At 33.9% G+C, this 72,089-nt stretch overlaps 5 protein-coding genes and 1 long non-coding RNA gene across 6 annotated transcripts; 1 reads left to right on the forward strand and 5 right to left on the reverse strand.

Annotated features, from left to right (window-relative positions):
- Window positions 1-2,414: 2,414 nt before the first annotated feature.
- LOC139523242 (ileal sodium/bile acid cotransporter-like) lies at window positions 2,415-7,854 on the reverse strand. The gene is made up of 3 exons (XM_071317091.1): window positions 6,671-7,854; window positions 5,053-5,227; window positions 2,415-3,916 (listed from the first exon to the last, which is right to left on the reverse strand). The coding sequence occupies exons 1-3, from the start codon at window positions 7,406-7,408 to the stop codon at window positions 3,216-3,218; spliced, it is 1,614 nt and encodes a 537-aa protein (XP_071173192.1). The 5' UTR covers window positions 7,409-7,854; the 3' UTR covers window positions 2,415-3,215.
- Window positions 7,855-16,026: 8,172 nt separating this feature from the next.
- LOC139524999 (uncharacterized) lies at window positions 16,027-18,036 on the reverse strand. The gene is made up of 3 exons (XM_071320174.1): window positions 18,027-18,036; window positions 17,167-17,217; window positions 16,027-16,772 (listed from the first exon to the last, which is right to left on the reverse strand). The coding sequence occupies exons 1-3, from the start codon at window positions 18,034-18,036 to the stop codon at window positions 16,027-16,029; spliced, it is 807 nt and encodes a 268-aa protein (XP_071176275.1).
- A 12,437-nt stretch (window positions 18,037-30,473) lies between these two features.
- LOC139525000 (ileal sodium/bile acid cotransporter-like) lies at window positions 30,474-38,679 on the forward strand. Its single transcript, XM_071320175.1, has 3 exons — window positions 30,474-31,225; window positions 31,678-31,865; window positions 37,194-38,679. The coding sequence occupies exons 1-3, from the start codon at window positions 30,569-30,571 to the stop codon at window positions 37,804-37,806; spliced, it is 1,458 nt and encodes a 485-aa protein (XP_071176276.1). The 5' UTR covers window positions 30,474-30,568; the 3' UTR covers window positions 37,807-38,679.
- Window positions 38,680-48,101: 9,422 nt separating this feature from the next.
- On the reverse strand, window positions 48,102-53,164 carry LOC139523275 (uncharacterized). Its single transcript, XR_011664587.1, has 2 exons — window positions 52,604-53,164; window positions 48,102-49,964 (listed from the first exon to the last, which is right to left on the reverse strand). It is a non-coding gene; the product is annotated as an uncharacterized lncRNA (long non-coding RNA).
- Window positions 53,165-58,781: 5,617 nt separating this feature from the next.
- LOC139525001 (uncharacterized) lies at window positions 58,782-61,254 on the reverse strand. The gene is made up of 3 exons (XM_071320176.1): window positions 60,634-61,254; window positions 59,856-59,973; window positions 58,782-59,041 (listed from the first exon to the last, which is right to left on the reverse strand). Exons 1-3 carry the CDS (start codon window positions 60,787-60,789, stop codon window positions 58,782-58,784), a joined length of 534 nt encoding a protein of 177 aa, XP_071176277.1. The 5' UTR covers window positions 60,790-61,254.
- A 3,745-nt stretch (window positions 61,255-64,999) lies between these two features.
- On the reverse strand, window positions 65,000-66,423 carry LOC139525002 (uncharacterized). Its single transcript, XM_071320177.1, has 2 exons — window positions 66,381-66,423; window positions 65,000-65,748 (listed from the first exon to the last, which is right to left on the reverse strand). The coding sequence occupies exons 1-2, from the start codon at window positions 66,421-66,423 to the stop codon at window positions 65,000-65,002; spliced, it is 792 nt and encodes a 263-aa protein (XP_071176278.1).
- Between the last annotated feature and the right edge of the window lie 5,666 nt (window positions 66,424-72,089).

The following is a 72,089-nucleotide window of genomic DNA, read 5'->3' on the forward strand; positions in this document are numbered from 1 at the left end:
TTCACATCCAATTTTTTATGGAAATATTCTTTATAAAGCACAAAGGTGTCAGTATTCACTTCAAAAACTAACAAAACCTTTGAATAGACTTATTAAGAAGGGAGATAGTTACGATACTGTTGTCAGGTCATTAAAGATTGCATATTTTGGCGATAATATTGATTCACTTATAGGGTCTTTGCATCGGAACTAAACACATTTATTCAAAAACCAGTTGTTGGCATGACACGGGTTATGTTCTTCTCATAAATGTTATGATGGTATGATACTAGACTCCTAACGGGAAGGATTGTGCCTGATGTTCATATGATGAAATCATAATCTTTCAGTCAGTTTAATTGAAGTCTGGAGCTGGCATGTCAGTTAACTGCTAGTAGTCTGTTGTTATGTATTATTGTCATTTTGTTTATTTTCTTTGGTTACATCTTCTGACATCAGACTCGGACTTCTCTTGAACTGAATTTTAATGTGCGTATTGTTATGCGTTTACTTTTCTACATTGGCTAGAGGTATAGGGGGAGGGTTGAGATCTCACAAACATGTTTAACCCCGCCGCATTTTTGCGCCTGTCCCAAGTCAGGAGCCTCTGGCCTTTGTTAGTCTTGTATTATTTTAATTTTAGTTTCTTGTGTACAATTTGGAAATTAGTATGGCGTTCATTATCACTGAACTAGTATATATTTGTTTAGGGGCCAGTTGAAGGACGCCTCCGGGTGCGGGAATTTCTCGCTACATTGAAGACCTGTTGGTGACCTTCTGCTGTTGTTATACGCCCGGGACGGGACGTATTATGGTATACCGTTGTCCGTCCGTCTGTCCGTCCGTCCGTCCGTCTGTCCGTCCGTCCGTCCGTCCGTCCGTCTGTCCGTCCGTCCGTCCGTCCGTCCGTCTGTCCGTCCGTCCGTCCGTCCGTCCGTCTGTCCGTCCGTCCGTCGTCCACACTTCGGACAATAACTCAAAAACACTTTCACCAATTTCCAAGAAACTTTGGTGAATTGTTTATATCTATTGACGTAAGCTCCCTTTCGTTTTTTTTTAATTTCAGATTTTAAGTTTTGGATTTATGGGGCTTTATTCATAAAAAAGGGGGGATTTTCAACACTTCGGACAATAACTCAAAAAGGCTTTCACCAATGTCCATGAAACTTTAATGAATTGTTTATATCTATTGACGTAAGCTCCCTTTCGTTTTTTTTTAATTTCAGATTTTAAGTTTTGGATTTATGGGGCTTTATTCATAAAAAAGGGGGGATTTTCAACACTTCGGACAATAACTCAAAAAGGCTTTCACCAATAACCATGAAACTTTGGTGAATTGTTTATATCTATTGATGTAAGCTCCCTTTCGTTTTTTTTTTAATTTCAGATTTTAAGTTTTGGATTTATGGGGCTTTATTCATAAAAAAAGGGGGATTTTTAACACTTCGGACAATAACTCAAAATGGCTTTCACCAATGTCCATGAAACTTTGGTGAATTGTTTATATCTATTGATGTAAGCTCCCTTTCAATTTTTATTAATTTCAGATTTTAAGTTTTGGATTTATGGGGCTTTCTTCATAAAAAAAGGGGGATTTTTAACACTTCGGACAATAACTCAAAAAGGCTTTCACCAATGTCCATGAAACTTTGGTGAATTGTTTATATCTATTGATGTAAGCTCCCTTTCAATTTTTATTAATTTGAGATTTTAAGTTTTGGATTTATGGGGCTTTATTCATAAAAAAAGGGGGATTTTTAACACTTCGGACAATAACTCAAAAAGGCTTTCACCAATGTCCATGAAACTTTGGTGAATTGTTTATATCTATTGATGTAAGCTCCCTTTCAATTTTTATTAATTTGAGATTTTAAGTTTTGGATTTATGGGGCTTTATTCATAAAAAAAGGGGGATTTTTAACACTTCGGACAATAACTCAAAAAGGCTTTCACCAATGTCCATGAAACTTTGGTGAATTGTTTATATCTATTGATGTAAGCTCCCTTTCAACTTTTATAAATTTCAGATTTTACATTTCCGTGTTATGAATTTTTATGCTTAAAAAAGGGGGGATTTTCCAATTTTGGGACAATACATTTAAAGCATAAAAGACAAGTTAAAAGAGCAACGGGCGTATCATGCGCTAAAGCGCAGCCCTTTATTTTTTTCTATGGTCGGGTTGTTGTCTCTTTTGCACATTCCCCATTTCCATTCCCAATTTTATTAGTATATATTGATTATACATGTACCTATATGTTGTAAAACATTTGGTTGATAAAGAATTGAAAAGTTTTGGTTGAAAATCACGAATTAAGAGAAAACGTTTTTTCACACCTTTTCCTAAAAATATTTTCGTGCTACATATCGGGTAGCATTATATTTGACAATTACATCCTACATTACTGTCGTTATTAAAAAGTCAACACAAAAGACCTTTTAAATATATTTTTTTTTATTTCATAATTGAGTTACAAAGAGTATTCGTTGATAAAATTATAACAAGATAAAAAAAAACATTTGGCATTAAAATGAGGATATAAAGATTCATCAATCTAACAACAGTTTGTTTAACATATAAAAAATATGTGCTGCATATTAAAAACTCTCAGTACAGACAAATGCATTGAAGTGTTCAATTGAATATCGCAGGTGAAAGTCAAAATTTTTGAAATATATAAATATTCAGTAGATATACATATATATAAAAAAAAACTTTGTTGGTCATCCGTGTTACAACTTTATTCAGCTCTGATTGTGAATATACACTAACCATGCAAAACATGTTTGTTATTGAGCCCATTTAATAGCATACATGTTCAGACATCATTGTGTTTTTTTACTGTATTCTGTCTTTCAAAATCACGAAAAAAAATATAACATATACATAACTATAGACATGGACACTATATTTTACTATTAAAGCTATCGTATTTTAAAGGTAAAGAAGAAAACGTAAAATCCCCATTTTAATGAGAACGACATCCAAATGTGTTTTGTTCTTTGTCCGTATACTACACTATATATACTATATGGCCTTTGATTTTCGTGTCGTTTGATTGCTGTCTCAACAACGGTGTCCGCATCTGCCGTTGATTATATTAAAAAATACAGTCAAACTAAATATACAACAGTAAATCGTGTTAATATACAGAACATCATAGTACTGTCCGCATACGTAAAATATACAATATAAATAGATAATAGAAATAACAATTATAATTAATATGGAACACTTTTATATCACAGTGGTTCTCCCATTTTCTACATCCAAAGTTATTTCCTTTGAGCTCTTTTTACTTTTAGGTTTTTTCACCTTTGTACTTCCGTTTTCGTTCTTCTTTGTACTTCCGTTTGCATTTTTCTTTGTACTTCCGTTTTCATTCGGAACACTGTCGTACTTATTCTTGTTACATCGTTTGTATATCAGGTATGGGACAGTAATTAGAAATAACGGAAGTGGAGTCATAACAGCAGAAGCGATTGGTGCCACAGCTGCAATAAATCCATCCGGTGGTGGAAAAGCATACATCATTAGAATCATGGCAATTCCTGTATTCTGCATCCCTGTCTCAATTGCGACAGTCTTTACGCGCTGCCATGGTAATCTAAAGATGAAAGCTATCAAGCCTCCCAAAAGATATCCGAAATACGGCAGTAAGCAACCAGCCAATACGATTTTTGGTTTAAAGAGTTTAAAAATATAAAGATTTGAGTAGATACCAACAGTCAACAGCAAAACAATACAAACAACGGTTACTGGTCTGATTACCTTTATTAAGACCTTCGTTACTTTCGGAAGTTTATGCTGTAAGAATACTCCTACAAACAGCGGAACTATCAGTATCAACAACGTTGTAAATATATTGAGAAATGGAACTTGGACTGTGCCGTCTATGAACTGTTGCCCCAGTGTGTAGAGCCACAGCGGCATCATTCCTGTAAAATATATGTATTACATATAAGTCAAAATTGTGGAATTCTCAATGCAATGGTATAAACAATATAAAACAATTTGACCACCATAAGAAGTCACGTTCATTTCTGTTACTAGTATTATCTTGATTGATGCCGTTACAAGACAAGTAAGTTAGTCACACTTACATTTCTATTGTGCTTGCGGAACTGAGTACCAACTTAGAAAACAAGTTGTATCTCTATATTTCACAGGAAATACAAATAAATGGTAGCAAAAATATATAATAAAAAACGGTGAAAATTATTTATTAAAACTTTTTTTCATAACTGCATCCCTTTAGTATTTAGGTTTGAGAGATGTTTAAGTGTGTGGTTTGCTTTGTTTATTTTTGTTAGTAGAATATCTATCGGACATATCTTATGTCCGAAAAAAACACCCAACAGGTGTCTGCTTATCGATGTGGACCACAAAATGAGTTCCGTGATAAATATAATAACTGTAGACACTTATTTTTCTGTTATTCGCTCTTGATAAGAAAAAAAGGCATGGGATAAAGGGCTGTTCTTCATCTCAAAGTCACAGTGAGACCTTCAACACGAAGCAAACAAATCTGACCGCAAACTGGACACAGTTATTGTCCTTTGGGTTTTCGTTGTCTACGAATATAGTCCCTAGTGTAAACAGTGTATAACTTGCATGTTTTATTTGATACATTTCCCAATTTATTTCTTGATATCAAATGCATGAAATATATAGGAGGATGTAATTACATGTCAAAAAAATTTGGGTGCTGAATCTTTATGTTAAGTAGTGATTTGGTTCAGTTCAAAAAGGTCAAATTTTATCACGTCTGAAGCTGTCAAACTGAATTTTACACCCCCTTAACACAGAATTTTCAATATTTTGAGTTCGAGCTGGTAGAAGTTTCTATAATTTTGATATTATTTGTCTCACTGGTAGTACACTACACTGTAAAAATCTTTTTGAGAAAGAGCCGGTGCGATTTATTTAATTTGAATTTATTGTCTAAAAGAAATGCACTACGAAATAACTGTGTTCTCGGGCCAGTTAAGTCGGCACATACTCTACATAGCGAACACATACTCCATATATTAAAACATCTTTTTAACGGATGTTTTAATTTCCTTTTACTCACCCAAAGCCATGATAGTACTGAGTGCTGTCATGGTGATAGATAGAGAAAGGTCTCCGCCGAGGAGAAACGAGTAAATATTACTGGCTCCGCCACCTGGACAACAAGCGGCAACAAATATACCAAGCGCTACATCCGGTCGGTCAGCAGTCACCAGCTTAGCAATACCATAACCCAACTGGAATAAAATAATGAATTTTGAACACATTAAAAAAATAATGATAAAAGAAAATGTGTAGTCCTATCTTAAAGGATACACCAACGTGGACCTTAAATTGAAAATTTCAATACCAATCCAACCGGACTACGAGGCATTAAAATTGAGAATGGAAATGGAAATTCATTGAATGGATATGTCTTTACAACCATCGGACTGTTTATTGATACCACGGGCCGTAAATATTATGTTACAGAAGGATACACTCATTAGACATTTCCATCCTATACATTTGACTTGGATGGAGAGTTGTCTCATTGTCACTGATACCACATCTTCTTATGTCTATTCATTTTATAAATGTTTAAATGACTATATCTCAAGAAGTATAAATGCAACTCAGATGTTATAATTTAGAGATATTAAGATGCAGTTTATCGAGTTCTCAAATGCACATAAAATTTCATAAAAATCCGAAATACCGTCCGATGCATAAACAAATTAATTGATAAAAGTAATTTCAACAGACTCATTTAAGTCGTTCAATGAAGTCAATGGTCCCTGTGCTACATATTTAAAATGGTATTTAAATCGAATGGTACAGGTCTTTGTGAAATAAAGTAGTAAAACCCGTTTAAATATATTAAATATGACAATGACATACACACATGATATCTACTTTCAAAGCGTAATAGGTTATTTAAACATATACATGTATGTACAATATACATGTACAGGAATCAAAATTGTGCATGCATGTGAGTAACACGTGACACAGTATGACATAAGCAGGAAAAATTGTAAACGTGACATTCCAAATACATCTACGATTCATAGATTCAATCGTTGTAATCAATAGCCAGCGGCCAATATTACAGACAGTGAGACTAAAACGTGAACTCTAAGAGTCCGTGTGAGACCTGTTGCATTGAAAATTATATGTCCCTATCAAACGTGTCCTTGGTTTCTAGTAGCTGTTAAATTTCCCGCCCTTCATCCCAGTCACTACCTTCCAGAACCTACCTATTGTGCATGTACGTATTGTTGATTTTCTCGTCCCAAATATGCCTGAAATGATTGCCCCTGGACGTAAATAAAGCATAAATCGTTTATATGTCTTCTTATAATTGATGTTCTGGTAGAATTAAACTGTGATTTCTAATAAGGGATATTAAATGTGAATGGACGTTATATATGTAAATTTTAGCTTGCTGTAGAATACACGTAGTTCTTCAAATATTATGCTGTGTGGTTTGTAATTGAATCCTAATTTCGGTTCAGTCACATGGGTTCAGTTTTGTTTGTGCTACTGAACTTGTGGGTAATTCTGACCTTTAGTTTAAATGGCCTTAAACCGAGCTGTATTTACATCCACGATTACAAAGGTAAATATTTATTTAGTTTCAATGTATTTGCAGAACAACGAACTTTCATTTTGTTATAATAGTTTATTTTGGCACTCACCATCGGCATAATAATGAACTGACATCCTAAGCCTATACATGGTGCAAGCGGACGCCTTATGTTTTCTTTAACAACCTCAAGGTCTAACTTTGCCCCAAAAGCAAGTGTTATGAAAATCATGAAAACATAAATAATGACCCTAAAAGCAGTATCAATAGGTCGCATGAGTCGTAGGATGATAACTGGCACTTTTGTTACATCTACCATATCTCCAGTTTTGTTTTGTAGTTCAAGGTCATCAAAGCTATACAAATTAAACGTTATAAACGTTCTGCCAAGCATATCTGAATTCGTATATAAAGTATGTGTCCCTTGTACAGCATAATATTCTTTTTGTTTCTGTACTTCACCAACTGAATACGACGGACCATGGACAGCAGAAACGTTGATCAATGGCACGAGAGGCATTAGTACCAAATGTCTGTTTCTGCAATCAATAATGACGTCATTAGTTTTAACTTTGACAAGATTTGTGTCGTCAGCTTTAGCTCTCATGACATATTTTAAAGTTTCATCGTCACACTGTACTGTATAGTTGAAATATTGAGGTGCAGAATCTTCTTCCATGAATACAATAACAACGCCCGGTGGTGGTCCTTTCACACTAAGTATTCCTGTTGCATTTATCACGTCTAGTGGCATCATCGGGGATCCCATAGACATATCTGCCACTGCCCGTGACAAACTAAGGGTTAACAACATATGATGAAGTAAAATGATTTTGTATGACATATCCATTTTTCTGGTTCGCAATGTTCTGATTAAATGACAAACCCCATTCAAGCACTGGTTATATATATACACCAGAATTATTTAGATATCTAACGGTTCAGCGCTTTCTTATCATTGACATAAATATGAGGTCTTTGTTCTTAATCCGTATTGTATCACTCAAATAATATTCCTTCCTTCTTTCATGACTGTCTCTCATGTCATATGTCCCACCCAGTCCGTGTATATTATGAAGTCTATTGCTTTAAATTTTTATGATGTTTAAATAATTGAATTAAAATTTGTCGGCAAATGTCAACAGAGAATAAAAACAGCCCAAGGTCACAGAGATTATAAAAATGAAGTGAACAATATAGTAGGTAATTTGAATCAGTTGTTGGTCGTTTAAAGTACTTTCAAACCACACTTGATGAATGACTGTTTACTCCAAATCTGTTATAGTACCCGGGTATGAAGCTTAAATATCAAGTATATCCAACAGCGACAAGATACCTATGTTTATAATTTCATAACAACACCGTATTGATTTTATTGTAGATAAAGATTTCACCGGAAAACTGATTTGTAATCATTTATATACCTTTTTATGCCCCACCTACGATAGTAGAGGGGCATTATGTTTTCTGGTCTGTGCGTCCGTTCGTCCGTCCGTCTGTCCGTTGTACCGTTCTTTCGTCCGTTCGTTCGTCCGTCTGGCCCGCTTCAGGTTAAAGTTTTTGGTCAAGGTAGTTTTTGATGAAGTTGAAGTCCAATCAACTTGAAACTTAGTACACATGTTCCCTATGATATTATCTTTCTAATTTTAATGCCTAATTATATTTTTTATCCAATTTCACGGTCCATTGAACATGGAAAATGATAGTGGGAGTGGGGCATCCGTGTACTTTGGACACATTCTTGTTCAAGTCAACAATAGGTCAAAATATTACAGTAACATTTGTGAAATATCTATAAAAAAACATAACTAATGAAACTATATTTTAGCGTAGTTAGCCCGGTCGATTACTTGATTTGAGCTCGATTTCTGTACGTCTAGTGGCAAAGTTTGCATGCAGGTTAATGACGAAAACAAACTAATCATATATACAACGGAAAGGCAATTTCAAAAAAATATTTGATCAGGAGTAAGGAAAGAAAATTTGCAAGAACAAATTAATTATAAATATAATAGGGGGTCATGTAAAAGGTAACATATTTGACTGGGATCAGGGACAGGAAATTAAGAAGAATACACGCCTCCGGGTACGGGAATTTCTCGCTGCATTGAAGACCTGTTGGTGACCTTCTGCTGTTGTCTGTTCTATGGTCGGGTTGTTGTATCTTTGGCATATTCCCCATTTCCATTCTCAATTTTATGACAACTCTGACCAATCTTACGACAACTTGACCACCCTTGAAGACAACTTGAACAAAATAATGTAATCGCAGAATACAATGTTACATGGAGGCGATCTGACAAATGAAAAAAACCCAAAAAAAAACGATTACTATATATCTACTTTATATTTGCATTGCATTGCAAGATATTTGTTTTATTTTTCTGATTGATCGCGCTAAGCCGTGATTAAACAATGCAGAAATATGGCAAAAACAAACAAGGCACAACATATGTTTCGTCACAGCAAGTTAAGATGGTCTGTAGGAAGAAACTGACATGAGCAAAATCTAGACCAAAAATAAACACATCAAACTTAAAAGCCACGACGAGCCACTGGCCTGACAAGGGTTTTAAACTGGTCCGAGTTGTCTTTAAAGTTGACCCGAGTTGTCTTTAAATTAGTCCAATTTGTCTTTGGCTAAGTTGTCCTGATTATATATTTCTATATCTCAATCATGATTGTCGATTTATTGAAGTCAGTACATACTGCCAACAAAATTGCAAATAATCGCATTTATAGATATAGAGAAAGATTATATAATATATGGTTAATCGTTGAGTTTTATATAAATTAAACAGTTTAAAAAAATTATGGTTATATATGTATAGACATAATGATACACAACAAAATACATAGAATGCCTATCATGGCGAAATAGAGTATAAGCCAGTATTCCCCTAAATTCATTTCACGCTAGGTCTATTTTATCAAAGTTTTATAATCGTTTCTATTACAGTATCACAGCTTGATGTACGTATTAGGTTGTTACAATATCATGTTGCATATCTCAAAATAATACCCAAGCCGTATCAATGCCTTAAAAGTTTATCTTTTATCTAGACTGTCATGAATCTTTTATTTTTGTATAAAAAAAAACCTTCAGAAAGTAGCAAATATATTGACATTAATTTTTTAAATAATTGCAATAAATGATTTGATTTGTGTTTTTGTTTTGTTTTGTGTTAACACCACTTTCAAGCACCGCTTTTGGGATATTTCGTGGCGGCCAGTTTTTATTGGTGGAGGAAGTCGGAGTGCCCAGAGGAGACCACCGACGTTAGGTAGGAAAACTTATTTAATGAAAATTAGAGTCGAGTGAAACCGCATGAGCTTGGTTGCAATAAATGAATAAGACATCTAGTATGCTTACAGATACCTAGATGATGTACTTATACCGTTAACAATACAGAATAAAGGCAACAGTAGTATACCGCTGTTCGAAACTCATAAATCGATTGAGTAAAAAACAAATCCGGGTTACAAACTAAAACTGAGGGAAACGCATTAAATATTAGAGGAGAAAAACGACACAACAGAAACACAACATTAAAATGTAACACACAAAGAAACGAACTATAATATAACAATGGTCATTTTCCTGACTTGGTACAGGACATTTTAAGAAAAAAATGGTGGGTTGAACCTGGTTTTATGGCGTGCCAAGTTAAACCTCCCGCTTTTATAGCAATGTTAAATATAACATTAAAATGACAACATAAAATGACAGGACTACAATACAAATAAATGGGAGAACATATTGGACAGAGAAACACCCGAATAATAGCTAACAAAAGCTAGGTACTAGTTTTGTTCAAACAAATGTAACGTTTCCCGTAAAAAAATATTATTATTCGGTATTTCTCAACCTTCCGTCAATTGTTATGTCGTAATTGCAAGTAAAACAATTTGTGGTCATCATGTTTGCAGCTGGATTGAACAGGTTTTGTTATTGTGCATTTAATTTTACGCCATTTCGTTAAGATAGACAAAGGAGGCGGTTTTGTTCACACGTAAAACTTGTTTAACTCTACCACATTCTATAAAACCAAATATACATGGAAATGAAAGAACCGATGAATAAATTATGTGCATGTTTATATTCATTGTTGTCCATACTGAGAAGTGGGGGTATCTGCACGAAAGAACGCGAAATAAAATTGCAATTTCACGACGAACGAAAAATTAAAAATCTCTTGCGTGTTGATCTTATTAACGATTTCACGAAACACAGTGAATAACGAACCCTTTTCACGGCTGCACGTGAAATAAAAATGGCAAAACACGTTGCACGAAAAATAACCCTTTACCACCCTCATCAACTATACTGGTTTCTACAACCCGTTCACAATGCAGATCGAATAATCCTTGCAACTTGCATGGACCCGCATACTCTTTTCAGACTTATTTAATTTACTGGTCGTGTCAGCGTCTGATTTACGTGTTTGCTTCGTCTCGGGCTTTAGACTTATTTAATTTACTGGTCGTGTTATCGTCTGATTTACGTGTTTGCTTAGTCTCGGGCTTTAGACTTATTTAATTTACTGGTCGTGTTAGCTTCTGATTTACGTGTTTGCTTCGTCTCGGGCTTTAGACTTATTTAATTTACTGGTCGTGTTAGCGTCTTATCTACGTGTTTGCTTCGTCTCGGGTTTAAATATTTATATAAGATGAACAAATATTATACAATCTCTATATATAGTTTCTGGATTAAAATTAAAGTGTCAAAATACTTTTGACAACAATAGTTCATCAAGTTGTTTTACTTATCAGGGGCATTAACTGCAAACTGAATTATACTTAATCGTTTGTTTATGTAATATATACGTGTTTCTCGTTTCTCGTTTTGTTTATATAGATTAGACCGTTGGTTTTCCCGTTTGAATGGTTTTATACTAGTAATTTTGGGGCCCTTTATAGCTTGTTGTTCGGTGTGAGCCAAGGCTCCGTGTTGAAGGCCGTACTTTAACCTATAATGGTTTACTTTTTTAAATTGTTATTTGGATGGAGAGTTGTCTCATTGGCACTCACACCACATCTGCCTTTATCTGTTAAGTGATACTTGATTAATCTGCCTACAAAAAAGTCAAAGGTTCGGCATATAAAATGTTTATTTGTCCTATTTTGTTTTGTTTTACCCCAAACTTCTTCTTGTATTAAAAGGTTCAAAATTGCAAGAAAATGGAGTGGTATAAAAGAAAAAAAATTAGTTCGTTCAATGCTGTCAAAGTATGTTCCTCTTAACAGAATTTCAACCAGAACCGTGCTGTTTGAACAAATATCGTGCATACCCTTTATTCGGGAGCATCTGAGCTTAGCCTCGGCTTTACGTGTGTATTGTTGTTTGCAATGACATCGTCAGTTTGTTCGACTGATGTGTTTTGTGTATTGTTGTTTGCAATGACATCGTCAGTTTGTTTGACTAGTTTTGTGTATTGTTGTTTGCAATGACATCGTCAGTTTGTTCGACTGATGAGTTTTGTGTATTGTTGTTTGCAATGACATCGTCAGTTTGTTCGACTGATGAGTTTTGTGTACTGTTGTTTGCAATGACATCGTCAGTTTGTTCGACTGATGAGTTTTGTGTACTGTTGTTTGCAATGACATCGTCAGTTTGTTCGACTGATGAGTTTTGTGTATTGTTGTTTGCAATGACATCGTCAGTTTGTTCGACTGATGAGTTTTGTGTATTGTTGTTTGCAATGACATCGTCAGTTTGTTCGACTGATGAGTTTTGTGTATTGTTGTTTGCAATGACATCGTCAGTTTGTTCGACTGATGAGTTTTGTGTACTGTTGTTTGCAATGACATCGTCAATTTGTTCGACTGATGAGTTTTGTGTACTGTTGTTTGCAATGACATCGTCAGTTTGTTCGACTGATGAGTTTTGTGTACTGTTGTTTGCAATGACATCGTCAGTTTGTTCGACTGATGAGTTTTGTGTACTGTTGTTTACAATGACATCGTCAGTTTGTTCGACTGATGAGTTTTGTGTACTGTTGTTTGCAATGACATCGTCAGTTTGTTCGACTGATGAGTTTTGTGTACTGTTGTTTGCAATGACATCGTCAGTTTGTTCGACTGATGAGTTTTGTGTACTGTTGTTTGCAATGACATCGTCAGTTTGTTCGACTGATGAGTTTTGTGTATTGTTGTTTGCAATGACATCGTCAGTTTGTTCGACTGATGTGTTTTGTGTATTGTTGTTTGCAATGACATCGTCAGTTTGTTTGACTGATGTGTTTTGTGTATTGTTGTTTGCAATGACATCGTCAGTTTGTTCGACTGATGAGTTTTGTGTATCCAGAAGAGAAATAATATTCCAGAATATTTGTCCATTTGGACGTCAAACTATATGAGAACTTCTTTTTCATGACAGCTGTACCGGTATACAGGTATATATCTATAATACTAAAATTACGAGGTCCAATTTGTCAGCCGTCATCGGGTAAAAACGACAAATCAAAGAATTCAACTCTATATATAACTAATATAGGACAATGGTGTAGATTAAAAATTACACCACTCCAGACCCTTTTGTTTTCAGCATAATTAGGTAGCACTCCACAGTTAGGTGTGTAGTTTCGCATTTTGGCCCCTGTGGATTTTTCAAATATGAGAGCTAGTATTATATATATACGAGTCTGATTGGAAACTACGTTCAAACCTATGATTGCGTTAACGTTGGATAAAAACCGCAATTTTTATACGTGTGCATGTAAAACAAATTTCGTTGTAGAAGGGTCTAAATACAGCACACACAACATTTTCAAAAAGACCAAAAGAGTGAAAAAGTATATTTAAACAAAGCGCATTTGACTAACAGGTCGAACAACTGACGTTCTTAAACCCTGCTGACTGCCATTGGCGATTGCCAAATAAAATTGATCACGAGATTTAACAAATGGATCTTAATATAAATTTAATACTAAACAGAAAACGATAAACTTGTGACCAAGATGTCATGCCACAAACACAAGGTGTCAATATTTTTTTTGTACACCAGATCTAGATTTCGACAATATATGTCTCTTCAGTGATGTTAGGGATCGAAACGGTATTTGGAAGGCCATATAATTTACCCTCAATTTCAGATAGACTCTTGAATTTTAAGAGTCAATATAGGATGAACGGATCATATAAACCGGAGGGAAAATATGATACATGCCCAAACGAAAAAATATAAACGAGTCTAAATTGAAAACTACGTTCAAACCTATGATTGCGTTGGATAAAAACCTCAATTTTTATACGTGTGCATGTAAAACAAATTTCGTTGTAGATGGGTCTAAATACAGCACAAACAGCATTTTCCAAAAGACCAAAAAAGTGAAAAAGTATATTTAAACAAAGCGCATTTGACTAACAGTTCGAACAACTGATCGATGTTCTTAAACCCTGCTGACTGCCATTGGCGATATATTAAATGACTGAATAAATAGTCAACGATAAATCTTACGGGGCGATGGATCATATAAACATGATTCAGTACACTACAAAATATAATATATAACAAGTCTAAAAGGGTTCAACATCACCAAAAACACAATAAAACGAACAATTATATGTTAGATATTTCGGATAACAGATATCCTTCCTCGGTAATTGCACGATGACAAATGAATCATGTCAATTCAAATTAAGACTCTATCAAAATCTTGAAATTATACAATTTGAGCGAACGCTGGAACAATTTTAAAATTTCCAAACACGGCGCAAAGACTACAAAGATATGCCAAAATAAAAATAGTTATTTACGATGTGAACTGGCACAACTCTAAATTCCCAAAGGTGGTGACAGTGGAGATGTTAAACAACTGCGTGGAAATACAGTACCAATAAACAGTCCTGACCGATCTAAGCTGGTATAATATTTAAAACATGACAACGGTAGAGCAATTGCAACAGAGACTGCGTATTTAAACAATCCCAAAAATATAGTACTAAGATGATAAGAAAAATGAGTAATAAATTTTTACTAATGTTAAGTAATAGAACGTGGCTGCGTATTTACACATCCCTGCCAACTGTAATTAAAACTAGTATAATTCAAAAATTCCTGAAAAGTGTAAGAGTCCAGTACGGAAGCCGGTGTTACTGGACACAAGTGATGGCAGGAAATTAGTGATGGTAGGGGAAATGCGTGACTCTTCTATGTTTTTTCATTAATGCCCTCTGGGGAAACTGTCCTGAGCTTTATTATCCAAAACTTTCCCGAGCAAGTCTGTCGGCCTTTGACCAGTCCTCGTTGTGATCTATGATGGTGATGGTAAGTTTTTTAAGATCAGCTTGGGCGTGCCCATGTGATCTCAAATGACAACTTACGGGGAGGTCGGGCTTGCAGGTGTAGTCACTACGATGACCATTCATGCGTTTGTTGAATGGCTGTTCTGTTACGCCAACATACTGCATGCCACATCGACACTGAAGAATGTATACAACATTCTGGGTTTTGCAAGTTACATTACAAAATATTGTGTACACAGACCCAGTAGAGTGATAAGTAAATGTTTGAGTATTCAGTATTTGTTGGCAAGTCAGACATCGTTTGTTACCACATGACTTGCACCATCCTGTAGTTGAACAGCTTTTATTAGAGGAGACGGCAGCTTTCACAAATAAGTCTTTTAGACTTGCTGGTCTCCGAAAAGCTAAGACAGGAGGATCGGGAAAGATTTTGGATAATTATGAGTGATTGGCAATACTTTGCCAATTGGCACGGATCAAACGTGAAAGGTTAGTAAAGGCGGGATTGTATGTTAAAAAACTTAAAACAAATGGAACTATTTTGCTGCGCCTCTTCTTTTTGTACTGTAACAGGTCATTGCGGCTGTTATTGTTAGCACGCGCAAACCCCTTATCTATGTCCCATTTCTTATAACCTCGTTTGATTAAAAATCCGCGAAGTTCCTGTAACCGCTGAGTGACAGCCCCCTCAGAGGAGCAAATCCGATTTACTCTGAGAGCTTGACTGTACGGGATACTTTTTGTACAGTGTTTGGGGTGACAGCTTTGGGGAGTAAGGTACTGATGTTTATCTGTAGGTTTACAGTAGAGGTCTGTTGATATGACACCGTCCTTTATAGATGTAGTTGTGTCTAAGAAAGATATCTTAGAGTCGGATATTTCATATGTCAATTTAAATGACTGGTGGCCGTTGTTTGCATGTCTGATAAAAGCATCCAATTTTTGTTGGGATTAAATCCATTTCATGTCAACATCATCGATGAAACGGAACCAAGACAGAGGTTTGGATAAAGATGTTGAAATAATTTGTTTCTCTAATTTTCCCATGAAAATATTGGCGTAAGACGGTGCCATTTCCGTCCCCATCGCTGTCCCGTTTATTTGAAGGTAATTGTCACCATTAAAGGTAACATTGTTGCATTTCAGGACCAGAGTAAGCAGCTGGACTAAACATTCGGTAGGTGGTTCTAAAGTATTGCGCGAGTCCCATATTTCCCTACATTATGATTGTATTTCGTCATCATGAGGTATGTTGGTATACAATGAGGTGACATCTAAAGTGACAAGGAGGGTTTCCGGAGGAAGACGGTTCATTGATTCCATTTTGCGAAGATAATCTGTAGTGTCTTGAATGTGAGAAGGAAGATTTTCTACATGATATCTTAAATGAAAGTCTACAAATTCCGAGATTTGCTCAGTCGGGTGGCCGTTGGCGGATACAATGTGTCTACCAGGGTTGTTAACCTTGTGTATTTTAGGAAGAAGATACAATCGACCAGACTTGGCGTTTTCTGGTTTTAAATATCCAATTGTATCCTCATCTATGTGACCGTCATTGTGCATGGTTTGTAACGCAGTAATAATTTTGGAACTAAACTCGGAAGTAGGGTCATAGTCAAGTTTCTTATAAAACCTCTCATCAGAGAGCTGACGCTCTGCTTCCGCGATGTAGTTGGCTTTGTCGATTATCACAATGGCACTTCCCTTGTCTGCTGGTTTTATAACAATATCATCTCGGTTTCTCAGCGATTGTATGGCTTTTTTCTCGTCAGAAGAGGTGTTATAAAACGACGAGGAGTACTTGTTGCTGGCTAGATGAACAACATCCGATTTGATTTTGTCAATAACATCTTCCAGTGTAGCAGATTTGCTAGGCTTTGGAATCCATGAACTCTTCTTTTTAAAATGCGGAATTATGATTTCGTCCTCCGAGTTGGACGTGTCTGTGTCTTCCTCATTATCCTCCTCTTTAATATATATATTATATATATATTGTGCTTTTTCATATTCTTATTCAGATTATTTTCACAAATTTTCTATCTTGATATTAGCCTGATGTATAAATATCATGTAGCCTTTTGGTAAGATCAACTAATGATTGTAAGGGTCTGGTGAATGAATACTATTGACTCGGGAAGTTGACTGAATATAAAAAAAGAAGATGTTGTCTGATTGCAAATGAGACAACTCTCCACAAGAGAACAAAATGACACACAAATTAACAACTATAGGTCACCGTACGACCTTCAACAACGAGCAAAGCGCACACCGCATAGTCGGCTATAAATGGCCCCGAAATTACAATGTAAACCAATTCAAACGAGAAAACTATAACGGTCTTATTTATGTAAATGATCTTACTTGGTAAAGATATGTAATGTATTAACCGATCTTCTGGTGGCGGTGATTTTTCTGAAATGATTAAAACATTTAACACCGAAGGATGGCAGGGGATGTAGCCTTATGTACGAGCTGTTTGCGCGTGTCCATTCTTGCTAAACAAGTCCATTTATAGAATACGTACACCTCTCATTGTCAATCAAAAGCATTGGGTTCTGCCGGACAAAATAAATCTTGGTAATCGTATTTCCTAACTCCAGGCTTTTATTGGTTTTATTTGTTTAGTCCCTCTGGCCATGTTATTCCTCCCCGGGGATCTAAACATAATTGATCATAATTGAACATGAAAAGCTCCGAACGGAGATTTCTAATGGTCATAAGTTTAGAGAACCCCAACACATTAATTTGAACCATAACTTCAAAATAATTATGGATTCCATTGAGGACTACACCAGATGATGGGCTAAACGAGAAGAAGTTGAACTGCACACTTTGTCAGAATGGGTCAAAACAAGGCTACCTAAGCTTCACAAAATTCCGTACAAACAACGGTACATTGCCGGCTCATCTGCATGTTCGACAAAAGAATTACCATTAGATTGACCAAAATTCTGTTCGCAGTGAAAGAGGGTCTTCAGAAATACTGTGAAACTGCTTACTCGCGTAGTGGTATTAACCATATGAGGATTCTAAAAAAACTATAAAGAACTTATAGATAATTTTAAATCTCGATCTTTTTCTGAAATTGGTTCTATCAAACCTTTGATTTTTCAACCCTGTATTCCCCATATGAAATTGAAAAATCGTTTAAAAGAAATAATTCAAAATACTTTCAACATAAAAACGGTAGCATAGGCTATACATTCATTACTTTGGGATACCATACGACATATTTTATGGAACAAAACAGTAAAACATGTTACACAGAGGAACAAGTGATCAGTTTGTTGGAGTTTCTTATTGACAAGATATTTTTTGAATTTGCAGGTACACTTTTTCAACGAATTTTATACATTCCGTTATTGTGATATTGTAAAACATTTTCGTATTCTTGCCTTTCATTTCAGCTAATGCGCTTTGTCTATATGCCTTTTTTTATGTTTCTATGATACATATATGACGTGGCTCTGTACTTATGCATCCCGTCATTGTGTTCTTGTACTATGGTCAATTGTGTATTTTTGTTTTAATTTTTGTTAATATTCTTGCTCTATATACCATTTTGTGGTTCCTTGGTACAATGTTTGTATCGTCGTTTGTTTTTTGTCACACTTCAGTGTTTCTGTTGTTTCGCTGTTTTCCTCGTATAGTTGATTTGATTACCTCTGTTTTATTTAGTTGGTAACCCGGATTTGTTTTCTCTGGATCGATTTATGACTTTCGAATAGCGGTATACTCTTGAATTGAATTTTACTGTGAGTATTGTTATACGTTTACTTTTCTACATTGCCGGCTAGAGGTATTAGGGGGGGGGGGGGGGGGGGTTGAGATATAAAAAAATAAACATGTTTAACCCCGTCGCATTTGCGCCTGTCCCAAGTCAGGAGTCTCTGCCCTTTGTTAGTCTTGTTTGATTTTTAACTTTAGTTTCTTGTGTATAATTTGGAGTTAAGTATGACGTCAATTATCACTGAACTAGTATATATATTTGTTTAGGGGCCAACTGAAGGACGCCTCCAGGTGCGGGAGTTTCTCGCTGCATTGAAGACCTATTGGTGACCTTCTGCTGTTGTCTGTGCCATGGTGGGGTTGTTGTCTCTTTGACACATTCCCCATTTCGATTCTCAATTTTATACCACTGTTGCCTTTATTTTACACATTTGTTAGTTATAAAAGTGATTAAGATAATAGCACAATGTTGACCCCTATTTTTGACATGTTTACCTTATATGTCTTTGTTTTGTTTACACATCGTTGTCATAGGCGTAGATTAAAGATTCCAAGAATTTTAAATGACGTGTTGTTTGTTATGTTACACTTTCATTATTTGTTCTTCTTTGGGACACACTGTGGTTGTAACAAGGGTTATGATTGGCCATACTCTATTTGTGTCATTCTTAAGTCTTAATTTATGGTGATTGTAGTTTGTTACCGTCTGCGTTATCAGTTATTATTTTATTGTTTGAATTTTAACAAGAACGAAGCCGTTGTATTTCCCGTTTGCAATTGTGTTACATTTTTCGATTCATGTCCTTTAATAGCTAACTATAGATATACGATATGGGTGCACCCATTTTTTTAGCTAACTATAGATACATGTATATACGATATGGGTGTACTCATTGCAGTGATATTTGCTTATATATATTTATCCACATAATTTGGTCTCTGGTTGATAGTTGTCTTATTGACAATCGTATACGAAATCTCATATTTTTTATGCACATTGAACCTACTGTTCCGTCATTTGATTGAAAGAACATAAATTATCTAACTGAAGTATGTCTTTATTTTTGAAAGAAAATATAGAATACAATTGAAAATATGAAACTTTTGCACATAAAATTCAGCTATACCACTTCTTCTAAATAAAATAAAAAAAGATTTAAGCAGTTTGACAGTTCTAAGCTATTGTTTGAAACAGTGTCTACGTTTCTACTTTGGTCATTTTTAAGAAACAAAATTGGGCCCATTCTTTTACTTGTAACTAAATAACATGGAATACGCGTGTAAAGGATCGATTTTTTTTAACATTTTTCATTCAATACCATCACTCTTGAATTAGCGTTATTATCTCCTTTTATCCATTTCTATTTTTCGTTCGTGTGAAAAGAAATTGGAAATGCACACCGCCTCAATGGAAGCTACGTCACTGGTTCAGCAATATTGTATCTCCAACACTGCATGATAAATGAGCGTGATGATAACTTACAACTTTGAATTGTATGCGACTGTCATACAAGTGAGAGGTTTAGCCAGCTGTAAAACCAGGTTTGATCCAGAGGCGGATTTAGGGGGGGGGGGGCGGGCCTCCCCTTTTTGGGAAAAAATTTGGTTGCTTATATAGGGAATCATTGAAGCGTTACTGGAGCGGGCCCCCTCTTAGGTCAGTCAGTGGGCCCCACTTATGTAAATTTCTGGATCCGCCACTGTAAGTAAGTAAGTAAGTAAGTAATTTTTATTGGTTTAAAATCCAAAATTACAGGATTGATACCAAGACAATACAAATTTGTTATATACAAACATATATATAAGTTTGTACGATCACGGAAAATAATTGAATTAAATTGGATTAAAAAATTACAGACAGTTTACCCTCTCGGTCTAAATGATAATATCATGAGAATTGGTAATATATCTAGAACCAATTCCGTTAACATTCTGGATATAGTTTCTAAAAACTGTTCGTAAAAAACGTTCTCACGGTCGTAGAACAAATCGCAATCAAAGAAAATTTCGGGCCAATCATACCAATATTTCGGACCTAATTTCTATTTCAAAAAACAACGGCAGACATTATCTGTTAACAAAACTCTGTTCGTTACCGGTTTATAAGTTAAATAAAATTTTGGAGGATTGCAACACAATTTCATATAGCAGTCCCAAGTATGAAATTGTTCAAATTATTATGGCATATTGTTATTCTAAATTATTTCCCAAAATTGATCGCCCTGAAGATCATAAAAAACATTTTATTAAAATTAAGTATGTCAATAAAGGCTTTGATTTTGTAAATATTGCCGGTATATTTAACGACCATTCGGTTAAAGAACAAATTCCTGGATATTTTGACAATACTGAGCTACCTCTTATTTGTTATATATATACAAGAAATCTACCCGGAAATTTGTGTTTAATTATAGTCAATTGTGTAAAGATGTTAATATCAGTGAAAATACACCTACTTCATGTAATTGCAGTAAATCCGATTATATTTATGGACCCATTTCCCATGTTATAACAGGAGATCTTAACATCGTTCAAGACCGAGAGTTAAAATCATTCCTCAGTAAAAGACCTAAATATCGTCCCCCGTCAATTATTAATTGGAATGAGTGTCGTAATATCATCCACGACTCACTCCATACTTACTGTATGAAATGGATAAAACGGGGAAAAGCTGACAAAAAAATCTTTGGACTCTTTTTTTAATTCAGTAATGAAGATAGTTGATATACGTATTCAACATTTTAAAGAACATTTTACTATAAACAATAACCACAAAAAACCTATTTCTCGTATCAAACATAAACTAAAAGAACTAGCCAAGGAATTTGTTTTTGTTCCGGCCGATAAAGCTGCTAATAATATTATTATTGTTTGACGTAAATTTTACATTGAGGTTCTGAAAAAGGAAATCACCAATTCACCAACATTCCACGCAGGTAGGTTAAGGTACTTCGTATCGTAAATCGTGTAAAAAACCTATTTTTGTGAAAAATTCGTTAAATGTGCACGCCTGTTGTCTCAAGTGTTACCATACAGTTGGTCATGTAAAAAGGATTCGTTACAATAAAAAAAATGGGTCATGACCTCTTTCGTCACGTGACTTCGACAAGGGTAAACTACCTTAACCAAATTGGCAAAAAGCGGGTTACTAAGCTTATCAAAACACTTTAATTTTTTTTTTAAACGAAGCCTTATTATCACCCGTAATTGAAAAGTGCTGCGCGCTTGTCAAGAAAAGTATATCTTATAAAAAAAATACAATATCTATTTACCGGACATGATATAACGTTAAATTACAGCTCGTTTTCGTTTCAATTTTTATTACAGTAACATATTTATAAAGCGCGCAGCAGTTTTCTTAATAATGGATTATTGAGCTTTCCAAAACAGTTTTCCTTTATAATAACTTTCCTCTCTAGTAACCCGATTTTTGTGAAAATAGAAGGGTTACTACGGTCGCGAGATATTTATCCCCATCTATCAAGCGCACGAAAGACGTTGTTACATAATACGGAAATTTCCGTTGAACGGCAGTTGTTGAGCATTTATATTTTCAAGTTTTCAATGCGGGATTATTTGGAAGTTGGCAAACGTTTATATATATCTATCGGTTTAAAGACATTTATATACATGTCTGTTTGATCATAAATTATCAACTGTGCCAATAAAATTATAATTTGACGTGATTTGTGCTGCTAGTACTGCATTTTCACTTACTTCTTTGGACTAAATGCAATGTCCCTCAACTAGCTGCATCAACCTCAGATTGGCATCAGGATCCAACAGACCTGTACGAATATATTCTTTGCATGATGTATTTTAACTAGTCCTTTCTAGTTCAGATTCTATGTAATATTAACCTCTTTCATTAGTGACAGCTTCCTAGAATTAGTATTTCATGAGTGGTCACTTGATTCATATATATATGTCCCCAAAACCAAATAGTAAAAATTAGGACTAATGATGTAGTGCTATGCTGTTATTTTATGCAAGATCATTATTAACAGATTTTTTACCATTTATCTCTCAGTAATATTTCATTATTGAAACTTGTGTACAATATTATAATGGTCAGCATGCACACCTACGTGAGATGTGGCTACAGTTGATCATTTCTCGGAGTTCCACACCTATGAGAGTTGGACAAATCCTCGATTGTTTTTAAGAGCATCACTGAAGAGGCATATTCAGAAGAAATGTACATCTGGTTCTGTAATCTAGGCATTCTTAAATGCTTTCAACACTACATGTAGATTATAATATTATCTTATATATAGACGAAATGACGAAGACTTATTTTCAGTCACATAATGAGTGGGTAATGCAGCCAAGATTTCATGTATTCTTGCCAGTCACAAGCCTGGAAAATGCAGAGTGAACCACCAATAATATTCTCAAATATGAAGCTGGAATCTGGACTTAGATTTTTGTGTAGCTGGATACCATCATCTTAGTCCCATTCATTTCGGCATTAATAATTTAAATTTTATTTGTGCATCAACAAAGTATAGGAAAGTAAAGGTCCCCTTGGCTCAATACTAAGGACACAAAGGATCCACAAGGGTAGACCCATTTGGCTTCTTAATACCCCCCCCCCTTTTTCCTTCAATTTTAAAAACAAATCCAATTTCAAAGAAATTATCTTCAGATATTCTAATAAATACAACCCAGTACTTTAGATACTAATATTTGTAAATTACCATCTATTTTTAACAAATAATAAGAAAAACAAATTCAACCAATCAGAAGGGAATACTTGCTTTTGTCTTTTATTAAATGTTTTTATTTTTTTATTTCCAATGTTCCATATGTAATGGGATGATTATTCCACACCACTGAATAACTTCAGCAAGAAAACAAAAAATATTTAACCAAAAAATGTGCACTTCCTGTCCTTGACACAGCCATGAAGAGGATTCAATGACAAAGCCCAATTGAAATTAATTTCATCTTCCTCTCACTTATTATTGCTGTTTTTTATTAGGAAAATAATGAAAAAACATGAACTGACAAGACAATTTCTTCATTAATATGAATTATTGCAATTTTGCAAAGGTTTTTATAGGGAGAAGCTCAAAGGATCTCTCTGAAATCAAAAACTTCAACAAGCATCTGGAAGAACAAGAAACAAATGCCAGTATTTCAAATAAATCCTTTATTCCGAAATATTATAATGGCATTTCATTAACACAAAGATATGATAATTATTGTGCATTTGTAGATAGATGCAAAAGCTTACATATTACAACTTATGATGTATTTAAACAACAATGTAAAAGAATACAAGACTATTTAAGTGAAAATAAATACTATAAGAACAGAAATACAAATGGAGAAAAAAAAACTTTTATTGAATTTTTCTCGTTGAATAAATGGTTGAAATTGTCAGATGGTGCCAGGAGAGAACATTCATTGCACAACTGTTTTGCGTGCCAAACTGTCCTCATGGAGCAGTCGTCTCTCCATACTTCCTTCCTCCAGTCTAGATTAAATTCAGCATGCACTCAAATGGTCGAGTCATTCAGCTCCCTTACTGCAAAATGCAATACACCAACTCAAGGAAATAAGATAGTCAAAACCTTTGTTGGTTTGATCCAACCATTGATGGAAAAAAACCTAAACGTCAATTTTAAGGAAGCTGTCGCCGCATCATTCAATTTAACACCAAGAGTATCTGCTTCAGAGAGAGAACAAAACATCACAAGAGTATTAATCAATACTAACAAACAAATAGAGGATAGTTACAAAGAAAATGACCTCGATATTGAACATTTGCTAGCATCAGGCAAATCATATCAACAGTATGATAGGTACAAAAAAATAAAATAAAAAATAAAAATATAAACATTATTTGTTGTCTCCCTAATGAAATGTTTATTCTTATATTTTTGAAATTCAAAGTCCCAACTTTTTAACAAAAAAATCAAGAAATGCCAATATCAAAATCAAATATGTATTTATGTGAACTTCAATTTAACCTCTAAACTAGAAATGGATACAGCATGCATTGTGCGTATTTAATCATTTAAAGGAAAAGAATGTCAATATTGAAAGTGAAACAAAAGAAAATCATTTGATTGACTGTTTCTATCCACAAAAAATTATTCTTAAACAAGTTAAAACAATGATAAGCATATACTTTTAATCTAGTATATGAAATTAGACACATAAAAATGTAAATGCAGGAATCCAGTATCTATTTAAGTTTATTATTTAAATTTATATTTTAAATAAAAAAAAAAAGTTTATATTTAAGTTTATATAAATTTCTTATGGCAATCCGAGGCCTCTGTGGGTCCACTCCATAGTTGATTACATGGCGCCTATAGATTTAAATACATGAAACCAAGCTACATATAATTGGGTCTATGCCTTGATATTGTTAATTTTAGTCTTATTATAATTTTGATAAATATTTTACATCGTTATAAATCCAATAAGAGTTAGAGTCAAATCAGGGTACACGAGTTTGACAGCCAATGCCCCTTCAACGCTAGAAAAATTAAAAGTGATTGACAGACGTTAAAACTTTCCAACAAATAATGTATCAAAATGCAATTGAATTATTTACCTTTAAAATCCAATCAAATTAAAGCAGAAATTTTAGTTTTCATTTGGAATTGTAAACAGTAAATAATTTATTTATAGAGACAAGAATACACTTGTTTACATCGACATCCAAAAATATACACCAAAATTCAATTAAACATTTCATTTGGGAGACTCTATTGGCTGCTGGGTTTTTCTTTCAATTGTTTGACAACTTGAATAAAACCAATATTTACTTTCAAATGTCTTGATCTGAATAAAAAACAATTTGCATTTAGGGCTATTCCAGAAAAAAATGTATTTGGGGGGTTGGAAGGCACATTGTATTAATAATACATGGGTGAAGGGTATCAGAGCAACTTTTCACACTATAATGCAATATAATTCTCAATAACAATTGCCTGGGTGGCGGGTGCTGACAAAAACTGCCTTCCAACCCCCCCCCATACATTTTTTTTCTGGAATAGCCCTAAATGCAAATTGTTTTTTATTCAATTTATAGAAAAGATAAAACCGAGTTAAATATCAATACTTGCCTACATCAATGTTAAGATTTTTCAATTTATAATTCTAGTTCTAGATCTAATTCCGCAAAAACTTGCTATTTCCCTTTAATAATGTAGAAGGTTAAACAAACATCTGATCACCAAACACTTGTGTTTTGTACATGTATAATAATTGAAGTTTAGGAGAAAAATCCAGTAAATTTGTTTTTGAAAATGACATTCCTAAATCTGATATGGGTGAATGAATTAAAAATTCGTAAGGGTTCCACGGAACCCAGTGTCTCGCCTACTTTTGCTGTAAATTGCAGGCTAAACAAAAATGAGGAAAAAAATCAATAAAAATATTCCTCTTGATACTATCTTATGATTGTAAGAAGCTTCTGTTCAAGTTTGGTAAAAATCCAGCATAGTTTATGAATCTGATAAATGTTTTGAAAACTGCAGACTGTATGTAATGTTAACTGGAAGAAAATCTAAGTCCATTTAAAAGTAAAATACAGAAAAAATGGAGTTATCTTTTTACAAAATTTACTTCTGGATACTATCTTATGATCATAAATAAGCTTCTGTCCAAGTTTGGTACAAACCCAGGATAGTTTAAGAAAGTTATAAAAAATTTTAAAACTTTAACCACAGAGTGAATGTAATGTTTCCCCGCAGAAAACTAAGTCCATTTAAAAGCAAAATACGGAAAAAATGGATTTATCTTTTTACAAAATTTACTTCTGGATACTATCTTATGATCATACACAAGCTTCTGTCCAAGTTTGGTACAAACCCAGGATAGTTTTAGTAAGTTATTAAAATTCTAAAAACTTTAACCACAGAGTGAATGTTATGTTTCCCCGCAGAAAAAACAAAGTCCATTTATAAGTAAAATATGGAAAAAATGGAATTTCATTTTTACAAAATTTACTTCTGGATACTATCTTATGATCATAAACAAGCTTCCGTCCAAGTTTGGTACAAACCCAGGATAGTTTAAGAAAGTTATTAAAATTCTAAAAACTTTAACCACAGAGTGAATGTTATGTTTCCCACAGAAAAAACCAAGTCCATTAATAAGTAAAATACGGAAAAAATGGAATTTTATTTTTACAAAATTTACTTCTGGATACTATCTTATGATCATAAACAAGCTTCTGTCCAAGTTTGGTAGAAATCCAGTGTAGTTTTAAGAAAGTTATTAAAATTTCAAAAACTTGAATATTTGTGGACGCCGCCGCCGACGACGACGGAATGTAGGATCGCTTAGTCTCGCTTTTTCGACTAATGTCGAAGGCTCGAAATGTAGACCTGATGTGTTCTGTTATATTACATTTCAAGATAGATAAAAGACTCCCATTCTACCTGAAATTAATTAAAATGTCAAATTTAGTTGAGGCAACTAAATGACAAAAAATGGATCAGAGGGCACCACTGATTTCAGATAAGACCCTAAAACAGAATTTTCAAATTGTAAAATCAATAATTGACATACTTGTAGGCAAAGTATAATAAAAAAAAATTCAAATAAATTTTGGATTTGGTTACAGTATTATTTTTTTCAAATAACAGGGATAGACTGCAGACATGCTTTGTCTCGCCTGCTGATGCAGAAAAAAAAACAAAAGAAGAAAAACAAAAAGAATCTTCAGGAAAAAAAAAACCAAGGAGACATTACGGCCCATTCAACGCCTATGATTTCGACAAAACAGCATTTCTGGATGAGATCCAAAACAACTGACTCCATTTTCAGAAAACGAAATCTGTAACAAACATAAACTTTTAGCCACCGCTTTACAAGCAGAGCCTAATACAATGAAAGTCCCAACTATGTATTGGCTTCCGAAGCTACACAAAACCCCTTACACATATAGATTTATTTCGTCTTCAAGCCATTGTTCAACTACTAAATTGTCTATTCTTCTTACCAGCACACTTGGTACAATTAAAAACCTGATAATAAATTGTTCAAATTAAGGCCTTCGAAAATAGTGGAATAAATTACTTTTGGAGTGTCAAGAACTCGTTGGAAGTACTTGGATAAATTGCATGCTTATATTGGTGATTTTGAATCTGTTCAAAGTTTTGATTTTTCTACCCTGTATACCACATTGCCTCACATTCTCATTAAGAAAAAATTCACACACCTAACTAAATGGGCATTCAAAAAATCAGAATGTGAATATATATGTTCAAACTCTTTTAGGTCATTTTTTAGTAGCAATAAACAAAAAAAACTATGTTAATTGGACATGCTTTGATACTATATATGCCCTTGAATTTTTACTAGATAACATTTTTGTTAGCTTTGGGGATTCCGTATATCGTCAGATTATCGGAATTCCAATGGGGACTAACTGTGCACCACTTATTGCGGACCTGTTTTTGTATTGTTATGAGTTACAATTTATGACAAAAATAAGCAAAGACCCATCGAAACAACATCTGATATACAAATTTAATAATACTTTTAGATATTTGGATGATATTTTGGCTCTCAATAATGACGACTTCAGTATGTATATTAATGAAATTTATCCTCTTGAACTTACTTTAAATAAAGCTAATACTAAAAATGACCACTGCCCTTTTCTCGATCTTGATATCTATATCACTAATGGAAAGCTGAATACTAAAATTTATGATAAAAGGGATGATTTTTCATTTCCTATCGTTAATTATCCGTTTTTAGATGGTCACGTTCCCTTGTCACCATCTTACGGTGTTTATGTATCTCAACTTGTACGATTCGCTCGTGTATGTAACAATGTTTTAGATTTTAACGAGAGAAATTTATGTATTACTGAAAAATTATTACACCAGGGTTTTCGATATCACAAACTAGTCAAAACATTTACTAAATTTTATCATCGGTATAAAGACATCATTCGTAAATATAGCTCAACATGCAGACTTCTAATACGTTCAGGTATTTCACATCCAATTTTTTATGGAAATATTCTTTATAAAGCACAAAGGTGTCAGTATTCACCTCAGAAACTTACAAAACCTTTGAATAGACTTATTAAGAAGGGATATAATTACGATACTGTTGTCAAGTCATTAAAGATTGCATATTTTGGCGTTAATATTGAGTCACTGATAAGGTCTTTGCATCGGAACTAAACACATTTATTCTAAAAACAATTGTTGGCATGACACGGGTTATGTTCTTCTCATATATGTTATGATGGTATGATACTAAACCCCTAACGGGAAGGATTAACTGCTAGTAGTCTGTTGTTATTATGTATTATTGTCATTCTGTTTATTTTCTTTGGTTACATCTTCTGACATCAGACTCGGACTTCTCTTGAACTGAATTTTAATGTGCGTATTGTTATACGTTTACTTTTCTACATTGGTTAGAGGAATAGGGGGAGGGTTGAGATCTCACAAACATGTTTAACTCCGCCGCATTTTTGCGCCTGTCCCAAGTCAGGAGCCTCTGATCTTTGTTAGTCTTGTATTATTTTAATTTTAGTTTCTTGTTTACAATTTGGAAATTAGTATGGCGTTCATTATCACTGGACTAGTATATATTTGTACAGGGGCCAGCTGAAGGACGCCTCTGGGTGCGGGAATTTCTCGCTACATTGAAGACCTGCTGGTGACCTTCTGCTGTTGTTTTTTTCTATGGTCGGGTTGTTGTCTCTTTGGCACATTCCCCATTTCCATTCTCAATTTTATTAATAGCTATAAGATACATTTTTCTTTTAAAATACAACTTTTAAATCTTACGAGAAACTATTCTAAGCTTAAAACTTTCACTGTAACCTCGCTCTAACTTATCCCCCCCCCAAAAAAAAAAACCCAAACAAACAAACTCGCAATACTATTGTCATTCTTATAGTCAGCACTAAATTGTTCACACACAAATGTGTTTTAAGCTGCTAAAGACATATGTTTCAAACGCTCAGAAATTCCTTTGTTCTATATTTTTGCTCTCCATTTTTATGCAAAACCTTTTACATTTTTATTTTATGGATTATTGTTGAAGGTCGTACGATGACGTATGGTTGTTAACACATACTTCCTTTGGTTTCTTATGGAAATTTGTCCATTGACAACAAACATACCACATCATCTACTTTATATAAGTATTGTATAAATTACAATGTATTTTGGTGATCTTGCAAAATGATCGTAATCCCGAAAATCGTAAACATATTTTCTTATCTAAAAAGGTGGCAAGAAGGGTTCCATTAACAGGCCAATAAATAAGATTACAGTTAATTTAAAAAAAAAAATTTAAAAAATAGGGGTATTTTTTCTCTCATAATAACAGTAAACAGATTCACAACAATGTCAATTTCAAGAAAGCAGACAACAGTTAATTAGTCAATAACAGTACAGCACCAATGATCTTGAATATATGCCACTTTTAACTAAAATATAAAGGCACAGAACCAGGACATAGGAGCACAGAATCAGAACCGTTTTTCTTATCACCAGCACAGCGTCAGGACAATTCCGTTTAACGAACTTGCACGACTTTTGCAATATAATATTGTTGTAATATACTTTGCATGGTACTTATGACACATCAGAGAAAAATTAAGCAACAAAACAGTCGTTTTATTGCCGTTCTGATACAATGTAAACAAACCCACCAGCACAGAATCAGGACCCACCAGCACCTGACAGGACCAAATCACCAGCACAGAACGTTCTCTCGCAGGACAACCATACCCACCGTGTATAAAAAGTATACAAAAATGTATGTCAACGATCCAAGAGTAATTGCAGGGTTCATCGTCATGCTGTTAAACACAATCAAAACATGCCAGAAATTCTCACTTCTTTTGTCCCAAATATGAGATGAAAATATAAATTAGATTTCCCACGATAACTAAACAACAATGTAATCGTACATATGTTTGGACCGTGGTAAATTTAAGTTAAATTCTAGAACTATCTATTTTGTTAACCTCTTAAAAATTGTATAAAAAGAGGTCATGAATTGAAGTTAGCTCATTTAGGGAACTCTCGAAATGGAAGCATTGGTATTTATCAGTATTCTCATTTGTGCGATATTTCCATGTGCATCTTTATCATGGATGAATACAACCATAACTGTTACAGATCAAGTACAAGCAGACATAAAATACCGTTTAAAAATAAGCCATCCCGGCATCGTTGTACTTTATACAAATGTACAATCTCAATCTATGTTGATGAATTACACTTTATTATGTGAGGAACTACGTACAATTACATTGAAAGCTCTTGCTAACGACAAGACTATGGTTGATGTGAGTTTAAAAGAGGAAATTATTCAATGTGGTAACAAAAGCTCGGAAATTAAAACGAGAAACAATTCCGTTTCTGATGAATTTAGCTATTATCATTATGGATCAATAACACTCCGTATGTCTGGTAAGAGATTAGGAAGGACGTATATTACTTTCAACTTGTATAATTCATCATCAACGGATAAGATTCTTGTCGGAAAGCAGAAATTTCCCTTGATTGTTCTCCGTAAAGAAGAACCAGCGTCAGAGATCTTCAAGTACATGATGTATATTGTCATGGTTATTGTCAACTTTGGATTTGGTTGTAAAACTGATTTGCAGGTAGTTAAAGAAACGTACAGAAAGCCTGTTGCACCAGCCATCGGAATTGGTTGCCAGCTTTTACTTATGCCAATGGTAATATAACATTAATGGGCCACAATAATATAAGACTAGTATATGTTAAAAAGAATAAATTCCGCACCATGTTTTGAAAACCACATTTGAAATACCGGTACTAGTATTTTAAAGATTGAAAGGCAAATAGAAAATATATTAAAATCACAATGATCAACAATGTAACAGTTTAAACACTATATTTTCCATTGACAATTATTGTATATCATGTGATCATCTTATTGGTGCAAAAATGTCTTTCTTAATGTGACTTTAAAATTCTTCATTCTTGTTCATCAAAATGCAGATGTATCCAACTCTCTTGGTTTTTAATAGGATTTAATGACTATGAAAACACATAAAAATTTACAGTGTTTCGTAAACGTTTTCAGTGTAAGGTAAAATATTTTGATTGGACATTAACTCTATGGAATCGTGTGAGATCTTTAATAACATATACGTATTCTTTTCAGATTGGTTACGGTATCGCTAAGTTAGTTACACCAGGGGACCCGTACATAGCACTTGGTATATTTATAGTATCCTGCTGCCCGGGAGGGGGTCAAAGTAACATCTTTAGCTATCTCCTTGGAGGAGACATATCATTGTCTGTTTCCTTGACTGCAGTCAGTATGATGCTTTCTTTTGGTATGTATATTCTGTATTATAATACATGTAGTATGTATCTGATAACATTTTATCTAAGATAATAGCTCGGTATCTAGTGGATTAATTTTAGAAAACATATAAGTCAGTACACATCCAACAGCTTTAGGAAAATTGTGTTTTCATTTCAGAAAACATGTATCAGACCGACTTTATTGGATACTTGTTTCATTGGCAATCACACCGTATTTTCTTTTTTTTTTTTTTTTTTTATCTTGGTCTAGTAGTTTAACAAATTAAAAGCTTGCTGTGTAACTGATCAATGTATTGCTGTAATAACTTTTGGTTGCTAGTGAAAAGAATGGTGAACTACCATTTACTGTGTATTAAACGTACCCCCATTACATATACAGGTGTATGTGTTTTATCTGATAAACCAACCAACTCATTATCGGAATTTTTTTTCCAAAATCGCTGTAGTTTTAAGCCCTGGTCACAGCGAACCTACGACACATCTATACAGCGCCACGACATGAAATTTGGTCAAATCGCGGGTCATTTGTGGTCGTCGTAATGCAGGGTTGACACATTGTCGATTGTTGCTCCCGTTTGATATCAGACAGCGATACGACACGAAAAGTGAAAAAAGTCGGATTACTATCCTCAATTATCTGGAATGTCCTATCATTGTCTGAACGCAGTCGTTTAAGTTCGTAACAGATTCATATGGGTCGGGAAGGGTCAGAATAGTTCGGCGAAGCACCCCAACAGTTAGGTGCGTCCCGTAACATTCGGGGATACTCAGCCGATTAAGTCTAGTCGGATTACAATCGTGCCTATGTCGTGACAGTTTCTGCTGTATCGGATCAAAATCCTAACAATGTTCTGTGTATTCTGGACGGTGTCCTATGGAACGGGAATGATCTGGAGAAATTTGGCATTACAGAATACAATACGACTGAGACCAGACAAAGCCGTTTGCAATGCGATAGAGCGGACCGTGATAGGATTTCGTTCCGACAGTACCTGCTCATCCCGATTATGTCGACAGTTTTCGAACGGATAACTTCCATCAGCGTCTGTTCACTGTCTGATCTCTGTCGGATTACATTCGGTAGAATCGGGACGCAGTCGTGGCAGATTCGGTCGAATTTTACCTGGCGAAAGATAAAAATCGGATTAGAAAAGGATTGAGAACGGGATTATCGGGATAAATTCGCTTAAAAACGGTTGAATATCGACGCTTCCTGAACAATATCTGATTGTTGTCGTGATTAAATTGTTTGTTTAATGCGGGGTTCACACATTGCCGATTGTTGCTCCCGTTTGATATCAGACAGCGATACGACACGAAAAGTGAAAAAGTCGGATTACTATCCTCAATTATCTGGAATATCCTATCATTGTCTAAACGCAGTTGTTTAAGTTCGTAACAGATTCCTACGGGTCGGGAAGGGTCCGAATAGTTCGGCGAAGCACCCCGACAGTTAGTTGCGTCCCGTAACATTCGGGGATACTCAGCCGATTTAGTCTAGTCGGATTACAATCGTGCCTATGTCTTGACAGTTTCTGCTGTATCGGATCAAAATCCTAACAATGTTCTGTGTATTCTGGACGGTGTCCTATAGAACGAGAATGATCTGGAGAAATTTTTCATTGCTGTTTGTCTGCCGATTGAGTCCAGATTGCATCCAGATCTTGTCGATTGCGAACCGTTTTTTGCCGAAACCGTTCCGGAACAGTCCCGTTATTAATACGAAATTCGTCAATAATACCCACGTCAGAGTCCCGACAATTTCAGAATACAATACGACTGAGACCAGACAAAGCCGTTTGCAATGCGATAGAGCGGACCGTGATAGGATTACGTTCCGACAGTACCTGCTTATCCCGATTATGTCGACAGTTTTCGAACGGACAACTTCCGTCAGCGTCGGTTCACTGTCTGATCTCTGTCGGATTACATTCGGTAGAATCGGGAAGCCGTCGTGACAGACTCGGTCGAATTTTACCTGGCGAAAGATACAAATCGGATTAGAAGAGGATTGAGAACGGGATTATCGGGATAAATTTGCTTGAAAACGGTTAAATATCGACGCTTCCTGAACAATATCTGATTGTTGTCGTGATTAAATTATTTGTTTAATGCGGGGTTCACGCATTGCCAATTATTGCTCCCGTTTGAGATCAGACAGCGATACGACACGAAAAGTGAAAAAGTCGGATTAGTATCCTCAATTATCTTGAATTTCCTATTATTGTCTGAACGCAGTCGTTTTAGTTCGTAACAGATTCCTACGGGTCGGGAAGGGTCCGAATAGTTCGGCAAAGCACCCCGACAGTTAGGTGCGTCCCGTAACATTCGGGGAAACTCAGCCGATTTTGTCTAGTCGGATTACAATCGTGCCTATGTCTTGACAGATTCTGCTGTATCGGATCGAATTCCTAACAATGTTCTGTGTATTCGGGAAGGTGTCCCGTGGAACGGGAATGATCTGGAGAAATTTTTCCTTGCTGTTTTTCTGCCGATTGAGTCCAGATTGCATCCAGATCTTGTCGATTGCGAACCGTTTTTGCCGAAACCGTTCCGAAACAATCCCGTTATTAATTTTAAATTCGTCAATGATACCCACGCCAGAGTCTCGACAATTACAGAATACAATACGACTGAGACCAGACAAAGCCGTTTGCAATGCGATAGAGCGGACCGTGATAGGATTACGTTCCGACAGTACCCGATCATCCCGAGTATGCCGACAGTTTTCGAACGAATAACTTCCGTCAGCGTCGGTTCACTGTCTTGTCACTATCTGATCTCTGTCGGATTACATTCGGTAGAATCGGGACGCAGTCGTGACAGACTCGGTCGAATTTTACCTGGCGAAAGATACAAATCGGATTAGAAGCGGATATAGAACGGGATTATCGGGATAAATTCGCTTGGAAACGGTTGAATATCGACGCTTCCTGAACAATATCTGATTGTTGTCGTGATTAAAAATTTTTTTTACAAATTTTAATTAAAGTTTGAATTTCCATCCACGATTCATAGGATCTTGATCAGACTTTTAATAAATTTTAATCGGGAATGGTCCTGTCAAGGACGGCAATAAAAATCGTGTATGTGTGACCCCAGCTTAACAAATTTTAATTAAAGTTTGAATTTTCATCCACGATTCACAGGATCTTGATCAGACTTTTGACAAATTTTAATCTGGAATGGTCCTGTCAAGAACGGCAGTAAAAATCGTGAATGTGTGACCCAAGCTTAACAAATTTGAATTAAAGTTTGAATTTTCATCCACGATTCATTGGATCTTGATCAGACTTTTGACAAATTTTAATCGGGAATGGTTCTGTCAAGGTCGGCAGTAAAAATCGTGAATATGTGACCCTAGCTTAAGACAATCACACGACAATCGCACGATATTTTGAGCATCTTGGCGCTGTCATGTGTCGTGGGACAAAAATTGGACATGTACCTTTTTTGCTCTACGATTTTTTATCGTGTCACTGTCTTGTGGCTGTCGTGAAGATGTTTTACAATCGTCGTGCGATAAACACATTGTCGTGGGTATCAATATAATGCATTTTAATCAAACAATCGTCTCACGACTGTCGCAAGACACTCGTAATACAGTCGCACGATTGTCTCACGAATAACAAATTTCGCACGATGACCGCACAACATTGATTGTCTGTGGTACGACAGTGGTACGTTCGTCGTGCAACATATTTTCGTTGTATTTAGAAAAGTACAATTCGGCGGGAATGAATGTTAGGAAAATCATACCGTCTACCATTTAAACAAGACGGCCCTGCTGAATGGGCGCCTTGGTGGACTACAACAAGAGAAAAATATGGTCCTGTTAGAGTCGATTTGAGCCCGTGAACATTATAGGAACCAGCGAAACGCCCGAAGTTGGTGGGTTAGGCCATGGATCGAACGTCGCCTGATGTGTGGGCAGTATAGTACACTGATGTAAGAGTTGGAGAGGGAATCTGCCTGTGAATTCGTTGGATTCATGCTTATATAGCCTTGCATGTTTCAAGATCTTTTGTTGAGAGTCGCATCACAGTGGCACGATAGTAATACGACAGTAATACGCGCATCCCATGACATGAAAACCTGAAAAATAGCCCAAAACAACTCACGATTGTCGTACGATTATCGCACGACTGTCACAAGACCGACTTGCGACACACACACGTCAGTACAATTACAATTTTTTTGTTCTGTCTTGTACCCATCGTGGAACCATCGTGAACATGTCGTAGCTGATGTGACTACTCGAAATATTTCTTTTGACATTTTGCACGACAGCGCCACGACAACTATTTTATAGATATTCCACGACAAAAAAATCGTACGATTTGTTGGCTTAAGAATGACTTAATAGCTATAACAAAACAAGACGGTATGGTATAATTGTCGGCAGTAAATAAAATATCCACGAAGACCTAAGACTAAATAGTTATCAAAGGTACCAGGATTATAATTTAATACGCCAGACGCGCGTTTCGTCTACATAAGACTCATCAGTGACGCTCAGATCAAAACAGTTAAAAAGCCAAACAAATACAAAGTTGAAGAGCATTAAGGACCCAAAATTTCAAAAAGTTGTGCCAAATACGGCTAAGGTAATCTACTCGTGGGCGTAAGAAAATCCTTAGATTTTCGAAAAATTCAAAGTTTTGTAATCAGAAAATTTATATAAATGACCATATAATTGATATTCATGTCAACACCGAAGTGCTGACTACTGGGCTGGTGATACCCTCGGGGACGAAACGTCCACCAGCAGTGGCATCGACCCAGTGGTGTAAATAGTTATCAAAGGTACCAGGATTATAATTTAATACGCCAGACGCGCAATGTGAAATTATAATATTGGTCACTCTGCAGCCATCGACAATGAGCCGAAAACAAAACAAAATCTATATCACACGCTTTGTGGTGACAATTGGTATAACAATCATATTCCTATTGTATTCAACATCCCACGAAATTTACCTGAATAGAAAGGAAAGTATTCATAAGTTATTAACTCGTGCACTATGTAGAATAGATTTGATTGAAGGAGAAGGTGGCCATATATGTTGCGTTCAATATAGTAGCGGCTACGTAGTACTACGTAGATATTTGTCTATACTGAACGAGTAGCTAGCCTATATATAGCTAGCTGCTATCAATATCTATGTAGCAGTTAGGCTAGCTACATGTTTAATAGTCATAAATCTACGTAGCCCTATGTCGCCACTATATATACGATATTGAATGCAACCATGGAGTTTTAATTGTTGTTTACAGAGTTTACACAGCCTTATTCAAATACATAAAAAAAAAATATATAAAATAAATCCACATTTTTCCGATTTCAAGTTGTTTTTTTTTCATTTCAGGAACAATGCCTCTATGGTTATTTACATTGGGCCAGGAAATTTCTACCAGTGCCGAAACAGAAATGCCATATCTGGAAGTTGTTACAACATTATTAATCCTGTTAATCCCACTCTTGATCGGAGTATTCATTCAGTACAAACTAACACGAATTCACAAGTTCATGTTGAAAATTCTTTTACCAATTACGATTGTCGCAGTTATTTTACTTCTTGTCACTGGACTCTACTCTAATTGGTACATTTTTGAAATGTTCAACGCTAAGATATTCCTTCCTGCGAGCATATTGCCATTAAGTGGTAATATTATAGCTGGTTTGATTTCATTGGTTGCTAGGATGCCCTGGACACGTGTGAAAACTATCTCAATTGAAACAGGTTTGCAAAATACCGGAATTGCAATTTTGGTAATCATGTTTGCTTTTCCGCAACCAGAGGGTCTTATTGCCGTTGTTGTACCAATTGCTACTAGTATCATGACGCAACTGCCGCTAATTTCTGTAACGATTCCATACTTAATATACACAAGGTGTTATAGGAAACGAGATAAACCCGCGTCTGCTAAAGAAGAAGTAGTTAAAAACAATTCAAAGTGATATGTCTGTGGAATTGAATAAAAATGCTTTTCTATGAAGTATAGAACTAGTAAATATGCTGACCCTCGGTTGCTTAGACTTTTATTATTATTAGGTTTTTCGTGTGTTATTTTATGGAATGTTTGTCTTTTCGTAGTTTTACTCTATGATTACCATGGTGATGGGTTTATCGTCGACTTATGACTTTTGAGAGTCACTTTGGTATGTCATCTGTCTTTTTCTGCCTACTCAAACAAATACAATTAATATTGTTTTTGTTTTAAACAAATCTTTAGTATAATATTGCATTCATTCATAGTTATACTTTCTTCAAAGTTTTCTTACTTTTTTGTTTACCGTTTATCATATGAAATAAGGTGCAGCATGTACCACTATAGTAAAGAAACAAGAATCAAAATCACTTTGTATTGTTACTGCCTTCAAAATTTATCTATAATTTTCGCTAATGTACGTTGGTGCATGAAGCGAGAATAATATTCAAAGCGAGATAATTCTAGCGTTAGAATATGTAAGATACTTAGTCATAAGGTACCAGTCTTGTATTACAACTCCAGTTTCAAAACATGGAGGGAAACAAAATAGTCCATTTTTTTCTGAATTTTTTTCTGGACTCAATTTTTTCTGTTTGATTATAGGTTTATGCTGAATTGAAACATATATATAGTTAAAAAAAATCTTGCATCTTTTTGGGGATATCAATCCAGGAAAGTGGAAGGATATCATGTTTACTGGAAGTGGTGCGGCCTAGTAAAAACAGCAAACAGAAAGTAGAAAAAAAATGTTTTGACTTCAGGGTTACGTAACTTTTTATTCTTCGTGGTATGACCCACTTTTTTTCGATTAAATCACAATTTCACATTAGTACATACATGATATGTACATGAAATTTTTTTTCTATGTAGCATTTTTTATTTTTTTTATTTTCAAAGATCAGATGTTGTACTGTTATACCACTGTCCCAGGTTAGGGGGAGGGTTGGGATCCCGCTAACATGTTTAACCCCGCAACATTATTTATCAAGTCAGGAGCTTGTATATTCAGTGGTTGTCGTTTGTTTATGTGTTACATATTTGTTTTTCGTTCATTTTTTTTTTACATAAATAAGGCCGTTAGTTTTCTCGTTTGAATTGTTTTACATTGTCTTATCGGGGCCTTTTATAGCTGACTATGCGGTATGGGCTTTGCTTATTGTTGAAGGCCGTACGGTGACCTATAGTTGTTAATGTCTGTGTCATTTTGGTCTTTTGTGGATAGTTGTCTCATTGACAATCATACCACATCTTCTTTTTTTTATAATATCGACATATATGAACATATTACAAAGAAACGTGAGCCTTGATGACCCTTTTAACCGACTTACTAAGCGCAAGCATATCCTTCGTTGCATTCGACATTTGTAAGCTAGAACTGCATTTAGTTGTGGTAAAAATCTACAAACGACCAGGAAGCAATTGTATAAAAATGTATGTTTTCGTTTGTGACAAACTCACCTAATAATCGATTGCTATGATATTCGCAGATGGGGATTAATTATTACCGTTTCAGTCATTCATATTAAAAATATTGGGAAAAATTACGTACTTATTAATTGTTTAAAGATATTTTTTGTCAGCCAAATTTTTCTTTTAAACGGATGACGTGAGAAGGAAATACTCCAAGGATTCGAGTTCATTTGCAAAATATCTCGCACAAGGTTTGCGATAAAGGTAATTTATCCAGAAACCATAAAAACATAATACAACTGAATGTTATGAACAATTATGTAATATTAAAACCCAAACTGAATAAATGACAATAATTTGCAAAGGTGGGGAATAAATACCGCCACCCTCAATAACTAAATTACAAAATGTATAAACAAACAAATATTGTACAATAAAAGATTGAAATCATCAGCATATGAAATTCAAAATTTTTAATTTAAAAAATAATACCTATAAATATAAATCTGTTAAAGAATCAATGGAGTAGGTGGGTGGGAAATTAAAAATCTTCACTTTTCTTGAGAAAACTAAAATGGCGTCCGCTAGCATTCAGTGCAATTGCGAGACTGCTGGCTAATCTAAACACATGTGAAGAGATAACATGCGCCTAATCCTCATTGGTCGTTTAAATATCATTAAGCAATCATATTAGTAATTAATCTTGACCTTGATCGTGAGATGACCCTACTGATCTTTGCCTGTAATCAAAAACTTACAGACGACCCCATTCAAATTTACAGTTTCATATTACTTTTGATAAGAAAAATTTCCTGACAAAAATGTTTTTATGTACCATAAAATGATTTTCTGAAACGCAGGTGTATTTGAGGAAGCACATTTCAATACGATACAGATACATTTGCAAAATTTAGGTGTGGCGTTGCCCCCTTGCGAAAAGAAACAGGTCGCTATGGAAATAAAACTGTAAATGAAAGAGTTTGTTTTGTGCGTAATGATAAAATTGAAGATGAGAAACATGTAATATTAGATTGTCCTTTATATGCAGATTTACGTGAAAGTTTATTTAACGAAGTTAAAAGAAATAATGGTGATTTTAATATTTTATCTTGTGATAAGTTTATATATCTTTTTAAACGTAATGATTGTTTTGATGTGGTTGCCAAGACCTGCTTTAATATTGTAAGTAGAAGAAAGGATTTTTTGATATGCTTGATTGATAATTATTTTTTTACATAACCGAGATATTGTATAGACGTGATAAATGTAGTTATATGGCTTTATTACATAGCGGAAATGTTTTATAGATATGATAAGTATATAGTAATAATTTATTTAGATTTCTATAGTCTCTCATAATTCTTTATAGAATGGCACTTGTATTTTAATTTAGAAAATTACTGTTTATTTAATGTATATATTATAATGTTTGTATTACATGTAGTATATGTATTATAAGTCGTGAGACTCTAATAAAATATTGAATCTGAATTTATAAATCATATCCCATTGCTATTAATTAGATATACATTTTTTATATATATAATCTAGATTTATAATTATTGTAGGAAGTATCGAGAGCTAACAACACAGTTCTGGGCTAACATCAGTTTCTTTATTTTTTTTTCGAAAAAATAAGGATTTTCTTATCCCAGGTATATACATAAGAATAAGAATACTTTATTAATCCAGTTATGGACCCTTGCGGGTTTTAAATTTCATACAATGATTACAATTACATCCCAGCTCCTTTGTTCTAACAGGGGTGATCTGATCCGGATCGTCCCTACCAGATCACCCCAGTTTGAATTTCTTTGTTATGCATGCTTTCCTTTGTTCTGTAACATTTTGGCGGGAATGTCAAATCCACTATAAAACTTATAATCAATTGTACGGAAAAGACAAGCATTAGCCTTTCAAAAAGGGCTAGTCGACTCTTAGCTGATGAAAATGGAAAGTGCTCTCGCTTTGTAGATTAATTCATTTACTAGAATAAAAACTGCATCAATCAACAAATTTTACCACACACGTGAGGTCACACGTTATGAAGTAGTATATATCGTTTAACGTGTTGTTTACGAAACTCCAGAAGATTCGACTATTTATAGATAAGAGTTACATGTGTACCAATATCATGAATATGCATGATTAATGACCAGGCAAAATCTAATTGCTAAATTAGAGAGGACAAATCCGATACTCTACGGGATTTAAGGACATTTACTAGGTTTGGATTGTCCTAACCAATCAATAAACTTTGATTATTCACGTCTCGTAATATCTTCCAATCAGGTAGCAAGAAAAATTCACGCACTGACTGTCCATCGTTCAATTCTTAATCTCGACTCCTAGAAGTCGATAACTATCTATCAAAATTCACGTAGAAAAAATCCAGTGTTTATGCTGGGATTCGAACTCAAGACCTTTAGCATATCAAGCCTAGACACATGCTACTACACCAAGACGACTGGATACGAACTTACAGTAATTTTATATACTTAAAGGAAGCAAGATCTTTTTATAAGTGGGGCGAGTTGGCAGACTTTTATTCAGTTGGGTTTAAACCTTTTTCGTGAATAAGTGAGTTGTCAGACTGATTGTTCAATTTGATTTTACACTTTTTCAAAAGTGGGGGGAGTCGGTAAACAAGAGTTGGGCGATTTTTTTTATAAAGTGGCGATATAGTGTGGGCCGATAGGCAAGTGATATTATTTGATATCTACTCATCGGGTTCGGGGGTCATAAAGGGTATACATCATATAGTAATATAGTATATTATAATGGTTGTGTGGCGTTCTAAACTAGATTTAATGAATTGTAAATGTTTTTTCGTCTAATCTAAAAGAGCTGGGATGTAAAATAGTTATTCCACTCGGACATGGTGTGTCAGTGTTAGATTGCACTCTGGCCTCCGGTCATTCGGGGTGATCTTACACTGATACACCGCGTCCTTGTGGGATAACTATTAATGATTTGTGTTATAACAATGAAACAATAAAATGAAATACATGACAATAGAACACTGAACAGCTATTGCATGCACATGGAAGAGAAAGTAATATGGGAGACAATCAATTTCTGTAAGGATTATTCCCCTTTAGGTTGCACTTTGTAAATACAGCTGTTTCTCAAAACACGCCTCTTTTGGGGAGTAATTGAATATTCATAGAAAATTCATTTTGTTTACATACTGGTTCCCAGTTATGCTCTCTGTGTTCCATATCGCAGAGACAGAACTTTGGAATGTTACCAGTAAATAAACACGTGCATATTGTTTACATTGAAATCTGTGGTAACCTTTCATTCGAGGTAGGGGTAGTTAAGAAAATTAGTGTAAGTTTAAACTCTGAGAAGTTCAGGGCATATAAACGTTGAAAATATGCCGCACAGCCCTATATTTTGACCTTTGAAAAAAATTGTGGTGCATATGAACTTTCAATTCTAGGATAAGTTTTTTTTCAAAACTTCATAGTAAAAGTGGTACAGTTTTAGCCGTAAAAGGAGTTCCTATGGGAAATTGCATTGTCAATATTTACAGAAATGCAACCTATATAGGGTGAAAAAAGGGAACATTCAGATTTTAACCAAATTTGCTTTATTTCACAGATTTTAAAGAAATTAACTCAAATAAGAAGTTTTATAAATATTTAATGAAGATTGATAGAATCCTGGGCCTTAAATATGATGACTCAGCATAAATTCACAGTTTACAGTATGCATAGTTTACTTAAAGTCCTGGATACAAAATTAAATCATAATATTTGCATATTTGTAAGTTAAATTGTTAAGAAGTGCTTATATTTACTCTTCGCAGTCATTGAAACTCATAGATCCTTCCTGAATATTATTTATGGGGTATTTGTGTCCTTTCGATAACCCAAAAGTAAGCCGCAACACCTAAATCTGCTTTTTTGTCACCACGGCATAATAAATACAAGCTAGAAAAACAAAAATATCTCCAGAAAACTTACAATAGTGTGTTCCATCCTGAATATGTACTAAATATTCCAAATTGCTAGAAACAGCAGAATTATTTAGGAAATTTGAGGCCCCAGGGGCAAGAAACATAGAAAATTGCCTACCCCTGGGTCATAAAACAAATAATTTAACTTGTAAATGCTATGATTTTATGATTTTAAAGTTCTTGATATAGAAAACAATAACTATGCTTGGAAGTTATGCAAAAATCAAATGTTAGCAGTCATCTCTACAACATTTTCAGTGAATTTATATCTCAGACTGGTATCTGCATACATACAACTATTGCAAATATGGCTTTGTTTGAACACTTCTAGTATATATAGTAGCTAAATTGTGTCAGATATATGGTTAAAGATGATACTGTTGTGACAAGAATTCTAAATTGATCATTTGAGGCAGAAAATGTGTTCTTTAATTGACAAATAGGCATACAGTAAGATGTGGACTGGAGATAGAGGCTGGATTGGATACTTTATATAATCTTGAATGTTGTAATGATTGACTGCTAAACATTACATTTATGATATTCTGATATGCTTTCAATATGTTATCAAAACAGTTTTTAACAGGTTCTAGGCATTTTTTATCAGAAAATATGCAAATAGGGTAAGCTGGCATTAATTAAAGTCTTGTTTTCAAATTCTTTAAAAAAATTTAAACAGGGGAGGGGGTATAAAATGTATAGTAAAGAAAAACTTAGAGTATACACAGTGATTTCTTTAAGACTTTAATTCTGATAAATGAGTATTAGTGTGAGAAAAACTGATTTTAGAGAGTTTTCTATTTGAATAAATGTCTGTATAGGTTGCACTTTGTAAATACAGCTGTTTCTCAAAACACGCCTCTTTTGGGGAGTAATTGAATATTCATAGAAAATTCATTTTGTTTACATACTGGTTCCCAGTTATGCTCTCTGTGTTCCATATCGCAGAGACAGAACTTTGGAATGTTACCAGTAAATAAACACGTGCATATTGTTTACATTGAAATCTGTGGTAACCTTTCATTCGAGGTAGGGGTAGTTAAGAAAATTAGTGTAAGTTTAAACTCTGAGAAGTTCAGGGCATATAAACGTTGAAAATATGCCGCACAGCCCTATATTTTGACCTTTGAAAAAAATTGTGGTGCATATGAACTTTCAATTCTAGGATAAGTTTTTTTTCAAAACTTCATAGTAAAAGTGGTACAGTTTTAGCCGTAAAAGGAGTTCCTATGGGAAATTGCATTGTCAATATTTACAGAAATGCAACCTATAAACAGATATGATGTTTTGAGCTGCATAAAAATGAAATGCAACCCCAACTGATTAGATATAAGGGTATTTTTCTCCCATGTATACACAGCAACCAATTACTAGATATTTATGTATATAATTATATTTCTTTCACAATTGCAAGGATATGATAAGCACCTTAGAGATTTTACTGCAGTTTATTAATGCATATATAGGCATTTACATATTAATAGATGAAATATGCATACACATAGACAGAGAAATGTGTATTTAAATTTAATTTTTGAATTTAAAATATATATATGGATAAACTAAATGAGATTTAACCATTAACATAATTTGTGGATCTCAATTCAAAACTCTGGATAAGAAAAATACTTTAACTTTTTAAGTATATGTTTATCTTCAGTGGTCATTAACCATAAAAATTTTGATTTGCAGTATAGATTACCTTAGCCGTATTTAGCACAACTTTTTTGGAATTGTGGGTCCTCATTCAAGTTCGAATTTATTTGGCTTTATAACTATTTTGATATGAGCGTCACTGATGAGTCTTATGTAGACGAATCACGCGTCTGGCGTATTAAATTCTAGTCGTGGTACCTTTGATAACTATTTGAAAAACATCCCTTATGAAAATTAAGTTGCATACGCGAATAGACAGATTTCCGGCAGATATAGTGCACAATAAGTGCCCATTGAAATGACAATCGTCTGCTTGCACATGTATCTATAGATTTCAAACAAAAACAAAAAAACCGTCACGATTGAAAAATGTGACATAATGGCAATGAGTCAACTATCAGTTAAGTAAGCAACTTACAGGTCCTGATATGAAAAAAAAAATCGGAAACAATTCAACAGAGAAACCAATGGCCCGTTTTAAATGATGAGTAAACGAAAAAAAACACTTAGCCACAAATGTTTTACAGATAGTAACCAACGACAACCGAACAGAAGCACAAACATTCCATCGCTTCTATCCCTTTTTTTGCTAGGGTTCTGTACTGATCAAAGCTGTAAATTTAATAGACAACTTTCGAGTTCGATGCATTTCCGTCAAAAACTTTGGTTCTAGTGAACGTCACTCGTGCGTTTAGGGGCGTCGTCACTTCCGTTCTAATGTGGTTCCAATGTTGAGCGAGTGGTTGGAAAACTATAAAGTTATATTGCACGAATTATGCAGCAAATTAAATTCTCATAATTGACATTCAGCACCGCTGTTATTGGGATATTATGATTAAGTACCTACTGAACAAACTTTATTTATAGTTTATCCTGTACAATGAAGATCACTTAGACCCCGTTCACACTAGGACATTTTTATCAATTTAAACTATAAAATTGAGAATGGAAATGGGGAATGTGTCAAAGAGACAACAACCCGACCAAATAAAAAACAACAGCAGAGGGTCACCAACAGGTCTTCAATGCAGCGAGAAACTCCCGCACCCGGAGGCGTCCCTCAGCTGGCCCCTAAACAAATATATACTAGTCCAGTGATAATGAACGCCATACTAATTTCCAAATTGTACACAAGAAACTAAAATTAAAATAATACAAGACTAACAAAGGCCAGAGGCTCCTGACTTGGGACAGGCGCAAAAATGCGGCGGGGTTAAACATGTTTGTGAGATCTCAACCCTCCCCCTATACCTCTAACCAATGTAGTAAAGTAAACGCATAACAATACGCACATTAAAATTCAGTTCAAGAGAAATCCAAGTCTGATGTCAGAAGATGTAACCAAAGAAAATAAACAAAATGACAATAATACATAAATAACAACAGACTACTAGCAGTTAACTGACATGCCAGCTCCAGACTTCAATTAAACTGACTGAAAGATTATGATTTCATCATATGAACATCAGGCACAATCCTTCCCGTTAGGGGTTTAGTATCATACCATCATAACATATATGAGAAGAACATAACCCGTGTCATGCCAACAACTGTTTTTAAAAAAATAATGTGTTTAGTTCCGATGCAAAGACCTTAGACTGGTTCACTTTACATCGATTTAAGGGCCAATGTGAACGCTTTGAATCGATCTTCAATCGGTCTAAACTAAAACACCAAAAGAGGTAGTTTAGTTTGAATCGATCTAAAGTAAACCGATCTTACTTTAAATGTGAACGCAGAGATCGGTTTAAACTAGTACGATTGAATCGAAAATAACGTATGCGCATGTACAGCGCCAAAAATATCTCAGAGGTTCGTTGTTTAACCCATATTTCTCTGTTTACATACATTTAAAACAAACTGAAAACATTTTGTCTTCGCCAACGCATAGATTTGCGAAATCTGTGTCTTCTTTTCTTATGATTTTTTTTTCTTTTCAGGAACCGCAATACTTCGTCGTGTTGTAACTTCGTTACTACAGATTTTTTTTTCAAAATTAAAGAAAACGACAATAACACCTGTACCAAAATGTTAACTTCTGATTCAGGAGAAACAATAACTTTATCCATTTTTTTTCAAGTGTGTGACGTGACAGAGTATCAATGGATGAATTTAATAAAATCAGTTCTATTTATACACAATGTTTACAGTTTTACGGGTAAAAAGGTTAGATCGATTGCGTTTTTAATTGTAGAGTGAACGCAGTGGATCGGTTTAGACCGATAGAGATCGTTATGATTAAAGATAATGTGAACGCTAACTGGTTTTATTTAGATCGATTCAAATTAGATGGATTAAAAAAAATGCTAGTGTGAACGGAGTGGTGAACGGGGTCTAAGACGCTTGATGAACGTTAATAGTGCAGGGATACAGGCGATCCCCTCTATCTGGTAAATGACGTCACAAAGGCGCGCATAATTGACGAGTTTTTTCCAGTGACGGATGAACTCGAAAGTGGTCTATTGTTTGATTTGACTGTATTATTCTTTTCTTGTTCATCCTTATGATATCCTTTCATATAACGTTTTATCATATGTTTAGAAGTAAATACAGTAGTTTTGAATGTTGGATAAATAGCCTGCTGTTTAATCCATATCGCGCAACCTTGATGCGCACCCTTTATCGCATACCCTTTATCACACCTCTACTTTTTTCTTTTTTTTCTTTTTTTTTTTTTACATAAAGTCAGTTTTTTTATATGTAAGCTTAAGAAATATTTTCCCTCAAAATAGGTCCAATAGAACGGTCATTCGGGCGTGACGCAATTTATTGAATGACGTCATTTTTTGGTATGTGACGTCACGAACGTCAAGTTTTCATATTTTTTGGCACACTAAATGCAACTATAAAAAATACAAAACACACAAAATAAATATACAATAATAAACAAAATGTTTTTAAAACAACAGCACGCAAATTGTAAGGTAACCCAGGTGATTCGGATAAGTAATTAAGCAGTTATTTTAAGGCTTTTAAAACAAGAAAAAAGTAGAACTGAAGGTAATCCAGTGCTATGGATCAAAACAGTTCATATAATATAATACTCTTCTGTTGAAATATATGATAAAGCGTATAAAACATGGCAAAATCCGTATCACATGCCGTATCACCCTCGGGCCTAAAGGCCCTTGGGCTGATATTGGTGTCTCGGGATGATACGACATATGATACGGATTTTGCCATGTATTATTCTTTATGTATTGCAAGGTCTTCCAAGCGTTCGACAAAATCTATTTCTAAATTATTAACATCAATTTTATTAGCACTCAAGTTGGTATCAAAGACGTGGCACGTCCTACCCCAGGGGTGGTGGAAATGAGATGTTGATACTTGAAAATCCCAAAGATTTGTCACTTTCTTCCTGCATTAGTATAAACACGTTTGACATTTCAACACTTAACAAAAGTAGTACCTATTATTAATTTATCAAAAGGAATGACCAAGATTGATACAGGTAAATGTCCTGTTTTAAAGAGAGACAAACATACTTTAGACCACACCAATTTAATCCCTTGTTCGACAAATCCGCCCGTTTTAAAGAGAGACAAACATACTTTAGACCACACCAATTTAATCCCTTGTTCGACAAATCCACTTTTTTTTTAAATAATAAAGAAGATACAAACGTATATTAAAGTTAAGGAATATTGTTCCCAACCTGATTATGACTTGGATAGAGAATTTTCTCATTGACACTCATACCACATCCTTTTTATATACAAAATGTCAACAGACAAAAAACAAAAATGAGAGCACTAAAAAGACCGACACAGACAACCAACATATAACACAAAAAACCTAAAATATACACACATCAACGAGCTGGAACCCCAAAAAGCTGGAGGTGAACACAAGCATTGACAGGTGTTCTGGAAGAATGAGAAGCTCCTGCTTTACTTCAAGACACCCTCCATGACGTCGCTATTGTTATAAGTCATGTGTGCTGAAGGAGGAAAGACATCTATGAAAGTTCAATAGGGAAACATGCTTTTCCTATTTTTCTTTGTAGTAACTGTACTTCCTTCGATGTTTCATTGCGCGTAGTAATATAAGAAGTACAACTTGTCAGCCCAGCTGCATAATTGATTCGCCTGTAAAGTTTACTCAGTAATTGGGCATTGAAATTACCATTTAAGTGCGTATGTCCTTCCTTATTTCCCGATTTAGTCGTTTGGTGTAAAGCTAATAACGTTTTAGTAGCATCGATTGTAGTATGCTTCCGTTTTCTAGCATTCAGTATAAGCCAGTTATCGTATGCTCTTCTACCAATCACAACTTCTGGGCAATCCTTCCACGGATAGACGTCATTCGTTATAAAATAATCCGCCCCCCAGGTTGTAAAAAGTTTTCCTTTTTTTGAAACTTTTGTTATATTTTCAAATGTAGATGCTTGTTCAGCAGTCACTTCCTTCACGTTTGTTCGCTGACCCACGATCAACATAGGCTCACTGTGGTTGACGTTTGAATTTAAAATAAATTGAAGAGTATCGTTTAGATTTTGTGTAAATAGAATGTCCCCATTAACATAAGCATAAAAATGAGCTGAATACTTCTTCATTACCTTCAAATACATATATTTCAATCTTGGAACTCCTATGGCGGTTTTTGTGGGTGGGATGACATCCCAACCTTTTTCTTTAATTTCTTTATAAAGATGTTGATCGTCAGAGAAAAACACTGGTTTAACACCAGTTCCAAATGAATTCCAATTATTTAAAGTGTTGTTTCTGCAAACGTACTTTTCAGATTTCGTTGTAAATGTAGTAAAAAGCACTAACAACTGTTTAGAATTTCCATCAATCTTTTGTTTTTTTCCTAACAATTTCATAGCTATCGGTATTTATGGTACTTCGATTTAGTTTTGTGTTGATAGGTCTCAATAATTTTTTCAAGTTACTTTGTAAATACTTCAGATCACTTAGTGTGTTATCCATTTTCATGGAAATTGTTTTCGTTCTGTATGTAATACTGATATATAGGTATGCATATACAATAGTACAGAACATACACAAAACTAATATTCTGTAATGGTAAAAGCGGCGAGGTTGTACTTTACACGTGTTTACATCTAGTGGTAATAGATGTTTCATATCTTTCTGAAAATATAAAATTAATTACCAGTATACAAATATGTTTAAGACTCAAAAACGTGTCCGTCCACCAAAACGTGTCTTATTCCATAAAATCTGACTAAACAATTTAATATTTGTGGCAGTTAGTAAGTCGGAAGAAATTTGATCTATAAACCTTCAATGCAATATATATTTGAAGCAGTTTATAGTCCGTTGGAAAAAATCTCAGTCTATTCGACATTAACCTATAATAAAATACTTGTGACAGTCAGTGAGCTGGAAAAAAATGTCTTCCACCAGACCTTCATGTAAATCTTATTAGAAAAATATGTAGCTGTTAGAAAGTGTGTAGAAATTCTTTCCAACTAACACTCAGACTCGGACCTAAAATATGAAATCTTAATTAGAATATTTGGAGCTCTAAGTTCGTTTGAAACATTTCTCTCACTAAAAAAGTATAAAGATCATTGGGTATAGATTCTTTAAATTATAAAGCAAATAAAGAGACTGCGAGTAACTCAATAATACCCAGGAACTGGTCTGACGTTTAACTCTTTAAACCATAAACTATTTATACATGTATCTATTAAAAAGATTTGTGTTCTATTTTTAACATCGAAACTTTCAACAAAATTGCGGACGTGAAAGAAAACACCATTAGAAAAAAACAAACACGTCAGAATACAAAATGTAGCGATGGATTAATGATCGTGAAACATCATTTTTGTTTATTTTTCATTTGTTATAGTCTAAAAACTGTTGTATGAATATTAAATTATTGTTCCGACCGTAAAAAAGGTTAAAAATAAATGTATTATAGTTTAGTGTCATCTATATGACTGACTGACAGCAGCGGAGAATTTATGACCAGTATTAATTTATGTGGTTCATTTCCTTTTCGCTACTTTGAAAATATTTTTAATTGTTCCGAATGGTGTGATAATTTTCAAAATAGGGGATATCTAGTCTTACCGTACAAGACTAAGTTTAGTATTAATGTCCCAAACTTGCACCCTATTCTGCTTATTTCCAGCTACACGATGTCTTTTCCCAGTGAATATAGGGTTTTTGTATGGACAGTTTTGACATACTACATATTGAATACAGGGGCGGATCCAGGATTTTGCAAAGTGGGGCGAAGTTTCTTAAATTCGCCGAGCGGAGCGAGGCGAACAAATTTTGGGACCTTTTTTTGGCTAAAAAACATAAAATAAGTGTAAAATGCACTTTTTAAACGATTCTTGACGTGGGGCATGTATATTTAATAGTTGCTGTTAAGTGTAAGAGTTGGACATTTTTGATGTTGTATTCTCCCCATAAATTGTCTATCATAAAATTATAGTATGGGTCAAAAGCTATGAACTGATATATTTGATGTGGGACTTGTCAGTAAAAAATAGACATGGAAAATTCTCGCTTGTTGTATGTTAAGTTAGCATAAACTCACAGATTTCTTGTTGTAAACAAGATACACGCCGCGCTATTCGATGAATTTTACAATACGAGCGACACGAGTTAAAAAAGACAAACAAGCAATTTTTATACAAATGTTTGGTTGATATGTTTTACCCAACACAATTGAGTCTGAAATGACAACGAATTTATGAATGACGGTCGACAAATGGAGACATTAAGGCCACACCAGCAGGCAGGTTTGCAGTCTGATCTTGATAAAAGTATTCGATATATCAGTTCATGCAAACCCCCGTCCCGAAAAAAATAAGCCCGTTTTTTATTCATTATGTTCATTTAATGCTATATTATTCTGTTGGAAATTTTCGTTTCTATTAGCCAAAAAGTGGACAAGATTATTGTTTTCAATCTAAATACGGCCAGACTCTCAGATCTCAGACTGCCTCCTCAAACAATGGCTCGAACCTTGCACTTTAAATCTATCCAGAGCTTATACTGACTGGGGATAATTATTCAGCTATGTTATTTTAAGATAGGCGCGGGCGTTTGGGGTTAAACATAATTTCGTAGGTAAATAATATTAATGTGTAACTTTTTTCATGAGATTATAATAGAGTATAACTTTTTTTGGTTGAATTGTGAAATAGAAGTCAATACGTTCTTGCTCACTCCTTTGTCGCTTTGAAGGTGTCATGATTTTTCATGCTCAGAATTGAAAATGTTCCTGTAATTTGAATTTCAAAATGACTGAGTGACGTTTTTTCGACGAACTGGTCAACTCAACCATACCGAATCACTCTACTGTGATGCGACTGTCATATAAGTGAGAGGTTTAGCGCTATAAAACCAGGTTCAATCCATCATTTTCTACATTTGAAAATGACTGTACCAAGTCAGGAATATGACAGTTGTTGTCCATTCGTTTGATGTGTTTTATCATTTGAATTTGCCATTTGATTAGGGACTTTCCGTTTTGAACTTTCCTCGGAGTTCAGTATTTTGTAGTTTTACTTTTGAAATAATCAGTAAATACTGGCGAAAAAAAATCTGTATATGAAAAGAATTGTCTCATAAAAATTAAATACACGGGAAATGGCAAAGTTTACGAAGTCTAGTCTAAGTCCAAGCAAAAAGGGGGCGTACGCCCTCATACCCCCCTCTGTATCCGCCACTACACGCAGTTACTGACAGCTTGTTCAAAGCCAATAACAACTAATAAAAAAATCAAGCATCTAAGACTAAATTCTTACCAAGATTTCTGTAAATCAGTGTTGATTGAGACCCACTGGAAAGAAATGCACCACTATTATTCTGTGTAACAGATTGTCATTGTTGCGTCAACCAGATTGATTTCTTGTTTTACTTCATTTGAATTTTAAAAGTGTAAGAAAAATTGATTTCTTGTCCAAAAATACCGTGTGTTGCACTTATAAACATTTCTTTCTGTTTTTAAAACATGCTAAATGTTTATAATTACATGATTGTGTAAATTTACATTCAAACATTAGATGAATTGCATTTATTTCAAACGTGCCAGAAAACATGCTCATATTCGAATAAGCTGACAATAATTCAAGTGAAACAGGGATGGGGATATACAAAGTACTGTAAAAGAAAAGTTAGAGTATCTATAATAATAAACGAGAAGACCTAATTTTGTGTGTCGCTTCTCTTCCTTCTACAATGAATTAATCATCATGCCTCTGTGTTCTATATAGGTATAGTCGCATTTGTCATCTTTTCTTATGATTATTCAGTTTGGGTTATTTTGGGAGGAAAACGAAAATAAAGGTGTCAGACCACCAATTAAAAATCCCTATCTGTTCAACCGAACCTTGCAATTTCCACAGCTATCTAAATATTTTACCTTAAGTTCACCTTCAAGGAAATCAGGTATATCCTGAATTGTACATGTATCACCTTTCTACATGCCAATTTTCAACCAATGTTTAAAGTCTTATATGAAATTTCTGATCTTGAAAACACAGGTACTACCAAAATAACTCCCTGTTTTCTGGAAATCTTAATTTAGTGTACTATGTAGCGCATTAATCCTGAATTTTTAACGCAAACTCATAGACAAATGAATTTTGACTCAAAAAGTGTCACCAAACGAATTAACAATGACCATAACTGGACACTTCATTGATGAGTTTATCCCAAAACACCTATCAGTAGATGGACTGGTCAATGATGAGCGAACCGTTTTAACTCCGCCCAGTCAAGTGAAATAAATCAAGTAATAGCTACGTTTACGTCAAAACACACCGGCGTACACTTGAATTTTGAAAATAAAACAAATAATCGACATAGAATAAGAAAAACTGGTCAAAAGCACATTGATCAGCCTTGTGCTTCTTTTTTCAATGGATTGTAATTTTAATAAAAAGGGACTAAATTTACTTATAAATTTATAATTGAGATTAGCATTTATTGTTACTACTATCCCTTCATCTTTAACCTTAAATAAAGTTGAATTTAAAAGTGTATAATTTATAGCTAATTGGGAAACAAGTTTTACCCTTAATGTCACCTATATTATTATACTTATCACTGTACTAACATGAGCATCATGATGGGTGCAATATGTAGAAGGATCTACTTACCCTTCCTATGCACATGCAATAGCCCCAAATATGTTTACTTTATCTTTTATATTCTATATAGTGTTCTGTCTGATTGTCTTTTTTCTTTTGTAGCCATGCTGTTGTTAGTTTATTCAAGACTTGAAAGTTTGAATGATCCTTTTGTATATTTAACCTCTCTCTGTTTTAGTTGATTTTTCATATAAAGCTTTTAAATTATGAAAAAGTTAATAAACCTAATTAGTAACAATATTATTAGAAATTTTGCATTAATTAAAGACTGCAATATAGTTTGGAGCCAAAAAGTAAAAATGCATCTAAAGGGTTTTTCTAGGCTAGGTTTTCTGCATTTAACTATGAAATGTGTGCATAAAACCTTTTTTTTTTAAATGAAAATAAAAAAAAATAATGATAAATCTACATGAGTATGTTAAAAGGATGTATATTTTTTTTCCCTCAAATGCAATTTTATAAAAGGTACTCTACCATAACATAAGTTAAACAACTTCCTAACATCCTCCTTAAGTGTTAACCGTTGTGGTTTCTGTTCTGTTTTAAAATGACTACCTGCAAAAACAACAAAAAATGTCATTATATATGTATGTTACAATAATTGTACTTGGCATGTTTATCTTTATAAAAGAAATCATTCAAAGTAGATGATGGCAATATAGAAAAAATCTAAAACCATATTATAGCATGTTACTGCCATTAGTACAAGAATAACTGTGCATAAAAGATAAAAAGAAATATCTACACTATCCTTGCCTATAGTATTGAAAAGAATCATGTTTGGAAGTAACTATTCATGATGTGAGTGCCATGGTTTCTTCCTTGTGACATGAGTTATTTGTTTATCTTCTATCTTATTGGAATAGTGTTGATACTTTGTCGGATATCTGCTTCAAATGTTTGAATCAATGTTTACACTGCACAGATTATTGAAATATATATGACATCACATTCAAGTAGTGGGTAACAATACATGGATTTTTATCATCTTAGAAGATTCTTTTTTAATCAGGTTTTAAATTGATTAATGAGGGATAAATTTTCCTAGAAGAAATTTAAAGGTCCCATTGAATAAACTACCCTTAAAACCGTTATAGCTATTGCATTTAACAAACAAAAGCTTAAATACCTTGACAAAGAATTGAAAACAGTGATTATTTTCTATAATTCATCATCCTTTTACCACTATGAAAACCCTTATACCTTTCAGACTGCAGTTCTACTTTAATATATAGTGCTATAGTTTATATAACCTACTGGTTAAAGTAGTATTGTTGCACAAATATTTATTGAAGCTTTTACCTATGAGAGCCTCTGCAATATTCTCCACAATTGGCTGGAAATATTTAATGCAGGATTTGGTGCCAAAAATACTGGGTACTTTATCCTGTCCAACACATACACCACCACATTCCATCCCCAACTGTTCAAGATGAATACACTAAAATATGGAGTATTCAATAGTAATGAATGCTAAAATTAACTATAAGTCTTAGAACAAATCAGTGTTTCAACTGAAAATTACAAATAGTGAAATTGATTTGCAATTCTATAATATTTTTGTCTCATCTTTGTTACTTACAGGAATTGTTTCAATACTACTTACAAAATAGACTGTGCTGATACAGATAGTTATATATATATATATATATATATATATATATATATATATATATATATATATATATATATATATATATATATATACAACTCGTCTAAACATCAACCCAACAATGTTAGGGTTGATGTTTAGACGAGTTGTATATACATTATGTACACAGCCATGTATCACCATATTGATGGCGATCCGATGGATACATCTGTTGTAGAGTTGTCACTGACTCAGACGTACTTATATATATATATACTGTATTCCACTCATAATGATTACTAAAGGAAATGCTTACTAAAGGAAACACATGAATAATACATTTATAATATGAAAATGTTTCTTAGTTAAAAAATAATCTAAGTATTGGATGAACAGTTTAAATGTGTTCTTTTAAGAAAAAAATCACATGCTTCAATACTAAAATCTGGATATCTACCAAATATTTGCCATTTTAGTTTCAAAGAAGAATTTTCTATAGAAATGCATAAACATAAAAGATCATTACTAATAAAAAAAAAATTGTTACAGATTAATTCAGATAAACATACATTAGCAAATCCTGTGTAGTCCAGTAAAACTAAGTTTCTGTTTTAATTTAACCTCAAACTAATTGCAACAGAAAACGTTTTAGATCTAATCTTTAGGATAAAGCCCCAAATATACACAAATAAAGTCAAAAAAATTCTAACAAAAAGAAACTGAAAATTGGCATTTTTAATTTCAATAAATTCACATTGGAAAGAGGAGATAACTCTGCAAAAATGGGTATTTTTTGGTCAGTTTTTGGTTGATTTTTTATATTCATGTAATGTATGATACTTTGATGTGGTCAAAAGTTTGTTTTTTTACTATACCATCTTATTCTCAGCTCATGAATTGTACAAAACTGAAGTGTCGGAGTAAACCAATGAATTATGAAATGTAGGTTGTAGCTTGATAAAAGATGTGAACACACCTATAACATTGCTTGTTATACTCTAAAGACTGGTTATACTCTAAAGATGGCTAAAATATCAAGAATCAATACTTTCTGCTGACTAGAAGTTGTAATTTTTGATCAATTTGTATTGATGTCTGCCTTTTTCACGGAGTTATCTACCATTTCAATACAAATCTCCATAGGAATTTTTAAATCTTGATTTTTTTTTTATCTACACCAGGTTAGATTTTGTTGGAAATTTTTCTTCCAAATGCTAAAGATTAAAAATTCTCTGTTGCAATTACTTTAATCAGAGACATATATACATATATGTGTATATATGTCTCTGCTTTAATGTTTAATAGGGTCAAACGTATGCTAGATTGACTGGACTAGAGAACAATTACACTTAAGGCAGGTACAAAACTAAACATAGGTGTCAACTTTTCAAATCTCTTCAGTGGGTCATTTTTTTTTATTATGATTAACAAAAAAGAACTATATTTTATACAGTGGTTCAAGCAAATAATATATCCAGAATGTAAAAGACCAAATTTTTTTTTACATTAGATTCAATAACAAACATATAGCCAGAGATTTCTTCTGACAAGTAGACTATAGTTGATACCTATGCATGCATGTGAAATAAAATACTATTTATCTACAAGCATTTAAAAAAAATCCATCACCAGATGCTAAAAAAAAAAGACTTTCTTTCTAGTAAGCAGTAAAACCTTTTATTTTAGCGCAAATTAAATTAAATTATTTGCTCTTTAAGCTACATTCTTTACCACTAGATCTGAAAAAGAAAAAACAAGGGACCACAAAGCAACAAAAATTTTCACATAATTGATCTATGTTCTTATATTTTTATTTTAACTGTCTTAAAATTGAAATAAATTTAATAAGTAAAAAGCACACTTCTTATCACATCTAATTTATAATGCAATGCATTATCATCAAACTATAAGATATGAAAGAATAAATGTCTGAAAATAAGGCTTTAAATTAAATTAATGAGCTACTACAATCAACCTTTTCTCAAGAGTGACTTTCTTATTTTGTACTTCATGATCAATGATATATGTTGCTATTCAAGGTGAATAAATGTTAAAACAAGCAATTCTAAATAAAATATACTTATATCATATTTTTTATCTGAAAAATTAATGTATTAAAACACATTTAAAACTATTCAACAAGAGGTTAATAAGATTGTGTATTAATAAATGTCAAACATATAATTAAAAGTTTGTATCTATCATAGCTTTTGCAAAGTAAACTAATTTTGGTTAAAATAATCTTTTAAGGGCAATAACTCCTATATTATTAAGAGATCAACAATACAAAAGGGACAATATATAAAATCAATGATTTGGTAAGATAGTTAGTTCATTATTATATTTGTTAATCTTACTTGGGTGAACATTTTTTTTTTCTGTATTTGGCCCTGTTATAGATTCGAGGTTAGCTGTATTAGCCTCGAGACCCGTAGGGTTGAGGGTCAATACAGCTGACCGAGAATATATACCAGTGTCAATACAGAAACAGCCAGTCCATAACACTTTTATTAAATAATCCAACTTTTTCAATACAGACTTGTTCTGAAATCTGTATTACATACATCAAATTAGATAGATGGCCAATATTTCCAATACGGACTGGCAATGATGTGAATATAGGGTCAATATTTCCAATACGGATTTGTAATGAATCCTGAATTACATGCACAGTATATGTATACATGTAAGGCAGCAACCATTTGATTTTCATGGGGGGGGGGGGGGGGGGGGGGGGGGGGCTATGGGTTTTTTTTCTGCGGCGAAAAACAATCTATTTTTTTCGGAACAAGTCGAAAACAATTTTTTTCTTTCAATTTTAGCATTACATATAGTGGCAGCTGAGGGTGAAACAAACATTTTTTTTTCTCAGAATCAAAACCAAATTATTTTTTTCTCCAAAAACTGGAAACAAACTTTTTTTCCCAAAAAAAACATAGCCCCCCCCCCCCCCCCCCCCCCCCCCCCTGCCCCCAGAAAATCAAATGGTTGCTGCCTAATTCAGGAGTGATTGCCAGTCTGTATTGTAAATATTGACGACCGAAAAACAATATAGATCACATAATGTATGCACCCCATCAGGACGATGTCACCAGTATGACTCATGCCGTTTAAGTAGTAATATTAGGGCTGTTTTATAATCGTATTTAATAAACATTTAAAATTTCCTTTTCTACCATGTAATAATGAAATAAAATGAATTAGGCCAGTAAAATGGAAAGTCTTGACGCTTTTATAGTTTCAATTATCGGTTTTCAACCAATTCTGATTTAACAAGAACTGAAATAAATTATGCCTACACTTTTTTTTATATATATCTTTACTTACGGACTTCGAAATCATTTTCAGGTGGTGAAAAACAGCTTCATCTTTCGTCATGTTCAGATGTGGGTCCAGTTTGATTTTTTTTGCCTGTTCTGTTGCTGTTTTTCTTTCTTCGTCTGGGGTAGCTTGCCAAGTTGTGGCAACTTTATTTAAGTACTCTGGACCCGATAAAGTCCCTGGTAATGTAACAACAGCAATAAAATTTTATATATAGTATTTTGGTTTTAAACAGTCTGAAAGTTATAAAGCTTTATTCTATGCGATATTTGGTTTGACCAATGTTGAAGGCTATGCAGTCGAGTCCGAGTCACCTATAGTTGTAGTCCTATAATATATGCCTTCGCATTATATATTCACTATTTAACGTTTTCATGCTGATATTTTCATTTTTCATTTTTTTGTCTAAGTGGTGTCACTTTGATAATATTTTTTTTTATCAGGACAGTAAATAGAAAAAGTAAATAATGCCCCCGAGGTCATATGTTATAGGACTTCTATAGTTTTTTCTATGTTATTTGGTCTCTGGAGAAGAGTTTGTATCATTGACAACTATCCCACATCTTTTTATTCTCATATGAACAATTATTTTATGATTGCGTTATCGCTGAAATAAAGGTATGCTTTTCTTTTCATGGCCAATGACGAAACCCAAGTTTTAATATGAATAAAAAAAACTTCAATATACACCAATTTGCATTTAAAAACAAACATAGATGTAATTAATATATTGATAACGATGTAACATTTTCAACAATACTTGAAATCAAAGCTGATTACAGTGATATGGAACTCTCTCGCGTAACTTCTCATCATATGTTCACCACTTTATTTTTTACATAACACAAGTGTGGACACAGATCAATGTTGATAGTAAATGGACAATCTGCATGCCATTTGTACTTCTGCAAATAAATATTGAGTTGAACATTAAATTGAGGCTTGGCAAAAATTGAGTTTGAATAAAATTATCGATACAAAATGAAAACTAACCTCTTTCAACTGTTTTGGCAATGATATTGTACGCCGACGGTCCTCTCGTATATCGGGTCTTTGGTATCTTTGCTCCCCCTGGTCCTTTCACTTTTGAATTTCTATTTCCAATCCACATCTTAAATTATATAAAAGTATCAAGTAAATAATTAATGTATTTAAAGTATTACAGTATTTTACTCTTACATTCCCTTATAAAGATGATGTTTCTTATTGTATCATAATAAACCATCAAAATCACAAATAAAGTATATTTTGTAACTGGAACAAGGCAGCTATCTAAGTAGCTCTTAGTTCGAATCAAGTGTCATCAAATCAGATTTATCTAGTGGTCCTGCCTATTAATCTTCTTTCAACAATTTCATCTGATTCATATAATGTAAATTTTTTCATCTTAAACTAAACAATAAACATCGATATTTCGCAAACTGTAGCCAGGCAAAAATTTCTGACTGAAATTTATATTAATAATATTAAACAACTGAAACTAAAAGTGTCTGGTGATTCCTTGTAGTTGTTACCCTTTTTTTGTATAATTTCTTGAAATCTATTGAATTTGAAAAAAAGTATAAATTAAAAAGTAATATGACAACAAGACATTGCCATTTGGTGTACAATAACTCAACAAGATATAGAAAAAAAGAATGTTATAAAGTTATCATCAATTTTAAAATAGTTCAACGAAGCTAAAAATTGTTATCTTGTAATTCATATTTTTTGTTTTACCAATTTACCAATTGATTCAATTTAACCATATATTTTTTTGTGTATTTTTTACCTTTACTCTGTCCTCCGAACAAGACAACCTCTCCGCAACACTCTTTATGGCATCTTGGCAGTTTTTGCTGGCGTTTTTCATACCCCCGTCATATGCCACCTCCAAGATCTCCTTTTCTCCTTCAAGAAAATCAATTCTCTTCTTTTTCTGTGACATTCATAAAAGAAAAAAATATGTCAATGCAGAAAGTTATGTGTTATGTCTGCAGTATTTTTTATTTATATTTTAGACAAAACCATATGGAATTTTTTCGTCTTCTATGCTCTTCAATATTTGATTTGGTCAAAGTTTATATATTTCAATTCGAGCTTCACTAGCATAGCCATACCCTTATTTCAGACTTGCGATATGTAGATTTTGCTGTTGTAAAACAACGTTTATTTGATTGTCTAAGACAACAACTCGATGCTCAGTTACAGACTTCTCTAAAATTTTCTTATTAGTTATAAGACTGACTTCGTAAAGGAGGCTTATTTATCAATTAAAGATTTTAATACAAGAAGAGCTATATGTATAATAAGAATAGGTGCTCATGATCTTAGAATTGAGAAAGATAGATAAAGTAAAAAAATACATAGAGAGAACTCAGCGTCTATGTCATCATTGTTTATCACATGGACCAAATTCTATTCAAGATAAGAACCATTTTACAGTAAAATGTCCTTTATATACGGAATATTATTTGATCAAGTAAACATTTTTTGTACTAATTTTAAAGAACTACCTTAGCATAAGAAATACTTCTGGCTGTTTACAAATGAACAATTTTAATCAACAGCATTGTCCTATATTACTATTTATAAGTTGAATTCTTTGATTTAATGTGTTACGTCATGCCCGCTAACAAGTTAAAAACTGTACCTATACGCCTTATTTTAAGTCCGGATTTTTAGTATTCGCATTGTTATCTTAGAATGTCTTACTGATTAAAATTCTACAATAGGGAACAAGTTGACAATGCTTGAATTTAGTTCTGTTAACCCCGTGATTATGACCCGTGTACTAGTATATAGCAAAATCCTAAACACACCGTTTGGTGGTGAGCCTATCAGATGCTGAACGTACAGATAAGGTAACAGGTGAATATACTATTGGTATCGGTATCGGATTCGACCCGGAACACGAGCATCACTGAAGAGACATGTATTGTCGAAATGCGCATCTGGTGCAAGAAAATTAGTACCGTTAATTTTATTTAAAATTGAGAATGGAAATGGGGAATGTGTCAAAGAGACAACAACCCGACCAAATAAAAAACAACAGCAGAGGGTCACCAACAGGTCTTCAATGTAGCGAGAAATTCCCGCACCCGGAGGCGTCCTTCAGCTGGCCCCTAAACAAATATATACTAGTCCAGTGATAATGAACGCCATACTAATTTATTTGTTAATTATTTGCAATATTACTTATGTGGAAAACAAAAGGATCGGAAGTTGTGTAATTTTAATCGACACCATTGTCCTATATTAGCTATATATAAAATTGAATTATTTGATTTGTTGTTTTTACCTGATGACGGCTGACAAATTGGACCTCGTTATTTTAGTATTATAAATACAACACCTCTATTCTGTCACATATTTTGTTTGTATATATGTTTTGGTGGCGTGTTTGTAATTTAACTGATGTTTTATAGTTTATAAGTAATTAGCAAGTAAAGATATATGTAAATGTTCATAACTGTAACTAGTTTTGTGTTTGCATTTATATTCGAAAGTTTTTTTAATTTGCAGAAAAGAGTTCCAATGTCAAACCTGTTGCACATATTTTATCTGAATTTTTGTTTTGTTTTTTCATAAAGAAAACAACCTGGCAAAGAGCAGAAAACAACACAAGGCCATCAATGGATCGTGCAACAAGAACATGTTTATCAATGTTTCCCATCATCCCATGTACATATATACGTCTGAATCAGTGACAACTCTACAACAGATTTATTCATCGGATCACCATCAATGATATATATTATATATACCCTTGTATATCATATATCATATACCCTATATCATATAATATAATATAATCAATACATCTAAGAATCATAAAGTTTGTTTTATAAATACACGTACACGTTCATCGTCATCTTTGTTTTCAACAGGTTTAAGAATAGTCTATCCAACGATTTCTGTGGTATTTTAGAATAAAATATTCCACAATTTATGCACCTGGATATATAGGTTCAGCATTATATCTTGCAAATCTAAGAAACTTGTTCCCGTCAAAAATCGTAGATCCTTCACTTATGACTTCCGAGCTAGCGGCCAACAATACCGGGGTATGTCAGTTAGTCAAGAATTTTCAGAAAACACAACTCTAATAGTATATGATGAAAGTTTATGTTCATATACTACATACTCTTAAATAATAGACTTATGATTTCTTTAACTACATCTATACTATTAAACGAGAAGACCTCAGTTTGTGTGTCTCTTTTCTCCGTCCCACAAGAAATTAATCGTCTTGCCTCTGTGTCCTTTAGAAACCATGCATAGTAGCATTTGTCATCCATTCTTATGATTATTCAGTTTTTGTTATTTTGGGAGAAAAACGAAAATAAAGAGTTGGTGGGGTTTGCCGTTGCTTAGTTTTTAGCTTCCGTTGTTTTATCTTATGTACTATTATTTGTCTCTTTTTTGTCCTTTTGATTTTTAGCCATGGTGTTGTCAGTTTATTTTCGGTCTATGAGTTTGACTGTCCCTCTTCTTTAAATGCCCGCGATTTTGCGGGTGTGTTATAGTACTCATATTCTATCACGATCCTTCAGATTTCGTTATACTACACACTCATGAAATATAGACCTCTAATTTCGTTATACAACATACTCATAATATATAGACCTCCGATTTCGTTATACTATACATTATAGTTCGTTTCTTATATTGTACTGTTATACCACTGTCCCAGGTTAGGGGGGTTGGGATCCCGCTAACATGTTTAACCCCGCCACATTATTGATGTATGTGCCTGTCCCAAGTCATTATAGCCTGTAATTCAGTGGTTGTCGTTTGTTTATGTGTTACATATTTGTTTTTCGTTAATTTTTTTACATAAATAAGGCCGTTAGTTTAGTATGGACTTTGCTCATTGTTGAAGGCCGTACGGTGACCTATAGTTGTTAATGTTTGTGTCATTTTGGTCTTTGGTAAATAGTTGTCTCATTGGCAATCGTACCACATCTTTTTTATATACTCATAAAATATATAATTTGACTTCGTTATATACTTCATATTCATAAAATATAGAATTTGATTTCGTTCAAACTAGAAATTAATAGTAGGTAATTTTCAAATTTTCCTGGCCCCCCTTATAAGAATATAATGCGCGTCCCCATTAAACAAATCATCTTCTGGGTCGCTAGTAAAATGAAATTATTTTTAGATCCTGACGCGGACGTGTTAGAGAACACCCTGTACAAGTGTAGAGTATAATGCATGCTATATGTACACCAACCAAATTCTTTGAGGTCAATAGCTTTTAGTTTATATATGTGAGTTTTTAGCAAATTTGTTTTTAAAAGATAATTTAGTTGAACACAAAGGACGTCAAAGATACCCTGCACAGTTTTGAAATGTATAATAACTGTATACTGTATACAGGATTGTTTTCACAAGTTCATGAAGTGATCAGTGATAATATTTTGCCGGCATCTTCATAATAAAGAAAAATCATAATATTAGATTTACACTTTCCGGAGCTAACATCTTTGTAACCTCATGTTTAAGTCGGTGGCAGTGTTATGAATGAGGTGTATATGTACGTATATATATAATGTTACAGTTTGTTGCATATGGATGGTATTTCGTACATAGTTTTGTTGCTTTTACGAAGACACGATAGTATAATCATAAAGATATACACACACGGTCAATCACTTTTGTTATAATATCAAGCAAGTCGACCACGTGTAAGGGTGAATATAAAGCCTGTTGGAGCAACCATTCACTGCGATCACTTATATTTCAAATTAGCACTGTGTATGGAATTACCTCTAAAGTGTGACTTTGCGAAACTGTTGTGGTTATCTCCATTCTTGGGCTTAAAAAACTTAACTAAACAAAATCTTTGAAAATAGAATTCTGTATCTAATGTTCTGCAAATATGGCGAAGATAGTGATGATGTCAGAAGGATCAAAATCAGCGATTGGCTTATATGTTTATATTTGTTAGCAGTACTAAAAGAATTTGTTAGACCGTACATGTAAAACTTCAAAACACTATCTATTATATGTCCACGTTAGCGATTGGTTGAATCACACTGTCCAGTTTTTGTTAACGATATTATCAGAATTTTGTTAGACCGCACGGTCTCGCGGTCTTACTTTGTTAGTTATATAAGAAGACTAAAAAACCTAATATATTTCTTATATTAAAAGCTAAAAGGTATAGGATGGGGTGGTATGTTGGTGTACAATGAGGTGACATCTAAAGTGACAAGGCGGGTTTCCGGAGGAAGAGGGTTCATGGATTCCATTTTGCGAAGATAATCTGTAGTGTCTTGAATGTGAGAAGGAAGATTTTCTACATGAGATCTTAAATGAAAGTCTACAAATTCCGAGATTTGCTCAGTCGGGTGGCCGTTGGCGGATACAATGGGTCTACCAGGGTTGTTAACCTTGTGTATTTTAGGAAGAAGATACAATCGACCAGGCTTGGCGTTCTCTGGTTTTAAATATCCAATTGTATCCTCATCTATGTGACCGTCATTGTGCATGGTTTGTAACGCAGTAATAATTTTGGAACTAAACTCGGAAGTAGGGTCATAGTCAAGTTTCTTATAAAACCTCTCATCAGAGAGCTGACGCTCTGCTTCCGCGATGTAGTTGGCTTTGTCTATTATCACCACGGCACTTCCCTTGTCTGCTGGTTTTATAGCAATATCATTTCGGTTTCTCAGCGATTGTATGGCTTTTTTCTCGTCAGAAGAGGTGTTATAAAACGACGAGGAGTACTTGTTGCTGGCTAGATGAACAACATCCGATTTGATTTTGTCAATAATATCTTCCAGTGTAGCAGATTTGCTGGGCTTTGAAATCCATGAACTCTTCTTTTTAAAATGCGGAATTATGATTTCGTCCTCCGAGTTGGACGTGTCTGTGTCTTCCTCATTATCCTCCTCTTTAATATATATATTATATATATATTGTGCTTTTTCATATTCTTATTCAGATTATTTTCACAAATTTTCTATCTTGATATTAGCCTGATGTAAAAATATCATGTAGCCTAGCTTTTGGTAAGATCAACTAATGATTGTAAGGGTCTGGTGAATGAATACTATTGACTCGGGAAGTTGTCTGAATATTAAAAAAGAAGATGTGGTCTGATTGCAAATGAGACAACTCTCCACAAGAGAACAAAATGACACACAAATTAACAACTATAGGTCACCGTACGACCTTCAACAACGAGCAAAGCGCATACCGCATAGTCGGCTATAAAAGGCCCCGAAATGACAATGTAAACCAATTCAAACGAGAAAACTATAACGGTCTTATTTATGTAAAGGATCTTACTTGGTAAAGATATGTAATGTATTAACCGATCTTCTGGTGGCGGTGATTTTTCTGAAATGATTAAAACATTTAGCACCGAAGGATGGCAGGGGATGTAGCCTTATGTACGAGCTGTTTGCACGTGTCCATTCTTGCTAAACAAGTCCATTTATAGAATACGTACACCTCTCATTGTCAATCAAAAGCATTGGGTTCTGCCGGACAAAATAAATCTTGGTAATCGTATTTCCTAACTCCAGGCTTTTATTGGTTTTATTTGTTTAGTCCCTCTGGCCATGTTATTCCTCCCCGGGGATCTAAACGTAATTGATCATAATTGAACATGAAAAGCTCCGAACCCCAACACATTAATTTGAACCATAACTTCAAAATAATTATGGATTCCATTGAGGACTACACCAGATGATGGGCTAAACGAGAAGAAGTTGAACTGCACACTTTGTCAGAATGGGTCAAAACAAGGCTACCTAAGCTTCACAAAATTCCGTACAAACAACGGTACATTGCCGGCTCATCTGCATGTTCGACAAAAGAATTACCATTAGATCAGAGACATGTATACTAATATGTATATATATGTCTCTGATTAGATTGACCAAAATTCTGTTCGCAGTGAAAGAGGGTCTTCAGAAATACTGTGAAACCGTGCTTACTCGCGTAGTGGTATTAACCATATGAGGATTCTAAAAAAACTATAAAGAACTTATAGATAATTTTAAATCTCGATCTTTTTCTGAAATTGGTTCTATCAAACCTTTGATTTTTCAACCCTGTATGCCACCATTCCCTATATGAAATTGAAAAATCGTTTAAAAGAAATAATTCAAAATACTTTCAACATAAAAACGGTAGCATAGGCTATACATTCATTACTTTGGGATACCATACGACATATTTTGTTAATAGGGAACAAAACAGTAAAACATGTTACACAGAGGAACAAGTGATCAGTTTGTTGGAGTTTCTTATTGACAAGATATTTGTTGAATTTGCAGGTACACTTTTTCAACGAATTTTATACATTCCGTTATTGTGATATTGTAAAACATTTTTGTATTCTTGCCTTTCATTTCAGCTAATGCGCTTTGTCTATATGCCTTTTTTTATGTTTCTATGATACATATATGACGTGGCTCTGTACTTATGCATCCCGTCATTGTGTTCTTGTACTATGGTCAATTTGTGTATTTTTGTTTCAATTTTTGTTAATATTCTTGCTCTATATACCATTTTGTGCTTCCTTGGTACAATGTTTGTATCGTCGTTTGTTTTTTTGTTACACTTCAGTGTTTCTGTTGTTTCGCTGTTTTCCTCTTATAGTTGATTTGATTACCTCTGTTTTATTTAGTTGGTAACCGGATTTGTTTTCTCTGGATCGATTTATGACTTTTGAATAGCGGTATACTCTTGAATTGAATTTTACTGTGAGTATTGTTATACGTTTACTTTTCTACATTGCCGGCAAGAGATATTAGGCGGGGGGGGGTTGAGATATATATAAAAAAAAAACATGTTTAACCCCGCCGCATTTTGCGCCTGTCCCAAGTCATGAGTCTCTGCCCTTTGTTAGTCTTGTTTGATTTTTAATTTTAGTTTCTTGTGTATAATTTGGAGTTAAGTATGACGTCCATTATCACTGAACTAGTATATATATTTGTTTAGGGGCCAACTGAAGGACGCCTCCAGGTGCGGGAGTTTCTCGCTGCATTGAAGACCTATTGGTGACCTTCTGCTGTTGTCTGTTCCATGGTGGGGTTGTTGTCTCTTTGACACATTCCCCATTTCGATTCTCAATTTTATACTACTGTTGCCTTTTTATTACACATTTGTTAGTTTTAAAAGTGATTAAGATAATAGCACAATGTTGACCCCTATTTTTGACATGTTTACCTTATATGTCTTTGTTTTGTTTACACATCGTTGTCATAGGCGTGGATTAAAGATTCCAAGAATTTTAAATGACGTGTTGTTTGTTATGTTACACTTTCATTATTTGTTCTTCTTTGGGACACACTGTGGTTGTAACAAGGGTTATGATTGGCCATACTCTATTTGTGTCATTCTTAAGTCTTAATTTATGGTGATTGTAGTTTGTTGCTGTCTGCGTTATCAGTTATTATTTTATTGTTTAAATTTTAACAAGAATGAGGCCGTTGTATTTCCCGTTTGCAATTGTGTTACATTTTTCGATTCATGTCCTTTAATAGCTAACTATGGATATACGATATTGGTGCACTCATTGTTTAGCTGACTATAGATATATATACGATATGGGTGTACTCATTGCAGTGATATTTGCTTATATATATTTATCCACATAATTTGGTCTCTGGTTGATAGTTGTCTTATTGACAATCGTATACGAAATCTCATATTTTTTATGCACATTGAACCTACTGTTCCGTCATTTGATTTAAAGAACATATCTAACTGAAGTATGTCTTTATTTTTGAAAGAAAATATAGAATACAATTGAAAATATGAAACTTTTGCACATAAAATTCAGCTATACCACTTCTTCTAAATAAAAAAAAAGATTTAAGCAGTTTCACAGTTCTAAGTTATTGTTTGAAACAGTGTCTACGTTTCTACTTTGGTCATTTTTAAGAAACAAAATTGGGCCCATTGTGACACAGTCAGTAATGATTAAATATATTTATTACGTAATTACAAAGGCAAGAATGTTTCTAAAGTTCAAATGTTCGAATGTTCACAAACTGTCTTTAAAGTTGAATTGTTCGAATGTTCAATATCTCACACGGGCACGTGATCGTATAGTATAACTGTTCGTTCATGTTAGAGTACTTCGGATATTAAGCACATGAGTTCCAGCCTACCCACGAGGGGGGAGACCTTGGCGGAATCTCCGGTACCAATCTGTCCTAATCTAATTCTCGTCTAATCGAATTTGTCCTTGAAGTCCATTGAGAGATCTTATATAGTCCAGTGGTCCTTACAAACGGTCCATAGCTGTAGGCCGGTTACGTAGTCGTCTGGTTATTGAGTAATCACTAGTCTGTGGTTAATTGTCAAACTATGAAATTAACCCCTGACGGATACATGTTATTTCACAGTAGACATGGTCATTTATTGGCTTCAGGGTATTGTTACACAATTGTGTAACACCATTATTTTACTTGTAACTAGATAACATGGAATACGCGTGTAAAGGATCGATTTTTTTTGAACATTTTTCATTCAATACCATCACTCTTGAATTAGCGTTATTATCTCCTTTTATCCAGTTCTATTTTTCGTTCGTGTGAAAAGAAATTGGAAATGGACACCACCTCAATGGAAGCTACGTCACTGGTTCAGCAATATTGTATCTCCAACACTGCATGATAATGAGCGTGATGATAACTTACAACTTTGAATTGTATGCGACTGTCATACAAGTGAGAGGTTTAGCCAGCCGTACAACCAGGTTTGATCCAGAGGCGGATTTAGGGGAGGGGGGCCCGGCCCCCCCCTTTTTGGGAAAAATTTGGTTGCTTATATAGGGAATCATTGAAGCGTTACTGGAGCGGGCCCCCTCTTAGGTCAGTCAGTGGGCCCCCACTTATGTAAATTTCTGGATCCGCCACTGTAAGTAAGTAAGTAAGTAATTTTTATTGGTTTAAAATCCAAAATTACAGGATTGATACCAAGACAATACAAATTTGTTATACACAAACATACAAACATATATATAAGTTTGTACGATCACGGAAAATAATTGAATTAAATTGGATTAAAAAATTACAGACAGTTTACCCTCTCGGTCTAAATGATAATATCATGAGAATTGGTAATATATCTAGAACCAATTCCGTTAACATTTTGGATATAGTTTCTAAAACTGTTCGTAAAAAACGTTCTCACGGTCGTAGAACAAATCGCAATCAAAGAAAATTTCGGGCCAATCATACCAATATTTCGGACCTAATTTCTATTACAAAAAACAACGGCAGACATTATCTGTTAACAAAACTCTGTTCGTTACCGGTTAATAAGTTAAATAAAATTTTGGAGGATTGCAACACAATTTCATATAGCAGTCACAAGTATGAAATTGTTCAAATTATTATGGCATATTGTTATTCTAAATTATTTCCCAAAATTGATCGCCCTGAAGATCATAAAAAACATTTTATTAAAATTAAGTATGTCAATAAAGGCTTTGATTTTGTAAATATTGCCGGTATATTTAACGACCATTCTGTTAAAGAACAAATTCCTGGATATTTTGACAATACTGAGCTACCTCTTATTTGTTATATATACAAGAAATCTACCCGGAAATTTGTGTTTAATTATAGTCAATTGTGTAAAGATGTTAATATCAGTGAAAATACACCTACTTCATGTAATTACAGTAATTCCGATTATATTTATGGACCCATTTCCCATGTTATAACAGGAGATCTTAACATCGTTCAAGACTGAGAGTTAAAATCATTCCTCAGTAAAGGACCTAAATATCGTCCCCCGTCAATTATTAATTGGAATGAGTGTCGTAATATCATCCACGACTCACTCCATACTTACTGTATGAAATGGATAAAACGGGAAAAAGCTGACAAAAAAATCTTTGGACTCTTTTTTTAATTCAGTAATGAAGATAGTTGATATACGTATTCAACATTTTAAAGAACATTTTACTATAAACAATAACCACAAAAAACCTATTTCTCGTATCAAACATAAACTAAAAGAACTAGCCAAGGAATTTGTTTTTGTTCCGGCCGATAAAGCTGCTAATAATATTATTATTGTTTGACGTAAATTTTACATTGAGGTTCTGAAAAAGGAAATCACCAATTCACCAACATTCCAACTGACTCCATTTTCAGAAAACGAAATCTGTAACAAACATAAACTTTTAGCCACCGCTTTACAAGCAGAGCCTAATACAATGAAAGTCCCAACTATGTATTGGCTTCCGAAGTTACACAAAACCCCTTACAAATATAGATTTATTTCGTCTTCAAGCCATTGTTCAACTACTAAAGTGTCTATTCTTCTTACCAGCACACTTGGTACAATTAAAAACCTGATAATAAATTGTTCAAATTAAGGCCTTCGAAAATAGTGGAATAAATTACTTTTGGAGTGTCAAGAACTCGTTGGAAGTACTTGGATAAACTGCATGCTTATATTGGTGATTTTGAATCTGTTCAAAGTTTTGATTTTTCTACCCTGTATACCACATTGCCTCACATTCTCATTAAGAAAAAATTCACACACCTAATTAAATGGGCATTCAAAAAATCAGAATGTGAATATATATGTTCAAACTCTTTTAGGTCATTTTTTAGTAGCAATAAACAAAAAAAACTATGTTAATTGGACATGCTTTGATACTATATATGCCCTTGAATTTTTACTAGATAACATTTTTGTTCGCTTTGGGGATTCCGTATATCGTCAGATTATCGGAATTCCAATGGGGACTAACTGTGCACCACTTATTGCGGACCTGTTTTTGTATTGTTATGAGTTACAATTTATGACAAAAATAAGCAAAGACCCATCGAAACAACATCTGATATACAAATTTAATAATACTGTTAGATATTTTGATGATATTTTGGCTCTCAATAATGACGACTTCAGTATGTATATTAATGAAATTTATCCTGTTGAACTTACTTTAAATAAAGCTAATACTAACAATGACCACTGCCCTTTTCTCGATCTTGATATCTATATCACTAATGGAAAGCTGAATACTAAAATTTATGATAAAAGGGATGATTTTTCATTTCCTATCGTTAATTATCCGTTTTTAGATGGTCACGTTCCCTTGTCACCATCTTACGGTGTTTATGTATCTCAACTTGTATGATTCGCTCGTGTATGTAACAATGTTTTAGATTTTAACGAGAGAAATTTATGTATTACTGAAAAATTATTACACCAGGGTTTTCGATATCACAAACTAGTCAAAACATTTACTAA

Source organism: Mytilus edulis, chromosome 5, assembly GCF_963676685.1.
Source record: "Mytilus edulis chromosome 5, xbMytEdul2.2, whole genome shotgun sequence".
Lineage (NCBI taxonomy): Eukaryota > Metazoa > Mollusca > Bivalvia > Mytilida > Mytilidae > Mytilus > Mytilus edulis.

Bases quoted from the DNA above. Each gene is read 5' to 3' on its own strand.
- LOC139524999 (XM_071320174.1), bottom strand. The intron at 16,773-17,166 runs GTAAGATCATTT...TATATATTAAAG, and splicing joins ACATTACATATCTTTACCAA to AGGAGGATAATGAGGAAGAC.
- LOC139525001 (XM_071320176.1), bottom strand. From the start codon at position 60,789: ATGTCACAGAAAAAGAAGAGAATTGATTTTCTTGAAGGAGAAAAGGAG. The intron at 59,974-60,633 runs GTAAAAAATACA...ATATAATTTAAG, and splicing joins GTTCGGAGGACAGAGTAAAG to ATGTGGATTGGAAATAGAAA. The intron at 59,042-59,855 runs GTTAGTTTTCAT...TTACATTACCAG, and splicing joins TGCCAAAACAGTTGAAAGAG to GGACTTTATCGGGTCCAGAG.
- LOC139525002 (XM_071320177.1), bottom strand. From the start codon at position 66,423: ATGGCCAGAGGGACTAAACAAATAAAACCAATAAAAGCCTGGA. The intron at 65,749-66,380 runs GTTAGGAAATAC...TATATATTAAAG, and splicing joins AAAACCAATAAAAGCCTGGA to AGGAGGATAATGAGGAAGAC.
- LOC139525000 (XM_071320175.1), top strand. From the start codon at position 30,569: ATGGAAGCATTGGTATTTATCAGTATTCTCATTTGTGCGATATTTCCA. The intron at 31,226-31,677 runs GTAATATAACAT...TATTCTTTTCAG, and splicing joins AGCTTTTACTTATGCCAATG to ATTGGTTACGGTATCGCTAA. The intron at 31,866-37,193 runs GTATTATAATAC...TCCGATTTCAAG, and splicing joins TCTTTTGGTATGTATATTCT to TTGTTTTTTTTTCATTTCAG.
- LOC139523242 (XM_071317091.1), bottom strand. From the start codon at position 7,408: ATGGATATGTCATACAAAATCATTTTACTTCATCATATGTTGTTAACC. The intron at 5,228-6,670 runs GTGAGTGCCAAA...ATTTTATTCCAG, and splicing joins AGTTCATTATTATGCCGATG to TTGGGTTATGGTATTGCTAA. The intron at 3,917-5,052 runs GTGAGTAAAAGG...TATATTTTACAG, and splicing joins CAGTACTATCATGGCTTTGG to GAATGATGCCGCTGTGGCTC.